Source organism: Peromyscus californicus, unplaced genomic scaffold (genome assembly GCF_007827085.1).
Source record: "Peromyscus californicus insignis strain IS unplaced genomic scaffold, ASM782708v3 Scaffold_3__1_contigs__length_106647218, whole genome shotgun sequence".
Classification (NCBI taxonomy): Eukaryota; Metazoa; Chordata; class Mammalia; order Rodentia; family Cricetidae; genus Peromyscus; species Peromyscus californicus.
The window spans coordinates 101,744,589-101,816,677 of NW_026294551.1; the positions used below are offsets into that span (position 1 = coordinate 101,744,589).

General features: G+C 39.1%; 1 protein-coding gene and 1 non-coding gene across 2 annotated transcripts; both read left to right on the top strand.

Moving 5' to 3' along the window:
• The first annotated feature begins 13,996 nt into the window (after positions 1-13,996).
• Positions 13,997-48,566, top strand: Atf7ip2 (activating transcription factor 7 interacting protein 2). Its single transcript, XM_052758723.1, has 10 exons — positions 13,997-14,141; positions 17,309-17,427; positions 19,997-20,131; positions 23,226-23,324; positions 25,791-25,951; positions 39,559-39,632; positions 40,985-41,046; positions 41,596-41,662; positions 46,914-46,999; positions 47,882-48,566. The coding sequence occupies exons 1-10, from the start codon at positions 13,997-13,999 to the stop codon at positions 48,290-48,292; spliced, it is 1,359 nt and encodes a 452-aa protein (XP_052614683.1). The 3' UTR covers positions 48,293-48,566.
• LOC128123530 (U6 spliceosomal RNA) lies at positions 42,366-42,470 on the top strand. Its single transcript, XR_008222709.1, has one exon. It is a non-coding gene; the product is annotated as a U6 spliceosomal RNA (small nuclear RNA).
• Positions 48,567-72,089: the final 23,523 nt, after the last annotated feature.

Below are 72,089 nucleotides of genomic sequence, written 5' to 3' on the forward strand. Positions count from 1 at the left end.
ATACTGTGATTGCCCTTGAGTGGTGACTCATGCCTGTAATACCGGACTTAGGTGGTTGTAGCAGGACTGCCACAAGTTCTACGGTAGTCTGGCATACATGAAATCTTGTCTAAAAAAAATACAAGATGCAGGAACAAAACAACAAATGAGCATCACCATGATACTCAGAAGTATTCTATTTTCCTACCTCTGTTTTCTGAGTGTTAGGATTTCAGGTCAGCTTTTTTTTGAGATACAGTCTTATATGTACCCCAAACTCTTTACTAGGAAAGATATTGATGTGAAACCTACTGATATATGAAGGGTCAGTTGTATGAGAATTTAAATAGATATAGCTGAAATTGTAGCTCAAGAAATGTGAATGACAATATGCTTAAAATGACAGATTTGCTGGGCAGTGGTGGTGAATCCCAGCACTCAGGAGGCAGAGGCAGGTGGATCTCTTGAGTTTGAGGACAGCCTGGTCTACAGAGTGAGTTCCAGGACAACCAGAGTTATGCACAGAGAAACATTGTGTGTTTTCAAAAAACAAAAAAAAATTTTAAAAATTACAGATTCATTGGCCAGTTGTAGTGACATTCATCTTTAGTGACAGCACCTGGGAGCTAGAGGCAGTTAGATCTCTGAATTCAAGGCCATCCTGATTTACATGGTGAGTTCCCAGCCAGCCAGGGTTGTCTAAATAAATAAGATAGTAAAGGGTGGTTCACACCTTTACGCCCAGCACTTGGGAGGCAGAGGCAGGTGGATCTCTGAGTTCCAGGGCCATCTGATCTACAGAGCTAGTTCCATGACAGGTAGGAAAAACCCTGTCTCGAAAAGCCAATAAATACATAAAATACAGCTTTAGAGGATGAGGAGGTGATTCGGTGGGTAAAGCACTTACAGGCATGAAGAACTGAAGTCAGAGCTCCAGCACAAGTACATGTCAGTCCAGTGTGCCATACTCCTGTAATCCCATCATTTGAGAGACTTAGATGAGATTCTTCGAGCAAGCTGGCAAGTAAGACTAGCCAAATTGTGAGCTCCAAATTCATTGAGAGACCTTGCCTTAATATCTACGATGGAGAGATACAGGAAGATGCTCAAAGTTAACCTCCCAAACACATATGCACTCATACAAAGGTTAAAAAAAAAACAAAAACAAAACCAAGACTGGCAAAATAGCACCTTGGGTGTCCAGCCTTGACTCCTCAGTTCCATCCCCTGGATCTACCTGGTTGAATACTAACCCCATCAAGGTGTCTTCTGACACCCCCTGCCCCTCCAACACTAGGGCATGTGTGACCCCCTCATTTATCAGACAAAATCTTTCTTTTTTTTTTCTTTTCTTTTTTTAAAGACAGGCCTTGGTAGTCCTGGCTCGCCTGGAACTTGGTATGGAGACCAGACTGGCCTCTAACTCACAGAGATCTACCTACCTCAGCCTCCTAGGTGCTGGGACTAAAGGCCTGAACCACGATTCTTGGCCCTAAACAGATTTCAAAATTAAATTAAAGAGTGACATTAAGGAGTGGAGTGCTGGAAAGTGACTTATTTTATATGAACTTTTTTTTTTTTTTTTTTTTTTTTGGTTTTTTGAGACATGATTTTTCTGTGTAACAGTTCTGGCTGTCCTGGCACTTACTTAGACAAGCCTGGCCTCGAACTCACTGAGATCCACCTGCCTCGGCCTCCCAAGTGCTGGAATTAAAGGCATGTGCCACCACTGCCCAGCTTTATATGAACATTTTTATATTCATTTCATATTCTTACATTGATGAATATAAAAGTGAAGGCAAAGGTATGTGGTGCTCACATGGTCCTGATGCCATATGCCAGTCCACGGACCAGACTTACTGTAAGGAACAGTTCATGTTCATAAGGTCACCTACCAATACTTGCTCTCTAAGAAGAGCTTTTGCTATCTTGTTGGCAATTATATGCCTGCTAAAGCAATTCTGTTTCTTCAATAATACTTTCTAATTGGTGTTGTAATAGCCAATAGTTTTAAGACTTTGCCTTTAAATATTAGTTCTGAACGATGAGGCTTCAACACGATTAGCTTAGCTGACATCTTAAAGTTTTTACTTTTCAAAAAAGACTGAATAGTAAAGAGTTACTTTTTGTTGTTGTTGTTTTTCAAGACAGGGTTTCTCTGTGTCTGTCCTGGATCTCGCTCTATAGATTAGGCTGGCCTCCAACTCACAGAGATCCCAACTGGCTCTGCCTCCTGAGTGCTGGATTAAAAGCATGTGCCACCACTGCCCACCAAGATTACTATTTTAATAGCAATACTATTTAATAGTAAAAATTTAAAAATACATTTGAAGGAGATGACTTAGCATGTAGAAATGCTTGCCACCAAGCCTGACTACATGAGTTTGATTCCTAGGATCCACATAATAGAAGAAGGGTACCAGCTACCACAAGATGTACTTACAGCAACACACACACACATGCACACATGCACACACTCATGGCATGGCATACATACTAAATAAGTAAGTAAGTAAATAAATGTAATTTTCGGAGCTGGAGAGATGGCTTGGCAGTTAAGAGCACTCAGTGCTTTTGCAGATCTGGGTTTGGTTTCCAGCATCCACATGGTTTTTTATCTGTTATCCCAAGGGATCAACTCTAGTTCAAGGGTTCTAATGCTCTCTTCTGGTCTACTGTCACTACATACACATAGTATACGTATATACACTCAGGCACACACACAAAATTGTAATATGAAAATTAAAATAGGTACACAAACCTAGACTCTTGGTGTTTCACTTATTTATAGATAGAAGTTCATGAATAAAACAATTAAGAAAATTGATCTTATTGGGCCATATATATGTGTACATTTTCCACATAATGTAAGACAAAACTAATAGGTTTCTCCACAGATGAAGCTGAATTTAAAAATTAAAAAAACAGGTTTGTTTGAGCAAAACAATTCCAGGGTGAGTTCTCCAGTCCCAGAAATCGAGGCAGGAGAAGTCACGTATCTGAACTGAAGCAGGGAGGTTATATAGCCTGTAGGCAAGGAGTGATGATGTGTCGGCCACAGGCTGGTTAGTTCCCAAGTATGGTCAAAAACTGAACACTGTAGGCGGGGACTTGGGCTGTTGGCAACTTTAGGTGAGCTGCAGCAGCCGCCAAGAATGCTGAACTGGGCTCTTTGGCACCTTTTCTTTGTTGGAGATTCTCTGAGAGGGTGGTGTTTGGGGAGAGAAAGAGAGAGCTGGGGCTTTTTTAGACCATGCAGACGAGCTGGTGGTTCCAACAAAAACCTTTCCTGGAGAGAACACACATGTCCACTCAACCCTGATAGGGAACCCATGATAGACCAAACTGCATAGCACCAGAGTCCAATTTGGTGAACCATTGTTTTATTGTAGTTACTTAAAGGAATGTGGGTGGTGGATTACATATATTAGAAATGATTCAAAGACCGCTGTATCACCAAAGTCTACCTGACCATAGGTAACAGCTCACAAAGCTGGGGAACCTGGTGCACACTGTATACCCTGCAGGCAGCTCAACATGTTGAAGAGTGGCATTTCCAGGTGCCACAGTTGGTCTAAACCTCTTCTAGGCAGCTCACCTGGTTTTTGTTTATTCTTAGAATCTTCTTTGCAGCTCTGTTTGCCTAGTCCCAGAGTGACTCCCAGCTTTTATTGCTTTTTCTGGCAGAAGATCCTAGTGATCTGGGCAGTTTCAGGGACTCCCTGAAGCTATTTTGAGTTGCTACTTCTTAAGCAGTTGTTTACTACTTATGGAACTTCCTTGCAGGATGGAGTGTTTTCCATCTGTGAGGAAACTTACACAACACCACATCATAGTATTAGGAAGCATTTATTGGTAGTATCTTGCACAAAAATTGAGCATAAATGCTGTGTAGTGGGGTAAGATTATAATCCTACCACATAGGAGGATGATTATGAGTTCCACTAAACAGTTTTAGGTCAGTCCTACAGGAGACGCTAATTCAAAAAAAAAAATCTAGGACATGGTGGCATACTTATCCAGCATTTGGGATGCAGAAGCAGCCATATCTCTGAGGCCATCCTGGTGTACAAATTGCTTTTTGTTGTAGTTGTTTTGCTTTTGTTTTTCGAGACAGGCTTTCACTGTTTAGTTCTGGCTGTTCTGGAACTCACTCTGTAGATCCGGCTGGCCTTGAATTTACAGAGATCTGCCTGCCTCTGCCTCCCAAGTGCTGGGACTAAAGGCGTGAGCCACCACCACCTGACTTATTGAGGTGGTTTGAATGTGAGATGTCCCCATTCATTTCAAGGAGAGCCTAACTTGAATGCTGTTGAAGGGTTCCATACTTGAAAACAACCTACTAGGAAAGTATTTCTTCAGATTGTGATGTCAAATAATACTGAGGCAACTACAGATTTAGTACCGAGAAACTTTACATTTCAAAGTGGTAGCAGAATGTGACAGTGTTGCCCAAATGGCACTGGTTTTGCAGGCATAGAGGAAGGAAGAGTGTTGGGTCATGGAGTCTTGTGGCAAGGTTTACAGAAAGTAACTTTTTTTTTTTTTTAAGATTTATTTATTTATTATGTATATAGTGTTCTGCCTGCATGTATGCCTGCAGGCCAGAAAAAGGCACCAGATCTCATTGTAGGTGGTTGTGAACTACCATGTGGTTGCTGAGAATTGGACTCAGGACTTCTGAGCCATCTCTCCAGCCCCAAGTTTGTTCTTTTTTGTTGTTGTTTTGCAGGAATCTACAATTAAAAGATTGACTAGAGCTGGGCATGGTGGTACGGCAGAGGCAGATGGATCTCTGAGTTCAAGGCCAGCCTGGTCTACTGTGAGTTTCACATCAGTCAGGGCTACATAGTAAGACCCTGTCTCAAACAAAGGACAGATTGGCTTCAGTCTCAGAAGAGATTCGGACTTTGGAACAGTGTTTGGACTGTTAGAGACTATGAGATTTTTAAATACATTTTGCATTATGAAATGGCCATAAACTTGTGGGTCAGGGAATGAGTGTTGTCATTTGAAATGTGAAATGTCCCTTATAGCAGTGATTCTCAACCTTCATAATGCTATGACCCTTTAATACAGTTCCTCATGTTGTGGTGACTCCAACTAAATTGTAATTTTGCTACTGTTTGTGAATCGTAATATAAACATCTGTGTTTTCTGATGGTCTTAGGTGACCCCAGTGAAAACATCATTTGACTCCCAAACAGGTCCTGACCCACAGATTGGAAAACACTATTTTATAGGATCATGTGTTTGAACACTTCTTCCTCAGCCACTGGCCCTATTTTGGAGGGCTATGGATCTTTTAGCAGACAAGAGTCTTGCAGGATTAATCAGAATCTCTGGGAATGAACCTTGTGGTTCATAGCCCAACTCAACTTCCTATCTGCTCTGTGTTTCCTAAATGTGGACCAGTGATCATATCCTCCTACCTCCATGTCTTCTTTGCTGCCATGTGCTGCATCCCCTGAAACTGTAAGCCAAAATAGCCCTTTCCTCCTTTAAGTTGTTTCTTAGGTTCTGATTACAGCAACAAAAAAGTAACTAATTCAGACTCATTACTTAGTGAGGCAGGAACCGAGGGACATCAGGCACATGATGGCAAAACCCTCATACACATCACATTTAAAAATTTTAAAAATATTACAATGAAATACTACAGAACAATACAGCTGTGTGCTATGCTATTATATGAAATATAAAAATCCCCAAACTGATACCAATTACTAAAACTGAAAAACAAGAAAACCTATGTAGGGCTCTAACACTGGATGAGCTTGAGTTAGGAGAAAAGGCCCCAAGTCAAATGATTTCATTGAAAAATTGTACTATACCTTTTTCTTTTGCTAAAGAAGAGGTCTAAACTGTATATAAGGTCATTAAGTTGTATAGACTTTGGTTCAATTTAGGTGTGTGATATTTATTTGCAAGGTGTCTTAGTTATACCCATCATTCCCTTGTGCAGGTTCCACTCCCTGTGTGTAGCTTTCCTTAGCAGATGGTCTCATGGCTCTGGTGCTTTAATATCCTGGGGTCTTCTAATACACCAGGCTTCCCTTTCACAGCTTCATGAAATGGCCCCTCAGGGCCTCCATGTAGGGACTCCTTTGTCACATACCTGGTCTCAGTGTTTCTCCTTACAGCAAAGGAAGATACCACAACCCCTTTGTCTTAGTTAGGGTTTTATTGTTGTATAGACACACCATGACCATGGCAACTCATACATGAGAACATTTAATTGTAGCTGGCTTACAGTTGGAGGTTTATTCTGTTATTGTCATGGTGGGAAGCATGGTGGCATTCTGGCAGACATGGTACTGGAGAAGCTGAGAGTTCTACATAGGCAGCAGGAAGAGAATGCCACTAGGCCTTACTTGAGCTCTTGAGACCTCAAAGCCCACCTTTAGTGACACATCTCCAATAAGCCACACCTAATAGTGCCATTCCCTGTGGGCCTGTGGGGGCTATTTTCTTTCAAACCACTACACTCCTTATCTCCTGTTTCCTTCATGACTCTAAAGTCAGAACCACATGGCCAAGACTGCTGAGTTTGGCTGCCTGCTTGAGGTGAATCATTGCCCCCTCCTTGAGTTACTTTGCATAAGCTTTGGTTTGTTGTAGCTGGAGATTTCTCCAGTCCTGCCCAGGCCCTGCAGCCGCTCAGACCCAAGTAAACACACAGAGACTTATATTACTTATAAACTGTATGGCCATGGCAGGCTTCTTACTATCTAGTTCTTATATCTGAAATTAACCCATTTCTATAAATCTATACCTTGCCACATGGCTCGTGGCTTACTGGTATCCTTATATCTTGCTTCTCATGGCAGCGGCAGCTGGCAGTGTCTCCTGACTCAGCCTTCCACTTCCCAGCATCCTCCTCTCTGCTTATCCCACCTATACTATACTTCCTGTCTGGCTACTGGCCAATCAGTGTTTTATTTATCAATCAATCAGAACAACACATTCACAGCATACAGAAGGACATCCCCAGAAGTTTGTTGTTGCTTTTTAGGAGCAGGAAAACAAAACAAAAACCTCAGGCCTTTTCCCTTTACAAGTTGTAAGATTAGATAGATGGCTGGGGCCTTATCCTGAAGAGGACACATTGCCTTTATTCCATTTCACAGCAGGCCTTATATCTTTCAGCCAAGCCTTGGCTCCAGAATTGAATTTCCCGGTGTTCTTTTTTATTCATACTGTATATTTTTTATTTCTTTTTGCTCTGTTTGTGCTTTTTCATTGTAAACCTGTAAGGGTGATTACTAATAACCACCCAATAGTTAATTTTTTTTTTCATTTTTATTTATTTATTTATTTATTTTTCTATTATCAGCTTGATTCAGTATATATTCTTATCCTAATAGTGAAATGTTTAATTGAGGCTTGCCCATTAATTGAGTAAAACCAAAATTTATTATAAGCCACAGTCATCCCAGGGTCCCCCTGGTATATAGCCTCCCTGGTTCTGTGGGTTGCAGTCTGATTGTTCTTTGCTTTATATTTAGTGTCCACTTATGAGTGAGTACATACCATGTTTGTCCTTCTGGGTTTGGGTTACCTCCCTCAGGATGATATTTTCTAGTTCCATCCATTTGCCTGCAAATTTCATGCTGTCATTGTTTTTCTCTGCCGAGTAGTACTCCATTGTGTATATGTACCACATTTTCTTAATCCGTTTTTCAGTTGACGGGCATCTAGGTTGTTTCCAGGTTCTGGCTATTATGAATAGTGCTGCTATGAACATAGTTGAGCATGTATCTTTGTGGTATGATTGAGCATTCCTTGGGTATATGCTCAAGAGTGGTATGGCTGGGTCTTGAGGTAGATCGATTCCCAATTTTCTGAGAAACCGCCATACTGATTTCCACAGTGGTTGTACAAGTTTGCATTCCCACCAACAGTGGAAGAGTGTTCCCTTTGCTCTGCATCCTCTCCAACATAGACTATCATTAGTGTTTTTGATCATAGCCATTCTGATAGGTGTAAGGTGGTATCTCAGAGTCGTTTTGATTTCCATTTCTCTGATGATTAAGGATGTTGAGCATTTCTTTAAATGTCTTTCAGCCATTTGTGATTCTTCTTTTGAGAATTCTCTGTTTAGCTCTTTAGCCCAATTTTTAATGGATTGTTCAGTATTTTGATGTCTAGTTTCTTGAGTTCTTTATATACTTTGGAGATCAGTCCTCTGTCAGATGTGGAGTTGGTGAAGGTCTTTTCCCATTCTGTAGGCTGTCTTTTTGTCTTACTGAATGTGTCTTTTGCCCTACAAAAGCTTCTCAGTTTCAAGAGGTCCCATTTATTAATTGTTGTGCTCAGTGTCTGTGCTCCTGGTGTTCTATTTAGGAAGTGATCTCCTGTGTCAGTGCATTCAAGAGTACTTCCTACTTTCTCCTCTATTAAGTTTAGTGTAACTGGATTTACGTTGAGGTCTTTGATCCACTTGGACTTGAGTTTTGTGCATGGTGACAGATATGGATCTATTTGTAATCTTTTACATATTGACATCCAGTTATGCCAGCACCATTTGTTGAAGATACTTTCTTTTTTCTATTGTATAGTTTTGGCTTCTTTGTAAAAAATCAGGTGGTCGTATGTGTGTGGATTAATGTCAGGGTCTTCAATTCAATTCCACTGGTCTGTATGTCGGTTTTTATGCCAGTACCAAGCTGTTTTTATTACTACAGCTCTATAGTAGAGCTTGATGTCAGGGATGGTGATGCCTCCAGAGGTTGCTTTATTATACAGGATTCTTTTAGCTATCCTGGGTCTTTTGTTTTTCCATATGAAGTTGAGTATTGTTCTTTCCAAGTCTGTGAAGAATTGTGTTGGGATTTTGATGGGGATTGCGTTGAATTTGTAGATTGCTTTTGGTAAGATTGCCATTTTTACTATGTTAATCCTACCTATCCATGAGTATGGGAGATCCTTCCATTTTCTGATATCTTCTTCAATTTCTTTCTTTAGAGATTTAAAGTTCTTATCAAACAGGTCCTTCACTTGTTTAGTTAATGTTATCCCAAGGTATTTTATATTATTTGTGGCTATTGTAAAGGGTGATGTTTCTCTGACTTCTTTCTCATCCCTTTTATCATTTGTGTATAGGAGGGCTACTGATTTTTTTTGAGTTGATCTTGTATCCTGCCACTTTACTGAAGGATTCAGCTGTAGGAGTTCCCTGGTAGAATTTTTGGGGTCACTTATGTATACTATCATATCATCTGCAAATAGTGAAAGTTTAACTTCTTCCTTTCCAATTTGTATCCCCTTGATCTCCTTTTGTTGTCTTATTGCTCTAGCTAGAACTTCAAGTACTATATTGAGTAAATATGGAGAGAGTGGACAGCCTTGTCTTGTTCCTGACTTTAGTGGAATCGCTTTGAGTTTCTCTCTGTTTAATTTGATGGTGGCTGTTGGCTTGCTGTAAATTGCCTTTATTATGTTTAGGAATGTTCCTTGTATGAAGGGGTGTTGGATTTTGTCAAAGGCTTTTTCAGCACTAATGAGATGATTATGTGGTTTTTTTTCTTTCAGTTTGTTTATATGGTGTATTACATTGACAGATTTTCATATGTTGAACCATCCTTGCATTCCTGGGATGAAACCTACTTGATCATGGTGGATAATTTTTTTGATGTGTTCTTGGATTCGATTTGCCTATTTTGTTGAGTATTTTTGCATGAGGGAGATTGGTCTGTAATTCTCTTTCTTTGTTGCATCTTTGTGTGGTTTGGGTATCAGGGTAATTGTAGCCTCATAAAAAGAGTTTGGTAATGTTCCTTCTGTTTCTATTGTGTGGAACAATTTGAAGAGTATTGGAATTAGTTCTTTGAAAATCAGGTAGAATTCTGCACTGAGACCATCTGGTCCTGGGCTTTTTTTGGTTGGGAGACTTTTGATGACTGTTTCTATTTCTTTAGGGGTTATTGGTCTATTTAAATAGTTTATCTGGTCATGATTTAACTTTGATATGTGGTATCTATCCAGAAAATTGTCCATTTTTTCCAGATTTTCCAATTTTGTGGAGTACAGGTTTTTGAAGTATGACCTGATGAGTCACTGGATTTCCTCGTTATCTGTTGTTATGTCTCCCTTTTCATTTCTTATTTTGATAATTTGGGTACTCTCTCTTTGCATTTTGGTTAATTTGGCTAGGGGTTTGTCTGTGTTGTTGATTTTTTTTCAAAGAACCAACTCTTTGTTTCATTAATTTTTTTTTTTATTGTTCTCTTGGTTTCTATTTCATTGATTTCAGCTCTCAATTTGATTATTTCCTGGTGTTTATTTCTCCTGGGTGAGTTTGTTTCTTTTTGTTCTAGAGCTTTCAGTTGTGCTGTTAATTCATTGGTATGAGATTTCTCCATCTTCTTTATGTGTGCATTTAGTGCTATGAATTTTCCTCTTGGCACTGCTGTCATAGTGTCCCATAAGTTTGGGCATGTTGTATTTTCATTTTCATTGAATTCTAGGAAATCTTTAATTTCTTTCTTTATTTCTTCCTTGACCAATTGATGTTTCAGGTGGGCATTATTCTGTTTCCATGAGATTGTAGGCTTTCTATAATTTTTGTTGTTGTTGAAATCTAACTTTAAGGCATGGTGGTCCGATAAGATACAGGAGGTTATTCCAATGTTTTTGTATCCCAACAGTTAATTTTAAGCTGTCATGGAATCTCCTGCCAAGGAAATCAGTCCAGAGCTTTTCAGATTGGCTTGAGGCATATTTCTTAGGACACGGACAAAAAGCAGCCACAGTTTTTGCCCAAGTTTCACAAGAGTGGTCTCCGGTCCAGTTGCTAGTATTGTTCCCCTCTGAAACCTCATCATCTGAACCTCCAATAGTCTACATTGGTCTCAGCAATACTGTCTTCCAAGATCCTACTAGGATAGTCTGTTAAGCCACACTGACAGCATTCACCTTCATTCTTGGTCCATAATCTTCCAAAGAGTAGCATGGTCAATATTATTATTGATTTTCAATACCCCACTCCTGGTACCAATTTTTCTTAGTTACTTCTCTATTGCTATGGTAAGAAACAATAACTAAAGCAGTTTATTAAAAGAAAGTGTTTATTTGGGGCTTACAGTTTCAGAGGTTTAGAGTCCATGACCATCATGGTGGCGAAGCATGCAAGCCTATAGGCAGGAATTATACTGGAAGAGGCAAAGAGGGCTAACCTGGAATGTTTTGGACTTTTGGAACTTTAAAGCCCATACATATCCAGTGACACGTCTCCTCCAATAAACCTACACATAATCCCAAATGTTTCCACTAACTGGGGACCAAGTATTCAAACATATGAGCCTATTGGGCCCATTCTCGTTCAAACCACCACTCAGGTGTTTTGTTTTTGCTGCTTTTTTTTTTTTTAACCTTTTCAAGTGAGTACTCTCTGCATTTAAGTCTGCATGCCAGAAGAGGGCATTAGATCCCATTACAGATGGATATGAGCAACCATGTGGTTGCTGGAAATTGAACTCAGGTCCTCTAGAAGAGCAGCCAGCACTCTTAACCTCTGAGCCGTCTCTCTAGCCTGCCTTGAGTCATGGAGCCCTTGTTGACTTCAAACTGGCTGTGTATCCAAGGATAACAAAGTCCTAATCATTTTGCCTTCATTTGTTCCTGAGTGTTGGAATTACAGGCCTGTTGTGTCACCATGCTTGGATTTTATGCAGTACTGGGGGTTAAAGTTGAAGCTGTTTGCATAATAGGCAAGCACTCTACAAACTGTGTTTTATCACCAGCGGTGCAACACCACTAAATGAGTTAATCAAAGAATCACTTCAGTCTTATTTAATCTGTCAAAAAGCATCTGTGATGAATCCACAGATAACATCATACTTTGTGATGAGGAGCTGGAAGTTTTCCCTTCTAAATTAGGAACAAGGTGACTCCTTGCTTCTTTTATTCAACATTGTACCAAAGGATCTTGTGTGGATAGTTAGATATGAAAGTAAACTAAAAGTATAGAGATTAGAAAGAATGAAAAACTTTTAGTCTTTTAAAAATAAAGTACTAGCAGGTACAAAATTGTAAGAAGTCCCTAAAAATGAAAGATCAACTCAAAATCATCAAAGTTAAAAGATAAAAGATTAGCATATAGAAATATCCCTCAGTCTATAGTGATTGAACTTAAATCTTTTTAAAATTTACACTGGGTTTGTTGGACTTAAGTTTTCCAGCTTTAATCCAGTATAGTAGCACACATGAAACTCTGGGTTTGATTCCTGGCACCTCCTAAAACTAGGCCTCTATTTAGTAAATATCTGGAGTCTCAGAATTGAGGAGAACATCAACAGTTAGCTCCATAGTAAGTTCAAGACCAGTCTGACTACATCAGTCTCTGTCTCACAGAGTCAAGGACTGAAAAAAAATTTGGGCAGCTTTAAACATGAGCTTATTTGGGGTTTTAAGTGCATTTCAACTTGAATTTATTAGGCTATAACCCCATTCATCATGGAACATCAGGACTTTAAATGAAGAGTCCAAAAAAGATGTTAAGAGCTCGTATATAGTAGTATCATAAAAAAAAAAGTACAAGGCAGGAGGATGGCTCAGTTGCTACCTTATTTCCCCAGGACCTGAGTTCAACCCCCAGCTCCCATGTTAAAATGATGGGAGTGGTGGTGCATGCTTGTAATCCAGGAATGGAGAAGAGAGACTGGAGGAGTCTGATTCTCTCAGCCAGTCTATCCTGTGGATTTCTCTTGTAGCTAAGATTGCCAGTCTGGTGTCAGCATGTCTACCTGTTCTGTGCCTGAGGTTTCTTCCCTACTGGGGAGCTAGGTTAGATATGTACAGTGTTTGCTACTTTTCTACATCAACTTTCTCCATGCACTTGATTTTTAGTGGAATATATGGACATATTTTTATTATTATATTTATTTATTATGCCTTAGAGCTTTCTACAGAAATAAGATTTGCCCACTTCAAACAGGTCTGATTTCCCGGGCGGTGGTGGTGCACGCCTTTAATCCCAGCACTCGGGAGGCAGAGGCAGGTGGATCTCTGTGAGTTCGAGGCCAGCCTGGTCTACAGAGTGAGTTCCAGGACAGGCTACACAGAGAAACCCTGTGTAGCTAGAGTTTTCCTGCCTGGCCCAAAGTCAGGACAAATCTCTCTCACCCGCCAGTCCCACAGCTGCTCAGACCCGACCAAGTAAACACAGAGACTTATATTGGTTACAAACTGTATGGCCGTGGCAGGCTTCTTGCTAACTGTTCCTACAGCTCAAATTAATCCATCTCTATAAATCTATACCTTGCCACGTGGCTCGTGGCTTACCGGCATCTTCACACGCTGTTTCTCATCGTGGTGGCTGGCAGTGTCTCTCTGACTCAGCCTTCCACTTCCCAGCTTTATTCTCCTCCTTGTCCCGCCTACACTTCCTGCCTAGCCAATGGCCAATCAGTGTTTTATTTATTGACCAATCAGCAACACATTTGTCATACAGAACATCCCACAGCACCCTGTCTCAAAAAAACAAAAACAAAAACAAACAAACAAAAAAAGGTCTGATTTTTTTCCCAAAACTTTAGCCATTCATGTTTATACATGTGATCCATCTAGTGTTACTTTGCTATTGTTTCTGTTACCTATTATTTTGGAATTGATTTTAAGATAAGGTGTGAGGTAAAAAGTAAAGTATGTTTTTTCTGCATACACCTATCTAGTAAACTTGAATCCTATATAATCCTTTATAATACCAGTCTTTTTCTCCTTTATCCAGATAATACTTTTGAGACAAGTTAAATAGTTGTATGTGAAGCTCTTTCCGGTTTCAAGCCTGTCCTGTCAGTCCCTCTGTCTTCATTATAGTACGACCTGCTATTTAAAATCTTGGCTGTAATTATTTCTGTTTAGAATATAACTTCCAAGTAGAAATAATTAATATGGAGAGATAGTCTTGGTATTAGTTTAATATTATTATAACTATTTAACTGGGGAAATGCATTTAAATCTGTTTTTTGAGGCAAAGTATCATGTTAAATATATCTTAAATTCTAGGATACAAAATATGGAAAGTCCAGACAGGAAAAGACAGAAAGTTTTAAAGGCCAAAAAAACAATGCCTACAAGTTGCCGGAAGCAGTTGGAGATCCTGAACAAGTCAAAGAATGTTGAAGCTTCAAAATCAACAGTTGGAACTAATATTCCAAATGGTAATCTGAGCTTATAGCTAGCAAGTGTGCACATTCTGGAATGTTGATTCCTCTTTTACTGTAATGGTAATTCAATATTTTCACAGGAAAGTATAGCATTCTTCCAGGATTTAATTCAAGCAGTAGAAGAAAATGTTTAGAAACAAGATCAGGAACCACTGAAGGACAGGTTGTAAATGTCCTTACACAAAGGCAAGCCATCTCCTGACTCCTCCCGCAAATACTCCACACAGTCAACTTATGCCTCTGTGTCTTTTGGAGAAATTCAAATAGTCACTTTCCTTAGGGGTATTTGAAGGTCTCCAACACACAAAAAAGTAGAGTACACATAGATAGGACAAAAGTAAATGATGGCTATGTTTTAAACGGTTTTGTTTGTGAATTGTTCTTGATTGTGAGATGGAAAGATACATTGTTAAAGCAGAAAATTATGGTTAATCACTGAAATTATTGGCTTTATTTGCAGTGCTAGAACTGGGCAACAGGTAAGACCAAATACTGTTCAAAAGAGCTCTTTTCTGAGGCCGGGGGTATATGTAGCTCAATTGGTAGTGTGGACAAAGCAGTCCCCAGCACCACATAAAGCTGGCCATTGTGGCACGTGCTTGCCTGTAATCCAGAGTACTAAACAGGTAGAGACAGAAGGATCATAAATTCAAGGTCATCCTCAGCTACAAAGCAAATTTGAGGCCAGATTAGGCTACATGAGACCCCGTATCTAAACAACAACAAACCTTCCTATCATGTGGGCAGATTAAAATTATAGGAAGTGAAATACAGAGAAGCAGCAGCCTGATTGGTTAGTGTGTCTGTTTTACTTGGTCATTTAAACACCTCTGAGTTTTGAAAGTTTATTTCCATAAAAGTATGTTACAGGGGCTTAGTGGTTAAGAGCACTGGTTGCTCTTTTGGAGAACCCAGATTTGATTCCCAACACCCATATATTGGCTCACAACCATCTATAACTCCAGTTTTGGAAGATCGGATGCCCTTTTCAGGCCTCCCAGGGCATCAGGCATGTACACGATACAGTCAGGCCAAAAAAAAAAAGTAAGCCACAGTCTGTTTAAACATCAAGTTAAGGGGCAGGAGAGATGGCTCATCGGTTAAGAACACTGGTGGTTCTTCCAGAGGTCCTGAGTTCAATTCCCAGCAACCACATGGTGGCTCACAACCGTCCATAATGAGATCTTGTGCCCTCTTCTGGCCTGCAAGCATGCATGTAGGCAGAACACTGTATACATAATAAATAAACAAATCTTTAAACATCAAGTTAAAATTACAGTTTACCACATACAGAAAGATGTTGACGCCAAACTACAAATAAGTGTGCAAGGAGCCTTAGGTCACACTTTATTCAATTTAATGCTATCCAATATATCAAAAGGAAAGTGAAATATTACCCAAAAAAGGTAATTACTTTCCCATGTGAGGACAGAAAATCTCAAAAAGAAGTTTATGGAAGATGATTTATTTTAACTATATCTCTTGTTATTTTTAAGTTTTGTTTAATAGATTATAGATTTTTATTAACATTTATTAATTATATATAATGGGTTTCATTATGAGATTTTCATATATGCAGAAAGTATTTTGATCATATTTGCCTTCTACCCATTACCATCTCTTATGTGAATCCCAGCACAGCAAAAGAGGGAAAGGATTAACCAAGTAATCCTTCTTCTATCTTCATGGGTGTTTGTTTGCTTGTTGTGACCCAGTGAGTTTAATTACTGTTGATTAAAGGAACATTGGTATCTTACTAGTGGATACACCAGTAAATTAAATGTCTCCCCCTCCCTCTGTAAACATTAACTGCCGATAGCTCCTTGGGAGGTGGAGCTTTGTAAGTCCCCCTAGAGAACAGGTACATTAAGTTGTTGGTGAATCTATTTATTTGCATAGAATTGATTTATAGAGCATATGCTAAATAAGAGATAGATGCAGTTCATTCATATGCCCAACTACAGAGAGCTACTTGGAGAGAAACCAAGTAATTAAAAAAGGAAGAGCTGGAGTTGTAAAATCATTAAATAACAAAATAAATATCATTAGAAGTAGGATCTTTATGTTGGTTGATTAAAATGCTGATTAGGACTAGCAAAATGGATCAGCAGATAAAGGTGCTGTCTTCAAAGCCTGGTGCCTGGAACCCACATAAAGGTGGAAGAAGAGAACTGACTTCACAAAGAGGTCCTCTGACCTCCACACTCAATGTCATGGCATTCACAGACACACATTATGTACAATGTACACATGCCCACACTAGTAGAATCTTTTGTTTATGTGCAGACTACATAATAATAATTTTAAAGTTAATTTAAATTGCTGAATAACTTCATCGAAGTAATGGATTCCTTAAGTGACTATATATAGAGAGGCTTACATTATACAATTTATTTAGGGTTTCGCTTTATGTTTTGTTTGTTTGTTTTATGTGTTTGGAAGGCTTTGTTGTTTTTTCATGTTTTTGTTTTGGTGAGATAGGGTCTCACTCACTATACAGCCCAGTCTGGCCTTGAATTCTTGATTCTCTTACCACCTTCCAAATGCTATAATTTGAACTATGTGCCTCCTTGCCCAGTGGTTATCCCTGTGAAACAAGACTGAAAAGGGTTTATATCTGAGACCAGAATCCTACCTAAGATTTCTTTTTTAAAGAACATATGGAAATGTTTTTATGCAGTTGCATTCACTTTAAATATACATTTCTTTAAGATAGGGTCTGGCTATATAGTGCTGGGTGGCCTTGAACCCACAGAGTTCTACCTGACCCTACCTCCTGAGTGCTGGGATTAAAGTCATGCACCACCATGCCCAGCTTAAAAAAATTATTAATTAAATTTTTTTGAGTACTACTGTTGTCACATATTTTATTTTTTCCACTTGATTAGACTCCTTGAATTAGAGTGTTTATCTCCTTCTTAAGGAGTACTTTATGGGCTGGAGAGATGGCTCAGAGGTTAAGAGCACTGACTGCTCTTCCAGGGGTCCTGAGTTCAATTCCCAGCAACCACATGGTGGCTCATAACTATCTGTAATGAGATCTGGGGTGGCCTGCAAGGACACATGCAGGCATAATACTGTATACATAATAAATAAATAAATCAAAAAAAAAAAAGAAAAAGAAGGAATACTTTTACCTGTAATCTTTCTATCTCCTCTAGGCTATGATCAGAAGATGTTTTCAGAAAACAAAGAAAATGTTAAGCTCATGAAAGCTTCAGAGCAAATTAATGAAAATGGTTGTGTAGCTCTGGAAAGGCATACAGCACTGCTAGAACAGGTAATGTTGGGCTTAAAATATTCTCTTTAGGAACTTACACTTCTGATTAGTAAAAAATGTTGAAAGGGCAAGAGAGAGAGAGCGCGCGAGCAGAAGTTAAGAGCACTTGCAAAGCTGAGTTCAGTTCCGAGCACCCACTTCTGGTGGATCATAACCTATAACTCTAGCTTGGGGGATCTGATACCTCTTCCCTCCATGGAACATACCTCAAAACACACATACACCTTTACAGTATGTCTTAGTTAGGATTATTATTGTGATGAAACACCATGACCAAAAGCAGCTTGGGAGGAAAGAGTTTCTTTGGCTTATACTTTGATATCCTAGTTCATCATCCAGGAAAGTAGTCAGGGCAGGAACCTGGAGGCAGGAGCTGATGCAGAGTCCATGGAGTGGTACTGTGTACTGGCTTGCTTCACATGGCTTACTTAGCCTTCTTTCTTTCTTTTTTTTTGGGGTAGGGGGGCAGGTTTCCAGTTGGGGTTTCTCTGCATATCCATGGCTATCCTGGAACTCACGCTATAGACCAGGCTGGCCTCAAACTCACAGAGACCCACCTGCCTCTGCCTCTGAGTGCTAGGATTAAAGGTGTGTGCCACCATCACCCGGCAGCCTCTTTCTTACAGAACCCAGGACCACTAGTTGAGGGATGGCCTAACCCGTAATGGACTGGTCTCTCCTCTGTGGATCACCAGTTAAGAAAATCCCATTCAGGCTTGCTTGCCTACAACTTCATTTTATGGAAACATTTTCTCACTTGAGAGGCCCTCAGATTCTAGGTAGCTTGTTTCCAGTTGACATAAACTAGCTAGGTCATAATGTAAGCAAAAACATTAAGAGTTAAATTATTTATCTTACCAATATATTTATATTTTCTGGAGTGATTCTAGACCAAATAATCTACAGAATTACATATCTGTAAATGTCTTATAGAAAGAGATAGATTTTTTAAATTAATAAGCTGCCAAATGTCTAAGTCAAACATGGGATGATCTTGAGCTTTACTTGACAATCCAACATTTTGTATTGGTCATGGGGTTTCTTGGTCACCGGCAATAGCTGTTTATTTATCACATCACAGTTACTATTTCATAAACTCATTTTTGAGTCTTAATACATTCAGTTACATAGTCCTCTTCCAAACTAATGTAAGTATACTGCTTTTTATAACACTATTAAATATACTTATTGCTTTCATTTTTGTCCAATTATTTGTTTCTTTATGGTCCATCTGTCTGATCAACTAGGAATTGAAATATAATCTTCCAGGCTAGGTGGTACACGCCTTTAATCCCAGCACTCGGGAGAGGCGGAGGCAGGTAGATCTCAGAGTTTGAGGCCAGCCTGGTTTCTAGAGCAAGTTCCAGGACAACCATGCAGGACTATACAGAGAAACCCTATTTCAAAAAACAAAACAAAAGACAAAAAAGGGAAGAAATATAATCTTCAGTTCTAGTAGAATAACTGTACTCTGTTGTTTTGATGGGTCTGATTGTAATTCATTATGGTTATTGTGTTATTCAGTTGGTATATACTGTGCTTAATATACATTATGAAAACAGTAGTCAACTGGAACTATATGAATTGTAGTCATTCTTTTGAAGATGAACTTAATTTTAACATGTTTATTTTTGTTTTTTTTTTTTAGATTTATGTAGTCATTATTTTGAAGATGAACTTAATTTTAACATGTTTATTTTTGTTTTTTTTTTTTAGATTTATTTATTTATTATGTATACAGAAGAGGGTACCAGATCTCATTACAGATGGTTGTGAGCCACCATGTGGTTGCTGGGAATTGAACTCAGGACCTCTGGAAGAGCAGTCAGTGCTCTTAACCTCTGAGCTATCTCTCTAGCCCCTATTTTTGTTTTAAATATTAGATGCACTGTGCAAAATTTAATGTTCAGTTTTTATAATACTGGTATAGGAATATGTAGCAGTTTGTCATTATAAAACATCAGGAAGGCTGGACGGTGGTGGTATATGCCTTTTATCCCAGCACTTCGGAGGCAGAGGCAGGTAGATCCCTGTGAATTGGAGGCCAGCATAGTCTACAAAGTAAGTTCCAGGACAGCCAGGGCTGTTACACAGAGAAACCCTGTCTCAAAAACAAACAAACAAAAAAATTAGGAAAGAGTAAAGCAATTTTTAAGCAGTAGAAAATAAGCTGGGCTTGGAGGTACACACCTTTAATCCAGCACCTGGGGTACAAAGGCATGTGCATCTCTTTGAAGTCTAGGATAGTCTGGTCTACAGACTAGCTGAGGCTACATAGTAAAAAATATTGTCTCAAAAAAAGTAGGAGTGGACTGGAGAGATGGTTCAGATTTTAAGAACAATGTCTCTTCTTCTAGAGGGCCCTGGTTCAAGTCCCAGAACCCACATGCTATCTCATAACTATCTGTAACTCCATTTCCAGGAGTTCTGATGCCCTCTTCTGGCCCCTGTGCATGGTGCACATACCTACATTCAGGCAAAACATTAATACACATAAAAATTAAAAGCAGGAAGTAAAATTGTTTTGAAATTTGAAACTGGCATGTTTTGGCTTTTATTTAAATTCTAGGTTAAACATTGGATCCGACAGGAAATCTACATGATAAATTGTAATCTATTCGATAAAAAACTGAATGAACTGAATGAACGCATTGGGAAGACCCAGTGTAAGAATAAGCATGAAGCAATAGCTGGTGAACTCTTTGTAAGTTTCTAATTTTATTTCTTCCTTTTATTATATGTGGAGTGTGGTCATATTCTCTATGTTATAAACAGTGGTTCTCAACCTTCCCAATGCTGCAACCCTTTAATACAGTTCCTCATGTTGTGCTGACCCCCAGCCATAAGATTACTTTTGTTGCTACCTCATAACTGTAATTTTGTTACTGTTATGAATCGTCATATAAATATCTGATATGCAGGATATGAGATACAACCCCCAGCTTGACAACCGCTCCAATAAAAGACCTACTAGTTTAATCTTAGTCCTAGTAGGCATTCTGTGTCTGTTGATGGTTATCCGTAATACGTGGGCATTTTTCTTTCCATTTTAGTATGTGCTTTATTAGAGTTTACACAATCTGTTTTAAGATCTTTCAAACTCTCTGCCTTTCTTTTTCCTATTATTTTTTTTCTTTCTAGGCTTACAGTCTGGTGTTTTTTGTTTTTTTTTTCCCAACATCAGTTTTATTGTAGACAGATTGTTTCCTGTTTTTTATCTTTCATGCTTTTCTTTTTGAGGTTGGATCTGGGTATATGTAGTCTAGGTTGGTTTTGAACTCTATATTCTTCTCCTTTAAATCCTCTTGATTTTGGAATTGGAACCATGAGCCATCCGAACAAGCTCCTTCCATTCTTAACCATCTTAAGTAGCTGACAGCCTCATTTATCAGTTTTTCACATTTTGAGTTCTGTGTCTGTATTTAACTGCAGACTGATTTTTTTCTTTTGTTGTTGATTTGGGGTCTCATTACATAGCTTCAACTACCCGACTGTCCTGGAATTCACTATACTGATTAGGAAGGTCTCTCAATCCCAGAGGCCTGCCTGCCACTGCCTCCTGAATGCTGAAATTAAAGGCATGTGCCACCACAGACAGACTGAAAATATTCAGGGAAAAAGTGTTTTTGTTGAGTGTGTACCATCTTTTTGTCTGGTCATTATTCCCTGAACAGTACATTGTAACAACTATGTAATAGTATTCCCATTGTATCAGACCTTGTAAGTAATCTAAAGATAATTTAAAGTGCACAAGAGATTGTGTGTATGGTTTTAATGTGCAGATTTTTGTATTGACTTGGAACCATTCCTCTTTGGATAGCAAATGTTGACTGTGTGAGAATTTGTTACCACTGGCTGGGGGGCCAGCCTCCAGACAGCTCAGGGCTCAAAGGGAAATCCACAGTGTGGGCACGCACTATGACTTTTTTATCTGTGAGGGTTAGGGGAAAAAGATACTCACACACTCTCTTTCTTCAGACCTTTTCTTTATTCTTTGATTCTCTATTCTTTATTTTCCTGGTGATTTTCCTTCTCTCATTCTTAATGTTTTCTTTCTAAGTCTATCTTTATTCTTGATGTTTTCCTTCTAACTCATTTTAACTCTCTCTAACTCTATCTCTATTCTTTCCCTTACAGCTTATATACCCCAGCAAAATCTTTCAGGCAATATAAAAATTACAGGGTGGTTACATTCTGTTTTTCAAGTGAATGATTACAATGAATACAAAACAAACAGTTAAAAACATGTTTTCCATATCCCTTACATGATTAAACATTTTATGTATTACAAGTGAAAAACAAATTATCCCAAGAACCCACATACATTCATACCCAAGTAACTTGTTATAGATTAACTGCGTAGGCAAGCAAGATGTTCTCAGTTAGGTCTTTTACTGGTGGGCTGTAGTTTTACAAAGAAAGGACCAATTGCTTTATTACTTATCTTGAAAGGTAATCTTATAAGGAATCTTAAACCTAAACTTTTATATATGAAAAAGAATCAGTCAGCTCTACTTTAAATCTTTGGTGTGCATACCCACTCATCAATAGTTTTTTGTTTGTTTGTTTGTTTTTGTTTTTGTTTTTTGAGACAGGGTTTCTCCGTGTAGTTTTGGTGCCTTTCCTGGAACTCACTCTGTAGACCAGGCTGGCCTCAGACTCACAGAGATCCACCTGCCTCTGCCTCCCAAGTGCTGTGATTAAAGGCCATCAATAGTTTCTTATATCAGGAGATTGGGGGCAAAAATGCACACAAGTAATTAGTCATCACCTTTGATCACCAACCAAACCTAGCAAGGAAAATACATCAGCTAGTGACAATTGGGCTGCTTTGTATTTTTTACCTTAACCTAATGAATCTATAACTCAGCTATGTGTCCTTGTGAACTTGAGATTGTTTTCTGGGGTTATTTTTCTTAATGCTATTATCAAAACATCTGATCTAACCTGAAGTTATTTTAAGGCTTTGTTTTAGCTAATGATGCACACCGAAATCTGTGACTGCATTATTCAGCAGTAAGAGAATTAGAGCCAGCCTGGCTCCTGGGGACTCAATTGTTTTCCTAAATCATTAACCTGAACTGCGATCTATGCAGCTTCTTAGGTAAAACTTGTAGGCCCTAGCTGTATAACATTTCCTTGTATTTAATTTTTATTCATCAAAACTCTGTATAAGCTATTATTGTTATTAATTAGACAGTATAGCTTAGGGAGGGATCATCTTCATAACAATCCACAGATAAAAATGCCCAGTAGAACGTTATGTTTCCATGCCTGTCCAAGATTGACCCATCAGGGAGTTTCCTCCTGATGGGCTGACACCTTGAACTTCAATTGCTACTTGCTGCTCCTCTGACATGGCCACCAGCAGTTTTTCACTGGGGTAGATGACCTAGCTAGTTTGATCCCATCTTTATGCAGCATGCATAAACAGGGTATGCTCATGTACAGCTCCACTACCCAGAGATAGAGGCAAGAAAGCTACAAATTCAAGGACATCCTTGGCTACATAGGGTGTTCAAGGCTAGCTTGTAATACATCAGACCACATGTATAAATAAATAAGTAAATTTAAAAAGTAAAGATGCTCGCTAAGGGAATGAAAGAATGAAGGCATTCCCTTCTGGGAGTCATTGGGGCCTGGAATTATGATGAAAAAGAAATGAAGGAAAAGAAGATCTTTTCATTTATTTGAGTAGATGCCTTCATTTCACAAGACTACTTGGTCAAATAGTTTTCATTCTTCTTTTGTAGTATTTAGTACCCTGGTGTGATTGACACCCGTTTTCTTTCTTCTAGATAAAAATCAGAAGACTTCAAAGACGTATTAAAACAGTATTATCATCTCAAGGAAATTGTTTGGAACCAAACACGTTACCCAATAATACAGTCTGTGAGGTTCGTATAAATACACACAAGTTTTAATCTGCTTGGCTTGTTGGATGTGAATATACTTCCAAACAAGGACAGAAAGCTTAGATAACAATGTTGGGTTCTTGTTTTTTAAAGTTAAATGTGAAAAGTACAGAAGTGGCACTGAAGGAGGGATTGTTACGAAAAGGAACCAGGACTTGATGATTGGGGAAATTCTCAGCATATCCAGAATACAGCTCTAAAATTAAGTTTGTGGTCAGAAAGACAGTTCTGGGGTACAAGGATACATATAGCTACCACCTTTTGCAAGTCTTTGGAAGGACCAAAAAGTCATGCCATTTGCCACATTACTCCCTTAATGGGTACTCTACTTAGGCTTAGTATGTACAAACAGGCTTCTTCAGAGCTGTAGTTTCAATAACAATTTACTTTTATGGCTTTTGTGTGCTCTTTTGCTTGGCTTCATTCTTTGGGCTCCTCATGGTTACCTGTTGGTCCCTGCAGGTACTGCCTAAATCCCCACTGCTGTTGATCTGTGCTCTTAGTCACAGAGTGCATTGAGCCTGCTGGTTCTCTCTGGTGTAGAGCTGAGTACTGTTGCTAGTCTATGCCCTGCTGCTGGCGTACATGTGGGAAGAGGGCAAAATTGCCCTTGAAGTAGATTTGGCTGGCTACTCTTCTGGGATGCAGTTCTGGGGATTGGTCCTTGGTTAGGCTCTGCCTTCCTATTGTTGCTGCAGCCATTTAGACTTCCTCTGCCCCTCAGTGTTCACCCAGCTGTTACTGTGGTTTATGAAATGGAACCTTTGATTCTTCTAGTATTGGGATTGAATCACCACCAACCACTGCTTTATATTTGGAATGATTGATGGAGAGATGTCTGTTTTCGTTATAATCTAGTATGATGTATAGCATATACTTCACTGTCATGAAGTCTCTAACCAGTCTCCCTTCATTAAATTTTTTAGTTGCTTTATGATTACCCATTGAATTATTATTTACATGCCTGTAATGTTGTAGATAAGAGTGGAGGAGAGAGAGAAAGTGAATCTATGTTACCTTGTCCTGTAAGTGAATGGACACTGTTCCTCTTTGCTTTCCAAGGGTACGTGAGTGTATTCACATATAAAATCAATTTACTTAGTATAATAGCACTTCAGAGTTCTGCCTTAGTGTGTCTGCCTTATTTTTCATGCTGCCCCATGGAGCCCAAGGTTTAAATACATTAACAACTGGAAGTTAAAAATCACTCTTTTATTTTAGTTTTTAAAACTTAGACTACTAGAAATTAGATGATGTCTAAGTATCTCAGTATTTGTTTGTCCTGTTTTCACAGTCTAGGTTTGTAATGTCATTGTTAATTTAATTGACTCATTTTGGCAGAGAAATCACCTTCATGGTCATCAGCCATTGAAGTACAAAACATTTAATATTGCAGTCTGAGAGACCAACTCCCAGAACTGCTCTAGGGTTGTAAAAAGAATGCCTTCAGAGTAGCAGGAATTAGAAATAGTTCTTATTTATCTGAGGGAATAAGACTCAAACACATACTGATGATTGTTTTCTTTATTTTTCTCAAGCTTCTCTCTCTTTCCTCTTGTTCTGCCTCCCCCTTCAAACATCCCATGGAAACCAATAAAAAGTTACATCTGAGGGGAGTGAGTAACCATGGCAACGCTCAGCTGCAAGGTTCAGGCTGTAACCTGAGTCCGGGGGCACAGTGCCCAGTGAGACAAACTGCTGAGGAATTTTTGCAGGGAGTAGCCGCTGGTCTGTGTTATCAACCAGAACTGGGCATAGTAATTAGATTGCTTTGTGTCTAAAAACCTTGATTCAACAGATCAGACACCTGGGAATTTGTCCTTGTGTATTATCTGTGAAGGTCTAACTTAACACCATTCACAGAAACATAGTTTGAGTTTGCTCTGAGACCTAAAATCAGCTAATTGTATGTAACTTGTTTTAGAACTGAGAAGAAATTGCTGTCTTCTTTATGTCAGTCTGAGTTAATGATATAAAACAGGCTTAAGTGTTTTACAGTCCTTGTAGAGCTAATTATGAAGCATATCCTAGTATATTTCTGTTCATCAAAATTATACAGCTTAAGAAGAAATTATCTTTCTGACCATCCACAGATGTATGTGCCCCAAAAGTACAAAACACCACCAATGGGCTATGGGAAGAACCCCACAGCTGTTTTTAGGGAAGAAATGTAGTGGCACATGAGAAAATTACAGACAGAAGCAACCAGTTTTCAGAGTCTGTGGTCCTGTAAGCCTTGCTTGAATGGGGTTCCTCCGTTAGAGAATTATTCATCTGGTGGGTTGATACCTGAACTATCCATTGTCATCTGCTGTATATTCTTGTGGCCTCTGGTAAAGCCATTGCTACCACCAGCTCTCAGCAATTTAATATTTTAACTTACATATATAAGACTCTTCCATGTGAAATTTTACCTTCCACTCACCTTTTTTCTCATTCATTTAACAGGTTACAGATTCAGAGGCAATGAATTCGAGTGTGACCCAAGAGTCAGTTAAAAGCCGAAGTAAAAGAATGCCTTCTGTGAATCCTGATCGTTTTAACTCTTCAGAAAAAGCAAGTAGAAGGGTTAATTTTTCATCAGCTTGTGTTGAGTTTGTTTCTGAAAGGTAGGCACTTCTATGAAAACACATAAATTTACTTATCTTAATATATGTTTATAGTTATATTAGTTAAACATAAGGTAGCTTAAAACTTCATCGTCACATCCGCAGTCTGAAGGAATTCCCTTGGTTCTCTGAGCTTCTGTTGTTGTTTGAACAGCACTCAGGTTTTGAATTGTCATGTGTCAGGTTTTGTTGTGCTGCTTCCAACCTTTGTCATAGTGACTAGTGGATCACTTTTGGTGCCCTCCGTTTTGAAAGTGTTATCTTGATAACATCCACCTGGGATGAACTTACTTGTCTAATTGTATCATAAAGCACTGCTCTGTAGCCTTGAGGGATTGGGTTTGGTTAGGAAGAGAGGTTTTAGAAGCAAAGAAGCTTGCTTGGCTTAGATCAGTGCTGTTTCAAGGGGTGTAGTGGAAAATGCTGATAAAGTCTTTCTGTTTTTATGACTTTGAGACAGGGTCTGTGTTACCCTGGCTGGTTTGGGTATTTGGGACATAACATACAGTTTTAGCCCTGCATTTTCATCCTTTTAATTTCATGTGTATGTTTGTGTGTCTGTGTGTAATTATGTGCACATAAATGCAGCTCAGCTGAGTGTCAGATCTCATCTGAGCTGGAGTTCTAAGTAGTTGTGAGCTACCCAACATGGGTGTTAGAAACCAAACTCAGGTTCTTCATCTCTGAGCCATCTCTCCAGCCCCTGTTTTTAAGATACATTTTTATTATTTCTAATTATGTATAGAGGCCTGCATTTTGGTGTCAAGTCGGGAATCTATTAAGAAGGCATTTAGTTGATGAAGGCAGGAGTCATCAATCAGTGAGTCTGCTGCTACCACTTGTTGACGGCTTTGTTCTGAAATCCCTGAAGTGACAAGAGAGGAAAGCAGGTGCTGATGATGCAAAGTAAAGAAGCCGAGGCTTTGCGGTACCCTCACTTCACAGGCAACTGTGTCCACTTACCAGTGGATCCTGTCTCATGCAGACACTCACTTTATGTACGGAAACAACCTGTAGTTTATGGAGCTGTTTTTGGCAGTTAAGCATCCTTTCCAAAATGTACAGATAGTGTAATACACATGCAGCTTGGCCATGATGGCTTTTATGTTTCGTTGTTTGTTTTTTGAGACAGCTCTCTATAGGCTGGCTAGCCTGGAACTTGCTTATGTAAATCAAGCTAGCTTCAAAATCAGAGACCCTCTTGCCTCTGCCTCTGGAGTACTAGGACTAAAGGCATGTGCCACTATACCTCACCTTAGAAGATGAGTTTTATAAAACATTTAAGGAAGAAATAATACAAACATTAAGTAAACTCTTGCCAGAGTATGAAAAAAAAGAAGCTTATTAAATTCATTTTATGAGAAATGAACCTTGATGCTAAAAATCAATATTAAAATATTGTATAAATGAAAAATTACCCACAAAATAGACTTATGTATCTTAAACAAAATTCTAATAGGTCAAATAGGACAGTCTATAAAAGTTGATTGTATCTTAGTACTGGCTAAACCTTTGGGTCAGTGCAGCTCGAGTTAACCTTCTAATGAGAGACCCCGAGCCAGGATCCCTCAACTATAATACTCTTCTGTACCCACAGAAATAAGGATATGTTTTTTGTTTTGTTTTGTTTTGTTTAAAGGTCATTGCAGTCTTAGATACATTGTTATATAGCTTTAGATGAGTTCGATGAGTAATACAGCACTCAAGCATCAGGAATTGAGCAGAATGAAGTTTATCTATAGTCCTTATAAGACACACCTAATCTTTTATTTCCCCCTATTTTTGTGACACACTGTAGCTGGAGTTTTCTCTCCGAGTTCCACCAAGCCCTGTCAGTCCGACAGCCCACTTATAATAAACACACAGACACTTATATTATTTAAACTGTTTGGCCTAATGGCTCAGGCTTCTAGCTATCTAGTTCTTACATCTTAAATTAACCCATTTCTATAAATCTATACCTTGCCACGTGGCTCGTGGCTTACTGGCATCTTCACATGCTGCTTGTCATGGCTGCGGCTGGCAGTGTCTCTCTGACTCAGCCTTCCACTTCCCAGAATTCTCCCCTCTCCTTGTCCCGCCTATACTTCCTGCCTTGCCACTGGCCAATCAGTGTTTTATTTATACAGAACAATAAGTTTCACATAAACTCCCAAGTGTATCCTGTAGCATGTGCGCTTGAGATGTTTGATTGTGATTTTGGTCTATATGTCAGTACAGTGTGATTTCTCAGCACTTTCAGCTTGTTTCTTAGCATTCCTGCATGGCAAGGACAGTGCCTATCTTATAATGTCTTTCAAATTTATACACTTACACCTCTTTAGTGAGTTTCTTTTCTGAAATTCTTAACAAGGAAAATTATAACTATAACTATCTAATCTTTAACTATAACTACTCTAACGTTTAACTATAACTATATCTAATCTTCAACTCCCTCAGAGACCTAAGAAGGAAATAATATTACCTAATAAAACAGGAAGTGCAAACAAGCAACTTCCAAAAAAATGTGAGTTGATAGAAACAGCCAGCTGTCTGTACAGTCACCCAAGGTTTCTCCGCAGCACTGGGGCATCATCTTCAGCCTATAGGCTTAGCGTATCTGACAGACTCATTTGTGAAGTAGGATGTACACAAGGCCAACAGTTCGACCTCACATTTGGTGAGAGCAGTCCATGTACCAGAAACACCTGAATTCCACTAGTGTCATGTCATGATTCAGGATTTTAAATTCTAGAAATTGTTGATGTTTTTTTAATTCAGCTGTCCATTCTTCTTGGCTCATGTGTGTAGCTTCATCTCGGCATCCTGTTCTTCTCCGCATCCCATTCCTCTCCAGCTTGTGGGTGGCTTCAACTCTTTTATTAAATGCCAGTCTACCATTGGGAAGTTATACTCCGTCAGCTCAGTTATTCTTTCAAGAATAACTGTTTCAGCTGCTGTTCCACTGCACATCAGAAGCCATCAGTCCACTGCCTGTTCAGCTGCCTTCGAAGAAAAGGGCACTGTACCTTTTCCGGATTACAAAGGCCACTTCAGGGATGGTGCTATATTGTCCTGGCCTCAGAAGATGCCTTTTGTTAAAGCCACAACCACACTTGTCTTGGCAAGAATCGGTAGTTCTTTGTTTCATGTCCTGTCTGTCCGTTTGTCAGCAGTCGATTCAAGGATACTTTGTTGTCCAGTGGCTAACTTTGCCACAATGAAAGTTAACTCCATATGTAGTCTTTTCAATGCCCATATTCTCTCTGAAGTAGATTGGTACTGCCAGGAGCCAACATGTCCCATAGTCATAAAATAAAATAAAAAATTTCTAAGTTATTAAAACATTTTAAATGCCATGTTCTGTAGATCTCTGAAGGGTTTGAAGATGACCTGTCTATCTAAAATATATTTCTTGATCTTGAAAACATACCTAATATGACTACAAGTTTGATTATAATATCTAACTACTAACTTTCATTTCTTTATATCCTAATAGTTGGTAATAATAACATTCAAGGATTAGCAAATTGCATTACATTGTTAAATGAATGGTATAAGTACAATATTTTGAACAAGATTAGAAATATATGTATGGCATTTTCTAACAATATCAATCTCAATATATATAATTTGTATACAATATACAAAAATCTAATCCAATGTAAAATATTTAAAACTAGTAATTGTCTTTTAAAAGTAAATTCAATTATCTTTTTATCTATATCATACCTATATCTTCTCTTTATTTTTCCGCGTAGATTCAATAATCTGCCCTCTATTTTATCATTTCTATATATTTTTTTCATTTAATTAATTAATTAATTAATTAATTAAAAAGCAAGAACCACTTATTTATCTATCTATTTATTTATTTAAAAGCAAGAACCTTAAGTCTAATTTTCTTTGCTTAGCCCTTTTCCTAACCCTTAACAACAACTTGTAACCAAGCCTCCTAAACAATGAAAATTATCCCAGACCCAAAATCCATTAAAAGACCAAAAAAACACCCACCCCACATACCACCTCTTTGGGAATGTGGGTGTTGTGTTCTTAAAATTGCTTCCTGCTGGATATGGGCGAAGGTGTCTTTATTCTGAAAAGAAAAATTTTGGGTTAATTGTCAAATTCTAGGAAAGGTAGCTATATCCTTTGTTGCCCAGTCTGTGCATAATGCCAAAGTTCACGGCTTATTTCAAGTTCTTATTCAAGTAGTCTGTGAAACTGGATCATCTCAGGTAGCTATCTCAAAATTGCTCTGAGCAGTTTGTAGTCCAAAGCTGATCTTTAGATGATGTTTGTCAGCTTAGTGGTATTATTATTGTCCACATGGAATTGTTGTTGTTGTGGGGTCCCATCTTCTTCCTAGAGACTTCAAATTGATCTTAGTTCTAGCCGTGATTTCCTGCAGAAAACTGATAGAGATTCAAACACAAAGACATGTATAGGCAGCTAATTGAAGCCTTTTTTCTAGAATTAGTTAGTACTCTATATGACCATTAATATCTTAACAAAGTTTAAAATACATATTATATATATAAATCTTGTAAATTTTGATATAAAATTCATACTTTAAGAAAAGTTTAAAGAATCAGAATAGAATCAAAGAATTGAGATTAGTAGCAATAGAATAGTCTCTTAAATTTTTGTTGTTGTTGTTGTGGTTTTGTTTTGTTTTTCCTGTCCCATATCAGAAGATGGCTCTTTCTTCTGGCATGATACAGGGAGTTTGCATTTTCCTTTTAACAACCTGCTTGGGTTTAAAGAAGGAGAGAGCCATTCTCCAACTCCAAAGCCAGCTTTAAATTTTAATTGAACTGAGACTACAAGAAGACCAATAGTGTTAAATGTCTTTAGAGAAGAGCAGAAACAAACATTTAGGAAGACTTATGAAATTTTATAGATGATATACCAATAGGACATTTTACTCTTTTTCTTGGGACATTTTTTCTAGATGATTCGTCCTTTTTCTTCAGATGTCTCATTTGTCCAGTGTTCTTCAGATTCCTTAGCCTTCATTCTCCTAAAAGACCAAAACAAAAACCTTTCCCCAAGACTAATTTTGGGGGAGTTCCCTTTTGGCAAGTTATATCTGATTAAATGAAAAGGCATGTATTAATGGTATAAGTTAGTTTAAATTGGATGGTCATGCTGGTTGATGAACTATCACCTCTTCTAATTAAGAGGTCTCTCTTGTTCAAATCGAACCTTTATCAACTTTGATGGTATCTACTGCTTATCTTCTCCTGTAGAAACAAAAGCAAAACCTTGTCCCCAACGTAACACATATCCTGGTTTCCATTCTGAGGTTAGCACATCCTTAAAGTATACAGGCTGACTTAATTCTGTAGTTTTTTTCTATTATCCAGTGTCTCTCTGCAGCTGTTGTTCCTTTATCATTAGCATTGAGAAAATTCAAAGTTAATAGAGCATTATGCAGTCTATTTCTGGGGGGGGGGTTGTTACCCCTTTCTGTTTATTTATCATATCCTTTAGAGTTCTGTTTGATCTTTATATAAGTGCTTGGCCTGCAGGATTATGTGGTATGCCTGTAATATGTTTTATATTGTAATAAGCAAAAAAAAAAAACTGTTTCACTTTAACAAAGACATATGCTGGAGCATTGTCAATTTTAATTTGTGCAGGTATACCCATGATGGCCATAACTTCTAGCAAATGAGTGATTACAGAATCAGCTTTTTCAGAACTCAAAGCAGTTGCCCATTGAAATCCTGAATAAGTATGGTGTATATATTTCAATTTTCCAAATTCTGCAAAGTGAAACACATCCATCTGCCAGACTTCATTCCTCTGAGTACCCTTTGGTTTACATCCTGCTGGTAATGGAGTCTGATTGTAAAAGGAACAAGTAGGATATTTCCTTACACTGTCTGGCTTGTTGCCAGGTTATGGAAAAATCCTTTTTTAAACTTTTACTATTGACATGATGTTTTTTATGAAATTCTGAGGCCTTCAGCACATTTCCTATCAATAATTTATCAATCTCATCATTACCTTGTGCTAGAGATTGGCAGACCCCTATGGGATCAGAAGTGAGTTATATATAAATGATGACTCCTATTCCTGATTATGTCTTGTAACTGAATAAATAGTGAAGTTAATTCTGACTCATCAGGGATAAATTCTGCAGTCTCAATATGTAATACCACTCTTTCAGCATACTGAGAGTCAGTTACTACATTGAGAGGTTCTGAAAAATCCATTAATACCAACAGAATAAATAGCATACAATCCAGATTTTTGAACTGAATTATAAGGACTTTGAACCACTTTACTTAAATTTTCTGATTTGTAACCTGCCTTTCCTTGTTTGTTTGCATCTATATAAAATGTACAAACTCCAGATATGGGTGTTTCCCGTACAATTCAAGGCAAAATCTAATCAGCTCTCTTTATAAGATCAATTCTCTCACTTTTGGGATATTTGCTGTTAATTTCTCCCAAAAAATTACTACAAGCTCTTTGCCAAGGTTCACTTTCTGCCCATAATTTTTCAATGTCCTCCTTAGTTAAAGGTACGACAGTTTCTGCTGCGTCTATTCCTGCTAATTGACGAAGTCTCAATTTTCCTTTCAAAATCAAGTCAGAGATTTTTTTCCACATAAATGTTTAATTTTTTATTTGGTTTATTTGGTAAAAATATCCATTCCAATATAATATCTTCCCTCTGCATTAAAATTCCTGTAGGAGAATGCCTAGAGGATAAAATAACCAAAATGCAATCCAGCTTTGTATCGATACCATCCACATGTCCTACATGTACTTTCTTTTCTACCAAGGCCAATTCTTCAGCTTCAGGTGATAATTCTCTTGGACTATTTAAGTCCTTGTCACCTTCTAAGGTTTTGAACAAATTATTCAGTTCATTATTTTTTACCCCAACAATAGTTCATAGATGAGAAATGTCTCCAAATAATCTTTGAAAGTCATTAAGAGTCTGTAATTGATCTCTCCTAATTTGCACCTTTTTGTGGTCTAAATTTTTGTAGACCTAGTTTATATCCTAAATAATTAATAGAATCTCCTCTTTGTATCTTTTCAGGAGCAATTTGTAATCCCTAGCAAGGCAAAATTTTCTTCTTCAAACATTCTAAAGTATCTGCATTTGAGTCAGCTAATAACATATCATCCATATAATGATAAATTATAGATTTAGGAAATTTTTTATGTATCACGTCCAATGGCTGTTGTACAAAATAATGGCACAGGGTTGGGCTATTTAACATTCCCTGTGGGAGGACCCTCCATTGATATCTCTTAACTGGTTGAGAATTATTGTAAGTAGACATTGTGAAGGCAAATCTTTCTCTGTCTTTTTCTTATAAGCGTATTGAAAAGAAACAGTCCTTTAAATCAATAACTATAAGAGGCCATCCTTTTGTTAACAAAGTAGGCAAAGGAATTCCAGATTGTAGAGAGCCCATTGGCTGAATTACTTTGTTAATTGCTCTAAGGTCTGTTACCATTCTCCATTTACCAGATTTCTTTTTAATAACAAATACAGGAGAATTCCAAGGGCTGGTTGATTCTCCAATGTGCTGAGCATTTAACTGTTGTTCTACCACCTCTTCTAAAGCCTGGAGTTTCTCTGTTGTTAAAGGCCATTGATGAACCCATACAGGCTTGTCTGTTAACCATTTTAAAGGTTGAGCTGTTGGTGTCTTTGGAAGATCATCAGTTGTTGTTCCCTGTTCTTGTACAATCTGGATGGCTGGTGACCACTCATTAGAATAATACCTTCTAATATTTCTCTCAGAAACATGTGTTAATTTATGATTTGTTTCTGAGGTTGGAGGGATGTTAATCTGAGTATTCCATTGTTGTAACAGGTCTCAACCCTATAGGTTTATAGCTATGTTAGCCACATATGGCTTTAATTTTCCTCTCTGTCCTTCTGGACCTATACATTCGAGCCATCTTGCACTTTGTTTCACTCAAGATAATGTTCCAATTCCTAACAGCTGAAAGTTTACCTCTTGAAGAGGCCAAGTTGGATGCCAAAATTCTGGTGCAATTATGTTCATGTCAGCACCTGTGTCTACCAGACCAGACAACAAAACATCATTTATTCTTATTGTTAATTTTGGTCTTTGTTCATTTATAGAAGTTTGCCAAAAATTTTTCTTTATGGTTTCTCCTGAATTTTCTGTTCTCTCTGTCTCATCTGCTCCATCACCCCAAGCCGCTTGGTTTATTCCAATAGGCATTTGGTTATTTAATTGCTCTGAGTAGGGATTTCTTCTATAACTGCAGGAAATGTCCGAACTGGATTTGCTGTGGGGGCCTGCCTGAGGCCTCTCTGGGAGTTTCCGAGGCAAAGGATTACCTTGTCTGTCCTTTGTTAATTTACATTTGTTGGTCCAGTGTTTTTCCTTACCACACCTTCTGCATACTCCACAAGGAAGGAGCATTCTTTGTTGCCATTGTTCCTTGAAGAAACATTGTTTCTAGGAATGCCCTGTTTACAGTCTTTTTTCAAATGACCTTGCTTTCCACATCCAAAATATCAGACATTCCTCAAACCTCTTGAAATTGCTTCTCCTATCCACATATCATCATGGCCATGAGACTCAACATTAAACGTGTCTCTAATTCAATCTTCCAAGGGTGCAGATCTTGCCTTTAACAGCCTGATTATTCTCTTGCATGCTGCATTCGCGTTCTCAAAAGCCAAAGATTTGATTATTATCTGGCTAGCTTCTGAATTTGGGACCATTCTATTTACTGCTGAAGTCAGCCTTTGTAAAATATCTGTGAATGATTCTTCTGGGCCCTGTATAACTTTTGTGAATGACTCAGTTTTCTTTCCTGCTTCCTCAATTCTGTCCCATGCATTCAAGGCTGCTCTTTGACATAGAATTAGGTTTTGGTTATCATATAAACATTGTCTTTGTATTTCAGCATATTGACCTTCTCCAACAAGCTTATCCTGGGAGATTTGCACACTTCTAGCCCTCCATTGATTTTCTATGTTTTTAGCTTTATCTCTGAACCACATATGCCACTGCAACTGGGCCCCGGATTCCAGGACAGCAATTACCAGCTCTTTCGAGTCCTGTGGAATAATCTTATTATAATTTGACCAGGAGTTTAACATTTGCTTTACAAATGGGGAATGCATGCCATAAGATACTATTGCCTCCTTAAACCTTCTTAAATCTAACATTTCAATTGGAATCCAATTATTTTGTGCATTCACTTAACCAGGTAGCTGCTGTATGTTTACCGGACAAATTAAGTTTGATTGTTTGAAAACAGGCTTTCTTTCTGTAACCTTATAATCCAATCCTGAAATAATTTCACCCTGAAATTCTTCTGTCTGAGTCTGAATTTCTCCATAATTCATTTTAACAGGTTTTTCTAAAGCTTTTATCCTGGCACTTAAATTGACTATCTTTTTAAATAGTAAAATAAGGATAAGGAAAGTAATAATATGCATAATTGGTGTAATGTACATCCCATCAAAATTAATCTCATATAATTGTTCCATTTTCAGACTGCCTAAAGTTTTATCAAAGACCAGTTTCCTTCAGTTTTACAGATAATACCCTCCCATTTTTTTTTTTTTTTTTGGACATTTTTTTCTCTTTTAAGTAGTTTTTCCTTTTAAAATATCTGACATCTTAATTGACTTACCAGGTCTGCGTAGAATAGTAGAAATCTGAGGGAATTTCAAAACAGCTACTTAGTGTGGTTGTGGGGGCGGGGGGAGAAAAGCCACGTGCCCTCGCTTGAGCCAATTCGGGCCTGCGTTGTTGGTAGCACCTGCGGTAGCACCTGCTTTTTTAAGCCTGAGCCTCTTGAGTTGGCAATCTGTCTGCAAGTAGCTCCAGCTGCAGGTAACCGCTTGTAGCTATGGTCGGTTGGGCCAGGCAGCCAGGCCGAGCCGGGCAGTTTTTAATGAATTCTTGCCATGTGTGCACCAAATGTAGATGTAATTCTAAATGGTCTTATTAAATAAGAAACAGAGAGCCAAATAAAGAGTTAAAAGCCCAAGAGGTCAGAGCACTAGCCAATAGCCTATAGCTTACCAGTCGCTGCAGTCCTTCTCCTCAGAAAGAGACCTACTTCCTGTGTGTCTGTATTTTTTAGACTTTCTGTTCTGCCTTCTCATTGGTTCTAAACCCAACCACATGACTTCTTTGTCACTGCCTTTCTATACAGACCTCTAATGGCCCATGCACAAAATCTCATCACTGGTAGCAATCAGTAGTACTGCTTCATAGAGGTTACATATTATTATTTTATTACATCTTTTCCTGTGTGTGTGTGAGTGTGTGTGTGTGTATGTGTGCGTGTGTGTGTGTGTGTGTGTGTGTGTGCGCGTGCACACACATGCACGCGCAGATGTCTTAGGGGTTTTATTGCTGTGAAGAGACACCGTGACCGTGGGAACTCTTATAAGGGAAAACATTTATTTGGCATGGCTTACATTTTCAGAGTTTAGTCCTTTATCATAATGGTGTGATATGGTGGCATTCAGCCAGAAATGGTACTGGAAAAGTAGCTGAGAGACCTCCATGTTGACTCATAGGTAACAGGAAGTTGTCTGAGACATTGGGTGTGGGTTGAGCATATATGAGACCTTGAAGCCAGCCTCCATACTAACACACTTCCTCCAACAAAACCACACCTGCTCCAACAAGGCCACACCTCCTAATAATGCCACTCCCTTTGGGGAACATTTTCTTTCAAACCACCACAGAGGACAACTTTGAGGAATTAGTTTTATTCTTCCATCATGTGTGTCCCAGGAGATATAAGGTCATTAAGCCTGGTGACAAGTGTTTTTACCTGCTGATCATCTCACTGGCTTAAGTTACATATCATAAAGTGAATACTAGCAAAATTAACAAGAATTTTGAATTTTCACAAAGTAAACCATTTAGAAATACCAGGGGTTACTTGGCATGGTACACGCCTGCAGTCAGGAAATGGAGGCAGGAAGAAGGAATCACAGCTCCATAGTAACTCCAAGCCAGCCTGGGCTACTTCATCTGTCAGAAACCGAGACAGGGAGGTCAGTGGTGTGTAGTGTGAATTTTAGTTGGTCTTAATAATAAAAATCCAGAGTCAAATATAGAGGTGAAAGGTCAGAGAGACGAAGGAGCAAGCCACAGCCACTTCTTACCTCACCAACTCCTCAGCCTAAAAAGGGGGCTGAGCTCCTGTCTCCACCCAGCCATATCACTTCCTGTCTCTACCTCCCTATTGCTGGGAAGTAAATGCGTGAGCTACCACCACCTGGCTCTGTTTCTTTTTTAAACTTCAATCTCGTGTAGCCCAGGTTGGTCTTGAACTCTTGATCTTCTTGCTTCCTCCTCCCAAGTGCTGGGATTAAAGGTGTGTGCCACCACTGCCGGGCCTCTATGATTAGCCAGTGGCTGGCTCCCCACTCTGATCTCTCGGTAAGCTTTATTTGTTTAGAGCAGAAACAAAATATCACCACAGTGGTGTCTTACCTGCCTTAAGCCTTGTGTGCCGATCACAAGTCTGACTATTGCCACTGTAACTTAAGCACTGGTGGTGTTCCAGCACCATGAACTGCTTTCGCATGTTTCTTTAATTTGTACACGTGGGATCGTACTCAAGGAATGATTTGTCTTTCGATGCTTTTGTGGTACGAAATCCATGGATGCTGTTACTTAGCTGCAATGGTTTGTCCGTTCTTGCTGCTGAATTATGTCTTTGTACCAATAGACCATGATTAATCCATTTAGTCCACAAGAATATGGGTTGGTTGCAGGTTGGGGAAAATGGATATATGGAGAACAGTACAGACTTCCAGAATTAGACAAGCGTGGGTAAATATATTTTTGGTTTTATATATAATGCAGATAGGAAAACTTTTCTTTTAGACAAGGTCTCACTGTATAGCCCTCACTGAGCTGGAACTTGTTATATAGACCAGGGTGCCTCTGCCCGAGTGCTGGGATTAAAAGTAAGCACCACCATGTCTGGTCTGAAAAAAACCTATTGCAATTTGTAACAATACTATTTACAATACCAAGGGGTAGACCAAAATATGTGTAAACCCTGATTAGACCACAAAGTAATTGCAAATTATAGGAGACCTAAATAAATGATGTCACATTCATGACTTGGAAAGCTGATTATTGTTAAGATGTTGATTTACACTCATGGTTATATATGTTTAATGTAATCTTAAGAAGACTATGGCATATACTTTGTAGAAAGTAGCAAACTGATTTAAATTTGTGAAAATAAAAAGACCTAAATAATAAGTAATGATATTACAACACAAGAAACAAGGTTGGTAGACTCACTTCCTATATTCAGAACCTGCTAGTGCTGTGGTAATTAGGACCGTAGTTGCAAGGAGAGGCACACAGGTCAATGTGCAAGCTAACATGTACCTCGGGAGTCCCTTGGTATGTAAGAAAAATGCCAGGGTAATTTATAGAGAAAAGATTTTCTTTTAAAAAATGTTGTGTGGAATAACTGGAGGCATAAAGTAGTGTTTGCCTGTACTCTCAGTTAATGCATTTTCTTAGCAAAATTCTTATTAAAAAGTCTAGGTCATTAAGCCGGGCCGTGGTGGCGCACGCCTTTAATCCCAGCACTTGGGAGGAAGAGGCAGGCGGATCTCTGTGAGTTCGAGGCCAGCCTGGTCTACAAAGTGAGTTCCAGGAAAGGCGCAAAACTACAGAGAAACCCTGTCTCGAAAAACCAAAAAAAATACTTAAAAAAAAAAAAAAAAGTCTAGGTCATTAAAGTATGATGAGGATTGAAATGGCAGCAAAACATGGTCTTTGGGCTTAACATTAGTGGTAAAATAGTGGCAGCTATGTTTTTAATAATATTTTTTAATTCCAGTCTGGCCTCCTGAGTGCTGGGATCACAGGTTTGTGCCATCATGCCCAGACTCAGAGTCATCTATCTTTCAAGAGTCAGTGTTCTTATGGGTCTCAATAGTTTTTTTTTTTTTTCAGTTACAATTTTTGTAATGAACAGAACTGTATGCATTAAAGTGTTATTTGTACATTTCATATGCTTGTGTATTTGGTATATTTGTATATTATATTGTAACTATTGTGACTATATCCCTACTAAGTTTTACTTATCTATTATTGGATTTCCCTGTACTTTAAAAAAAGAAAGAAAGAAACCATTTGTTTTGTGGGTATTGCTGTGTGCTGTGTCCCTTGTGGAGGTCAGAGAACAGCACATGGGAGTTAGTCCTCTCTTTCCACCAGGAGTTGCAGAGATTGAATTCGGGTCATCAAGTGCCTTAACCTGCTGAGCCATCTTGCCGGCCTACCTGTGCTTGTGAATCATAGAGATGAATTGATAGTACATGGGCTTTGTTAAATATTTGATTTTATCTCCTCTTTCCTAATAGTTGTTCAGCTAACGTATGTAATGAGGGCTGGCTGTACAAGTCAGCAAGTAAAAGTGCCTGTTGCCCAGCCTGTGTTTGTGCCCCAGATCCACATGGTAGAAAGAACTGACTCTCCCAAGTTGTCCTCTAATAAATAGCATTATTAAATAATAATAAATTAGAAAAATTCTGTTAACTGCAATTTTTTTCCTTCTGTCTTTTTTTTTTTTTTTTTTTTTTTTTTTTTTTTTTTTTACCATTTTAGTAACACTGATGATGTTATGTTAATTTCTGTGGAAAAACCTAATTTGACAACTCCAGTTACATCAGCTCCAACAGGTATCTTAACATGTTTAGAATATGTTCTATCAAATTAGAAAGCTTTAAAATAAAGAATGAGCGATGTCTTTTTAAAAGATTTTTATTTTCATTTATGTGAATATGTGTTTGTGTGAGTATATACTTCGTGTGTGGATGCTGTAAGAGGCCAGAGAAGACATTGATCCCCTTAGAGCTGGAATTGCAGACAGTTGTGAACTCCCTGATGTGGGTGCTGGGAACTGAACTCAGGACCTCTGGAAGAACAGCAAGTAGCCTTAACCCCTGAGCCATCTCTCAAGCCCCATTATCTTTTAATAAGGTACAGCATTGTCTATTTAATCTTCTAGTTTATATGTAGGATTACAAATTATTAATACCTAATTAAAATTGATGATTCATTAATAAAATTGACATTTCTTTTAATCTTTGTACCTATCAGTTTAAGGTCTTTTACTTTTCCTTTAATATATTGATCTAATGATTTACGACTTAAATCATGTATATGTTTTGTTTGCCCTGATCTTCTGTTAGTGGCAGTGATAATTTGTCTATGTGTCTGTTAGTTAATAACCTAATTTAGATTTAAAGTTTCTTCTTGATTAACTGTTTTTAAATTTTTTAAATTCCTTTCAGTTTTAGAGATTGTGTATAATGCTTTGTTTAAAAAAAACAATTTTTTTCAATGAGATAGGTTTTTGTAGAGCTCAGCATAAAATGTATCTGCTTTTACGTGTATGTGACAGCTATTCACAGGATATGAACTCGGTGAGGTAAGGAAGACATTGAATTTCTGATCTTCCTGCCTTCTTCCTGGGATTACAAGCATGTACACATCTGGTTTTGTAGAAAACTTTTTTCCTAATTTAAAAATGGCCCTATTGCTTGCCCACAATTACCCAGAATTCCCTTTGTTTGTGTCATGTTTTGCTGTGTTGAAATGTTTATATCTTAACATCAGAAGGCTTTGCACTCCCTCCCACCCTGCATATAAGAATATTTATCTCAACAGTTTGTGTGTTAAAGAGTTCCAAAGAAGTGGAGGTCTCTACATTCCAGGAAGGTGCTCCTTAGGTACTCTAAAAGATACTGTGAATAACAAAATGTCACAAGTGCAGATGCTAAAATAGTTTCAGACTTTAAAAAACAGGAGCTACTAATGTAGTTGTAAAGCTACTGAAAGAAAATATGTTTTAATCCCAAATCAAAATTTTAAACTCGCTTATCAGCTTTAGGGATATATAAATTCAGCTACTTTTATTATATTTGTGTTTCATTATTTGTGTTTCAGTATCTTGTATTGCAAAGACCATGTTTAATAGTTCAATACATTTAATTGGAAGTATTCATGTTTTTTATTCCCTTTCTTCCAGAAATTGGAAAAAACACATCAAGGAAATTTAGCAACTCACCTAATACCATAATTGAAGTTGGGGTAGGTAACAGTTGTTGTCTCTGAATATTTCATCTGAATGTTTATGCTATAGCATCTACAGTATTACAGCATGCTGTGGGGAATGAGTTTTGTCATTCACTCTTTGTCTAGGTGCAATGAAAGTCTCCAGTGAATTGTCCCTTGACTGCCCCTCCTTCAGTGTGGGTTGGAGGGGGTAACAAACAAATATAGGAGTAGTTTGCATATCCAGATTCTAGTCCAGCTTGCACACTGGAAACCAGGCAGCTACATATATTTCAGAATGACACACACTTAGCAATTCACTGAGATTCTTAACCGTAATTTCAGACACTGCAATAGCTTAGGAGTGTCTCTTATAGTAGAGCCAATTTAAACCGTAAGTTGTTTAGAGAACGTTGAGTCGCCAGCTTCTGACTATTAGGTGGGGCTGGGTTGGTGACACACTTGTAAGCATGAATGTGAACAAGGTAAGGTTCAATCCTCAGCACTGAAAAATGAAAATGTACTTTTATATTTTAAAAACATTTTCTGCTATTAAATTTAAATTTTTTTAACAAAACTTTTTAGGCTGTAGAGAAGAAACTTGATTTTGTTATTGACTTGACAAAAGAAGGCCTGCCCAACTACAGCAGAGGTAAAGGATACTTTTACATCTTCCTTTCTAAGAAAAAGGATGTGGGTTTGTGTGACTGGACCAAAGATTACAGAATCACAGAATTGGTTAGTCTTTGAAGCCTGCCTTGTGCTACCCCTTAAAGGCACACATACCATCTACCCCAGTCCCTAAGCTGTGGCAACCATTAATATGCTTTCTTCTCTGTAGTTAGGTAATTGTAGTGTGATTGTACAATAAATATCCATCCTTCTGAGATTGACTTCTTTCAATGTGGCTCTTTAGCAGGTTATTAATGTTGTTTTGTATAATAACGTATTCCTTTTTGTGGTCAAGTAATAGCTCAGGTATGTATGTATCATAATCTCTTTATCTATTCACCCTTTGAAGGACGTTTGGATTGTTGGGACTGCTCTGAGTCTCTCATCTCCTTGTGGCACACATTTTTCTTAACCATAACAATAGTGCCTGAGAGGAAGTATGTAGAGTCAGGAATAGAGGAATGTTATTCATACATGATATGAAAATGAAGAATAGTGGCACCAGTTTCCTATTTCTTCAATTTGAGCCAAAAGATTTATAATTTTCTGAGATTGGAAGTCAATCATATAGTCGCATTCTGAGTACTGAGAAGTATAATCCACACAGCTAAGAAATTCAATCAATTTCAAGCAGAATCAAACCAAGAATACCTTATCAATACATAAAAATCATTTTCTTGAAAACAACTGAAAAAATTGCATATGTTAGCATTGAACCAATACAAAGATTATTAGCATGGTCTCTGTACAAGGATAGTATGCAAATGTATGAAGTTTCCATACCTTTAAAAAAAAATGCAGGAAAAGAAAGAACAAAGGTTTCACAGAATTCTCAGCTAGAACCATTTAAGCTAAAAGAAAATGAATCACATCATTAAAGGCTACATGAGGAAAGGAGGAAGAGGAGGATGAAGATGATCACCACCATCATGAATGAAAGTATCTGGACCAGGAAGTTCATGACCAACCATCTACTTCAGAGCAAACAAATGTCCTTCACCCTGGGAAGACAACTAGACTGAACACAGAAGTTCAGGGAAAGCAGCTAAAATATACAAAGCCACCAGATGTTATCTTTGTATTTATTTGGATTCAGAACTCATAATTCTTTGGATCATGCAAAGAAAAACCCAAACACCAAGTTTCATGGTGTTTTGAAGACATGGCCTATATGATCAAAAAGAGACCTCAAAAGAACTGCAAAAGGAATGTAAGATCAGAATGAAAGGGAGTTGGGTGTGGCTACAAAGGCCAACACTGCTGCAAAAAGCAAGATGAACAAATATGTTTTGGTGACTTGATCTGTGTTGGCACGATGTCTAAGGAAAATGTTGTGGGGTAAAGATCCAAAGACCACTTAGCATGACCATCTGAACTGAGCATCTATATTAAGCTGACCAGGGCTGCCTAGAGAAAAACAATTCTCAGAGAACAGCCTTAAAGAAAGAACACAGAGCCGGGCGGTGGTGGCGCACGCCTTTAATCCCAGCACTCGGGAGGCAGAGCCAGGCGGATCTCTGTGAGTTCGAGGCCAGCCTGGACTACCAAGTGAGTTCCAGGAAAGGCGCAAAGCTACACAGAGAAACCCTGTCTCGAAAAACCAAAAAAAAAAGAAAGAACACAGAAAAATTTACATCCTAGATAGCAGTTGTGGGGTAGAGCAAGCAAGCAGTTTAACAGAAGCCAAAAAACATGCAGTTATCTGGGGCATTTCAACCCTGAGTTTCTAGAACAGGATTAGACACTTTCCCACAGGACTTTTCATGGTGGGAATAGAAAAGGAGGGATCAGTTTCAGGCTAAATCAAAGATGGCTCCAAATGAGACAAGAGAGAAGACTCTTTGCCCTGTTATATGGAAGATTAATGCAGTATAGATATTTCAAGGAAAAAAATTACCAACCTTGAATTCTTAATCAAGTAGATATTTCTTTCAAAAATGAAATAGTAATGATGCACACCTGTGATTCCAGCGCTTGAGAGTTGAAGACAGGAGGATTGGAAGTTAAGGCCAATCTGGGCATAGCATGAGACCCTGTCTCAAAAACAAAAATAGAAATAAGATTAAGACCTTTTCAGGTAAACAAGTTTTTGCCAGCTGACCACTATCAGAACTAAAGGAAGTTGTATGTGTGGGTATGTGTGTACATATGCACACCTGTGAATATTATGGAGGCCAAAAGTTTATGTCAGGAGTTTTTAGACATTCTCTCACTGAATCTGGGGCTCACCATTTCAGCTGGACTTACTGTCCAGCAAGCCCTGTGGATCTACGTGTCTCCATATCCCCTGTGCTGGAATTACAGACACTTGTGCCCAGCTTTCATGTGAGTGCTACAGATCCAGATACCGGTCTTCATGCTTGCATAGCAAACCTGTTAGCCACAGAATCATCTCCCCAGCCGTAAAGGAAGTTTACTAAAGCAAATAAGATATCAACTGAAAAGTGGGTCCATGTTAAAAAGTGTTAACCAAATTGTAGTACAGTAAGGATGGGCATGGTAATAAATATTTTAAGTAGAAGAATAATAAACCAGGTGTGGCAATAAAATGGAGTTTTCAAGATACTCATCCAAGAGACTCCACAACAAAACAAAGCCGAATCCAAAACAGGAAGACCATTACTTTGATATAAATAAGAAAATAAGAAGTGAGCAAAAGCGATGTCCTAAGTAGTGTTCTCATTAGGGAAAGTAAAGCCTTAATGAGATTTACAACATATCCAATAGAATAACCAAAGTGAACTGAAGGTGTGATATGTTGCTGAGGGCATGTATCAACTTGGGATTCTTTGTTACTAATCATGTAAAATGGCTAAACAACTTAATTTGACAGTTTTAAAAAATATTACTTATAGCCTTGTTGTATGAATAGACCGATCTTTTCCATATATTTCTCCAAGGAAAGAAAACCCACATCCAAACATACTTGATTTGACAGGATCTCATTAAGTAGCTCATCTGCCCCTTAACTTGCAGCTTTACCTCCGTTTCCCAAATGCTGGCATTGTAGATGTGTATACCACCACATTCAGCTACACACAGTAAAAACATAATTTCTCATAACATCTTTATTTAAAAGTCTACCAGCTGATGAATATATAGATTACTTATCTATATACCTTAACAATCAAGAAACAACATGTTTATATATGTGGCCAATATATAATGGCACATGATGGCAAAATAATCCTGTGTTTGTATGATTCAGTATGTGTGAGATTCTAGAAAAGGCAAGTCCTTTTTCAGTGCTAGATATTAATCCCTTGGCCATGCTGATACAGCTCATCTAAATATAACCTTTTTGGTTTATTGAGAGAAGGTTTCTCTAGCCCTGGCTCTCCTGGAACTGCTGGCCTCTAACTCAGAGATCCTTCTGTCTCTGTCTCCCAAGTGCTGGGATTAAAGGTGTGTGCCACCAATGCCCTGCCTGTCTATAGTCATTAGTGACAACAATTGATTTCAAGTGAGATAGGTTGATTGAAAAAGAATCCTAAAGAACTTCTGTGGATAAACTGGCCATAATGGTGCATGCCTGTAATTCCAGGAAGTAGAGCAAGAGGATCAGGAGTTCAAGACCAGCCTGGGCTACATGACACCTTATCTCAAAGAACAAGCACAGACAAGAGAAAGCTTAGGGGTGATTATACCTTATTTTGGTAATGGTTTCAGGTCTCAAAAGTATATGTTAAAACTTAGAAAGGGTGTATCTTGTTGGGTATAAATTGCATCTCTGAGTAGGTCATTTCCAAAATATAACATTCAAAGGTTAAGTGGAAAGTAGGGGCCACAGCTTTCACCTGTTTAATGAGAATCTTAAAACAACATGGTTCTAGCTACTGTTGCTTTGGGAGCACAAAACAGTAACACCACTGTTACTCATTTTTTTTTTTAATAGAGATAAGGATAAAAGCTAAGACATTGGCATTACTAATGATAACACATACTAACACCAGTTGGCAGAAGTCATGTTTCTTAACACCACAAAGTTGGGTCTCTGGGCCTGTGTTACTTTGTCCAGAGCTTGTTGATTATTACTTTGAAGTAAGTGTTACTCCTGGGAAATTATGTTTCTTAGGATTTTTCTTTGTACTAAATTATTTACTTGAAAGTTTAAAGGCTATTTTATCACTTTATGTGATGATTAGTTTGAAGACTTTGATTTTAGCAGACCTAGCTTTGATTAATTAAAGCATGATTAAAAGCCTATACAGAATCTCAAAATTAAAACCAAAAATTTATTACCTCTTCTAAGGTTTCTTAATACCTGTAAAATAGTTGGCCATGATGGCATGCACATTTAATCCCAGTACTTAGGAGGCAGAAGCAGGTGGATCTCTGTGTTCTAAGGCAGCTAGAGCTATATAGTGAGACTTTGTCTCAAATACAGACACACACACACAAGAAAAAGGAAAAGAACTGTAAAAATAAACAGACAAAAAAATCTAAAATCTTAATAATCTTTTTATACCAAAAGAAAAATACAAGCAAATAATTGCAGAGGGTGCATCAAGCACAGACCTCATATGGTGATTACTGATCATTACTGATCTAGCCCTCATACTTTCCAGTGTTATCCACCCTTCTCTATGTGTTCTCCACCTCGCTGTTTAAAACCATTCACACACCTTTCTACACCTTTCCTTCTGTCCCACCACAGCTTCTCCATCCTCCCCACCTCCTTTTTCTTCCTCTTACTATGTCTTTCCTTCTTCTCTTTTCCCGTCCCACAATCAATATCTTTAATTCCCTCCATATGAATACATACCTCAGGAGAGAGTGCTCCTAGCTTGTTGGACTTTTTTGTTTGAATTCCTAAGCTTGTGTATGTTACATATTCATATGTGTTTATAAGTAACTTAGTGTTTGTAGGCATCCTTATTGATCTAACAGAAAAGTCTACCTGTTTGATCTCTTGGATCCCTCTCCCATGTATAAATACTAAATTCCTAGTTGCAATAATAAAGGATTTACTTTTAGAGGAAGTTTTTGTCACCTTAATGGAAAAATCTATGTATTCTATCAAAACTGTATATTCATGTGAATTTTGTGCTTGTAACTGTATTTATTACCCAAGGTGTACAACTGTTTAAACACTGTGGAATTTGTTCCAGGTAAATTTTACTTACTTATTTTCATTTTCTTGTAGTGCTGGAGCCTTCTCACTTATGGTAGACAAGTGCTTTATCACTGAGATACACCCTTAGCTCTAAATTATACTGTCTTGTTCACAGAAAGCCCAGCATTCACCCTGAAGTCATCTTCGAAAGCTGTTTTAAGATCAAATGAAATAATCCCAGTGGCAGAAAATGGAGCTGAGGTACTAATCTGAAATGCTGTGTAAAAGATGTTCATTCCAGCAGAGTGGGATTTATCTGTTTTACTCTGGAAACATCTGAGCCCCATTTCAGCTTAGGAAACACCTTAATGGCTTTTCTTGTGAATCCACTTACATAATAAAAAGAATTCAGTTAGCAATTTTTAGAAGCTATAGAAATGGAAACAGTTTTTCATTTATTTTAGGATTAATAACCATTGTTGATGAGGTTATTGGAGAAATTACTATGATGTTTGGAAACACAATGTTGAAATGAGATTGTTTGCTCTCCTGAAGGCCTGAGACCTCCTTCATTATGGATTAGTAATATTTCACAGTGTACTAATTATTATTCTGACAGCTTGGAATGTGGCTCAGAGGTAGAACATTTACCTAGCATGTGCAACGTGCTGTGTCCAGTTCCTCGGATCATTCAAAACAAATCTAAGCTCCAAAGAACCTTCTGTTTTGAAAAGATTGGATCTAGAGGCTAGGAGATGGTGCAGTCATTAAAGTGCACTGCAGATGTGAAGACCTGAGTTTGGTCCTGTAACCAGCATTTACAAATTAAATAAGCCAAGCTAGGAAGGCAGAAACAAGTGGATCCCTGGAGTTTGCTGTCCAGACAGACTAGCCTAATGCAGTGAGGAATATAGATAGCATGCGAGGTTGTCCTCTGACCTCCCCGCATGTGTATATACACTGACAGGGGTACTAGCACATACATACAAAACATTAATCTAGCTTCATTTTTCTTGAAATAACCTTTCATTGCTTTGATGAAGGATTGAAAAACGAGAAGTAGATTTGTACACCTGAGCTTGACCACTTTTGTCTGTACTCACCAAATGATCTCGATGAACTTTCTTGCAAATGTGTTTGTAGGGTTTTGATTCATTTGAACACCTGCCACCTCTCCCAGAGCCACCACCACCACTCCCTGAGATGGCAGACAAAATCCAAGACACTCTTCCTCCCCAAAAGCCTGAGCTGAGAGTGAAGTGGGTGTTGAAGCCGCCAGGCATTGCACTGACTTGGAACATCCCCAAGGTCAACCCCAAGTGTGCTCCTGTGGAGAGCTACCACCTCTTCCTGTGCTATGAGAACTCAAATCATTTGACTTGGAAGAAAATTGCAGAAATTAAAGCTTTACCTCTCCCAATGGCCTGCACTTTATCTCAGTTTTTAGCTTCCAACAAATACTATTTTACTGTTCAGTCAAAAGACATTTTTGGGCGATATGGACCATTTTGTAATATAAAATCTATTCTTGGGTTTTCTGAAAACCTTACCTAAAAGTCCTCAGTAATTATATGTTGTATATATGTCGTGTTTTCATATTTGAATGTTTGTTTACAGTGTTTCTCTAACACTATACATTGTAACATTGCACAGTTAAGTTTGTGACCCCTTTGTATGGGGACAGTCCTACATGTATTGTGTCTTGGAATTTTGTGTATTTCTAATTTGCATTCAGTATGTACTTCTGTGATCTGTGTTCTCACACAATACCCTATCATGGACCCATGTTGCCACTGTGTGTTCCTATGGTGGCAATGGAGTTGCTGCTGTGTCAGAAGCACTCTTGTACAAGCAGCCAATTTCCCCATTCTTGACAATCAGCTATAATCCTGGGATGTATCCCTGCCATGATCTAGTGCACAGAAATTCCTTCCTTTGTTTTTATTCTAAAGCAGACTATTGATTTGTGCCCTTTTCTTTGTTTTTGTTTGGCTAGCAATCATTTGAGAGAAACAACTTGGAGGTTTTGCCTAAACACCACAATTAGTTAGGTCGGGCATTGTGGGACATACCTCTAATCCCAGCACTTGGGAATTCAAGGCAGGCTGATTTCTTAGTTCAAGCCAGACTGGTCTACAAAAAAGTTCCAGTGTAGCCAGAGCTATTTAAAAGGCTGTTTTAAAGAATTTTTTTCTTTGTTAAACATTGTGTGCTATATATATGAAAATGCACAGTGCTTCTTTAAAAAAAAAAAATTCAACCTGCTATTTCAACCACGGAGTTTATCCCTTAGGTTGGAGACTTTAATTTGCTGATTTCTAATTTCTTTAAATGCCTCCCTTTGCCATGTTTCTGGCTTCCCTCAGTATTAAGAGAACGTAATGCTTAAAAAGGCTCTGATAAAAGGATTTTGTGCACACCTCTCCCCAAAGAAGCACTGAAGTAGAGTGCAACCAGTCCAAGAGATGGTGTGTCAAGAGAGCCCTGAGATGTCTGCATCACCACTCAAGAGAGACAGATTACATAGCTAGTAACTGGGATGTCAAACAAACCAGCATGCAGCATGGTGCTCAGATGGGACACTCTACTGGTGCACAGTGGAAGTTATGAGGTACGAATAGGGAGCGGTTTCCCTGGGGTCTGGAGTTCCTCTACATCTTCATAAATAAAGCTTTTTTGTCAGTTGTTCTGTCTATGTGAAATATTGGTGAGCCAGGTGTGTTGACATACACAAGTCCCAGTTCTTGGAGGGCTGATGCAGGAGTATTGTGAATCCAAGGACAGCCTGGTCTATATAACAAGACTGAAAGAATCAGATTTGGGTTTGGCTTGGTGCAGCCTTCATTCCCAAAATTCAGGAGGCAGAGCCAGTTGATCTTTATGAGTTTGAGCTAGCCTGATCTACATAGCAAGTTCTGGGACAGCCAAGGGTACAATTCAAGTCCCTGTCTCAAAGAACTAAGGGAAAAAAAATCAGATTTGGAAACTACTTCCAGATGCCAAGACCTGCTTGCTTTCAGGCATTTTGTAGCAGATGGAACATACTGGAATCCCCTGAGGTTCGTACAAGACTTGAGATAACAGTGTGCCCATGACTGACCAACAGTATATCAAGAAAGCTGACAGCGTCAAAGGACACCCAGAGGAAGGTTTCCGTCTGACCTTTTAGAGGAGGTAGCTAAAATAGCATTACTGTTGAAGGAACTGGAGTGGAATTCCCACTGTCAATGTCCCAGTGGCACCAGAATAGAGCCAGCTTAGTAGTGCAGGGATTTAACAAGGCAACTCCACGTAGTTAAAAGGAGGTTTGTTTTGAGGTAACTTACGAGGTGCAGTCCAGTGGGGTTCTCTGGAGAACTCTGACTCTGCCATCCAGCATCCAGGATCACGAGGAACCAAGAGGGCTGGCACATCTGGATCTTGGGTGTTAAGGGCTCCTGTCCCAGCCACCCCCCAGAGGCACATCCTAGGTAGGCATGGCAGTTACTGGCTGCCTTACTGGGGCCGTGCTTCAAGGTCAAAGCTGGAACAGCTACCCACTACATCTTGCCCATTTGTCTAAATAAGAAAGTTCTAACCTAATACAAAACTGTATACAATAGGAATGATCATCAAATATTGTCCAGGAGGAACAAGGGATAATGACCTAGACAAGATGGAGCTACAACCAACAAGAACAACATCAAACAAGAGACACATACTAAAATACTAAAGTCCAGAGAAGTCTGGAGCATAGATAAATGGTGTATTACAGAGGTCGTTCCTAAAGGTGTCCTATCCTAAAGAACCTGAATATAATATGTTCTAGCTAAGATACAAGAAGGTTGTAACTATAACTGTTAGTCTTCAATCCCATCAAAGACCTGAGACGAAATATAATACCTCTGAGAAACGAGAGAAGGATGCAAGCAACTTTCAGGAGTCTTTAGAGAGTAGACAGAGACAGTTGGCAGCCTGGACAGTCACCTAGAGTTTATCAGCATTGTTGGTGCATTCAAATTGGCTACAGGCCTAGAGTATCTGTCAGACAATTTTACTGTCAGCAGTTGAGGCAAGGGCAGTTCTTTGCCCAGTAGGCCATTTTGTGCCAAAGTGAAGACAAACTTCCAAACTGAAATGTCTCAGAAGCCCAACATTCTCTCAGGATCAGATCAGTGCTGCCAGGAGCAATTGTGTCTCACGTCAACAGAATTCCAAGGTATCAAAACATTTAAATGCCATATTCACGTCAATGAAGTGTTTCAAGATTACCTATAGAAACATATGTTTCTATAAATCTGGAGAACTGAACATAACTATAGAGATGACAAGTATTGGTGACTATAAATCTCTTAAGTCTTACCTACCTAGATAACCTAAGGACTAAGGCTTCACGTAAACAGGGTAAACAGTCTGTAAGCAAATGTACAGTAAAAGGACAATGACCTCAAAATTGTGACAGTACACAAAATAACTAAAGCAGAGGTAGGAATGTATAGTACAATATGCAATATGACAATAATCCGAAATATGTATCAATATACCAAATATCCTAAACAGAAGTAGAACATAACATACAGTATGACAAATACAATTTTACACACGTATCAGTATACAAGCATTTCAAATAAGAGGAGAAATTTATGTACATTACAGCAAATAGGTTCTGTATTTGTATCAATATATAAATTATCTGGAATAAGAATATAAAAGGTTTACATTTGCATCAATATATAAGAATCCATAACAGTGCAATTTATCTAAGGCTGGTATTTTACTAAATTAGTTTACTAGTATATATAATAATCTACCTTAATATGCTATACCTATCCATTCTTTTTTTTTTTTTTTCTTAAGGGAAATACCAAGTCCAATGTTTTCTTCCACCCCCAACCCTATAACCCTTATCCATAACCCCCAGAAACATGAAACCTTTGGGAAAAAGGGGGCATAGTTTTCTTAGAATTGATTCCTGCTGTTCAGGGGGTGATGGTATCTCTGTGGGGTCCTGTAAGGAAGCTCAGATAAGTCTCAATTGGAATTACTCTGAGACTGGCTAGAAGTGTAGTATGATGAACCATCTTATTATGGAATTACCTTGGAGAGTTTTCAGTCCAAGGTTAATCATTGAGTAATATTTGTGAGTACCATGGCATAATTCTGAACTGGGTAGAGGTGTTGTGGTGCCCCATATTCCTTCTGGAGACTTCAGAGATTGCTATTGGAAAAGACTTATTTTTTACTGTGGAAAACTTGAACATTATTAATATCAAAATGGAAAGTTTGGATTAAAGATGACATGACATGTAAGAAAGAATTCTGAGAAATCAAGAATAAGCAAGGAGAGAGTTAGAATCTTAAAGACAATGGTCCCTTTTTATTGGTTTTCTACTGTCCCACACCAGACAACTCTTCTGATACGAGACAAAATCTCTCAACCTTTTCTTTTAGCAGTATGCTTGGGTTTAGAGGAGTGAGCTAATTCCAACTCCAAAGCCAGCTTGGCATGTAAATGAATCGGAACCACAACTTTTCTAGTGTTAAAGAGATATAGATGTTAGACAGTGAGATTTTACCCTGTGTAGATTGGTACCAATAGATTCTTTTCTTCTGTTATAGATGTTTTTATACCCAAGGTCTTATGATTTCTGGAAGATGGGTATTTTTATTATCCTGTAAAGACAAAAACAGAACCCTACCCCAACCCTTGTTTGTTAAATTTTTCTTACAACTTGTAGAGATGTCACATTGGTGGATGAGCTTTTACTTTTCCTCATCAAGGGGTTTCTCCTGTTCAAATCGAATTTTTATTAATTTTGTTGGTATCCATAGCTTTTCTTCTCCTGCAGAAACAAAAGTAAAACTCCTCCCCCAACATAGGACATATCCTGGTTTCCATTCCGAGGTCAACACATCTTTGAAATAAACCAACGGTTGATTTAGCTCAGAAGTTTTGTTTGTTGTCCATTGTCTCTCCACAGCTGTTGCTCCTTTCTCATCAGCATTGAGAAAATTCAAGGTTAATAAAGCATTATGCAATCTATTTCTAGGAGTCATTGTTACCTGTTGCTGCTTATTTAGCATATTCTTTAAAATTCGATTAGATCTTTCTATGACTGCTTGGCTTGTGGGATTGTATGGTATACCTGTAACATGCTTTATATTGTAATAAGCAAAAAACTATCTCATCTTATTGGAGACATATGCTGGGGCATTATATGTCTTAATTTGTACAGGTATTCACATCATGGCCTTAACTTCTAATAGGTGTGTAATTACAGAATCAGCCTTTTCAGAACTCATAGGAGTTGCCCACTGAAATTCTGAATAGGTGTCAAAATGGTATGGTGTACATACTTTAATCTTCCAAATTCTGCAAAATGAAACACATCCATCTGCCAAATTTCATTTCTTTGTATACCTTTTGGATTGCTTCCTGCAGGTAATGGAGTTTGGTTATAGAAGGAACAAGTAGGACGTAGGACATTTTTTTTTACAATGTCCTTGGCTTGTTGCCAAGTGATGGAGAAATCCTTCTTCAAACCTTTGCTATTTACATGGTATTTCTTATGAAATTCTGAGGGTTCTAGCATGTTTCCTATTAGTAACTGATCAATCTCATCATTACCTTGTGCTAGAGGTCCTGGCAGACCCATATGGGATCTGATATGTGATATTGTGATATATATATACATACCATATATATGATATATATACCATATATATGATATATACCATATATATGATATATATCATATATATCGTGTGTATATATATATATGATGTTCCCTATTTCTGATGACTTCCTGTAATTGTATGAATAATGAAGTTAATTCTGTACTATTAGGAATAAATTCAGCAGTTTCAATATGTAAAACAACTCTCTGCATATTGAGAGTCAGTGACTATATTGAGGGGTTCTGTGAAGTCCATCAGTACCATAAGAATGGCATGCAGTTCTGCTTTTTGTACAGAGTTATATGGACTTTGAACCACTTTACTTGTCTCCTGATTTTTATCCTGCTTTCCCTGATTTATTTGCATTAGTATATAATGTGAGGACTCCAAAAATTGGCTTTTGTTGTACAATGTGAGGAAGGACCCATTCAGTCATCTTTATGAATTCTATTCTCTTGCTTTTGGGGTAATGGTTTTTAATCTCTCCCCAAAAGTTACTGCAGGCTCTCTGCCAGTATTTATTATCTTTCCATAGTGAGGAAATTTCCCCATTAGTTAAAAGTACTACAATTTCTTCTGGGTCCATTCCTGTCAATTGGCAAAGTCTTAATTTTCCTTTTTGAATCAAATCAGAGATCTTTTCTATATAAGTCTTTAACTTCTTACTTGGTTTATATGGTAGAAATATCCATTCCAATATAATATCTTCCCTCTGCATCAAAATACCTGTGGGGACATATCTGGAGGGGAGTATGACCGGAATGCATATAAGTTCTGGATTCACACAGTCCACTGCACTTCTTATATTGTCTTTTCTACTGGAGCCAATTATCAGCTTTGGCTGATAATTCTCTTGGACTACTTAATTCTTTGTCCCCTTTTAGGGTATAGGCCAAATTTTGTAGTCCATCTGTAGGTATTCCCATGATACCCAGTAAGTTGGAAATGCTTCCTAACAATTTCTGAAAATCATTAAGAGTCTTCAATCGATCTCTCCTTAGCTGTACCTTTTGGGATCTAATTTTTGTAGCTCTATCTTATATCCTAAGTAATTAGTAGAGTCTCCTCTTTGTATTTTTTCAGTAGCAATTTGTAGTCTTCATTGAGGCAAAACTTTTTTTTTTACTTCTTCAAACATGCTTTCTAATGTGCCTAACTTTGGATCAGCTAACAAGATATCATCCATATAATGATAAATTATGAATTGTGGAAGCTTCACACAAATTATCTCCAATGTTTTTTTGCACAAAGTATTGACACAAGGTAGGGCTGTTTAACATTCCCTGTGGGAGAACCTTCCATTGATATCTCTTGACTGGCTTGGAATTATTACAATTAGGGACTGTGAAGGCAAATTTTTCTCTTATCATTTTCTTGTAAAGGTATGGTAAAGAAACAGTCTTTTAAGTTAATAACTATTATAGGCCATTCTTTGGGTAGCAGAGAGGGCAAGGGCATCCCAGTCTGTAGGGGGCCCATTGGCTGAATTACTTTATTAATCTCTCTCAGATCTGTCAGCATTCTCCAATTGCCAGACCTTTTTTTTTTTTTTTTTTTTTTTTTTTTTTTAAATAACCAGTGTGGGAGAATTCCAAGGACTGGTAGATTCTTCAATGTGTTGAGCATTTAACTGCTTTTGATCCAGCTGTTCTAATGCTTGTAGCTTCTCTTTTGTCAAAGGCCATTGTCCAACCCAGACAGGTTTATTATTTAGCCATTTTAAAGGTAAGGCTGTTGGTACTTCTGAATGTTCAATAGAAGTTGTGCTCTGTTTATATACAACCTGATCAGTTGGAGACTGTTTTTTATAGCATGTCATGATATTATTCCTAGAAACACGCATTGGTCTGTATTCCCTTTCTGAGACTGTAGGAATTTTAATCTGGGTATTCCACTGTTGTAACAGATCTCAGCTCCAAAGATTCACTGCTACATTTGCCACATATGGCTTAAGCCTTCCTCTCCGTCATTCTGGTCCTATGCATTCAACCCATCTTGAACTATTTTATATGAGTTTGGGTTCCAATTCCCAGAAATTGGACATGTACCTCTTGCAGAGGCTAATTCCAGATGCCATGATTTTGGTCTAATTATAGTCACATCTGCACCTGTGTCTACCAGGCCCTCCAGAACACTGCCATTAATTTGAATTCAAAGCTTTGTTTTTTGTTCATTTCTGGAAGTCTGCCAAAATATTCATTTTATTATGTTCTTTGGAACTTTTGATTCATCTGTCATAGCTGTTCTATCACCCAGTGCAGTATTGTTCTTTACATTAGACACTGGGTTATTTAATTGTCCTGGAGAGGAATTTCCTCTACAGTGGCTGGAAATGTTTGGACCATGTTCGATTTGGGGGCCTGCAAGAGGCCCCTTGAGGTGTTTCCCAGTGGCAAAGGGTTGTCTTGTGTATCTATTATTTATCTGCACTCATTGTTCCAATGTCGGTCTTTGCCGAATTTTCTATATAATCCAGAAGGTTGTGGTCTCCTATTTGGTTTATTTCTAGGAGTATTACTTCTAGGAGTACCCCATGTACAGTTTTTACTTACATTTCCTGGTGTACCACATTTAAAGCATTTGGTACCCTGGGGCCTTCTTTCACCTCTGGGAATTGCCTCTTCTATCCAAGCCTCATTACTATAGTTAAGAGACTCAACACCATTAGTATTCTGAATCTGTTCTTCCAAAGGAGCTGATCTGACCTTTAATGGCGTAAGTATTCTTTTGCATTCTGTATTAGCATTTTTAAATGCCAAGGACTCAGTTAAAATTTGTCTTAATTCTTTATCTGACACAGCTTTCGTTATAGCTGTGGTCAGCCTTTTTAAAAAATCAGGGAAAGGTTCTTGTGGTCCCAGGAATATCTTTGTGTATATCTCAGTTGATTTTCCTGGTTCTGGAATTTTTTCCCAAGCATTTAGAGCTGCTATACGGCATAGGGATATTATATGCTCATAAGTGGCTTGTACATTCCTATCAGTGAAATGTCCCTCACCAAGTATTTGATCTTGGGAGATTGCAAAAATTCTGATCTTACCCTGCTGTACCAGGTTCCTAGCCTCCTATCTCAGCTACCTTTTTCATTGCAAGTGCTGGCTATATTCTAGAACAGCTGAGATTAACTGATTCCAGTCACCTGGTATAATTCTATTTGAGGTAAACTACGTATTTAACATCTGTCTTACAAATGTTGAGTGTATGTCATGCATGACTACTATTTCCTTCATATGTTTAAAAAAATCTGTTATCAAAATAGGTTGTAATATATATTTCACATATGTCTCAGGGTGTCTATCATTTGCTGGCCCCTCATGGATAATGACAGGATAAGCCATTGTATGAGAGCATCTGGAGATGTTATGACCTGTATAATCTTACCCTTCTGCTTATTAGGTCCCTTGTCATCTTTCCTGAGAGTTTCTTCCAGGACTTGCAAACAAGCACCTAGGGTCTGTCCCAGAGAGTAAACCTCCTCTCTTGCAAGTGATTCCAGATTTCTCATGCGATCATGCAACCTTTTATGTTCTTATGAAGCACATGATTCCAAAGACCTTATTTTATCAGTTAATGATAATCTTTCTTCCTTATAATGTGTCTGAATAGTGACAACTTCACCCTGGAGAGTTATTGTTCTATCCATTAAGTATTCATATTTATTATCAATAAAATCAAATCTGGCTATACATTTATTATTATGGACTGAAGTTCTTGTAATAAGTTAGCAGATTCCAAACTAAGGAGCCTGTTATGTAAATCTTTATTACTACCTTGTAAATCCTGATTAGCAGATTCCAGAGAAAGAATCTTTGTATGTAAGCCTTCATTGCTATCTTGTAAAGCCTGTATCAGTTCCAATAATGATTCATCTTTGTTATTATTATTAAACCAGTATATGAATGCTGTGTGAATTATTACAGTAAATGCCAAAATGGTACAGGCCAGATACACCTTAGGAAGGTTGTATATATCTAGAACAATGGCATTCATCATATGGGCAAAAAAGTTTTTGAATTCTTGTGAAGTAATATTTTAGGCCATATTACAAGAAATATTCAAAATTTGTCAATCAGTTTCAAGGTGTAAAATTATCAAGTACTCTTATCTGAAATGAAACACTGGCTTGCTTGTATTACCGTACTTGTGATGGTTTTTTGGGTGTCGTAGCGTTTTTTCGGCTAGCAGATGTCACTGGTGTTGCGCTAAAGCAGGCCCTCTGAAGACTGGCTGACGGCAGCTGCAGGCAGGAGCCGAGTGTCCTGAGTGTCCCGTGTGCACGCGTGGAGGAGCAGCGGCAGCAGTGCAGCAGTGCAACCCAATTCTCCTTGGAACATCAGGGCCCAGCTTAGCTTTCATGGTCTCCTTGGCCCCTCAACGCCATTCCCTCAGCCAAGAGGCCAGTGTGTGGGCTTGAGTGGCCTGAGCTCAGGGCACAGAGTGCTCCAGACAGTGAGGATAATGGCCAGCGACTCTGGCCCAGAGCCCCTCTCAGTGCCTGTGAGCAGCTGTGGGGGGCAGCACCCTCTGGGAGCCAACTGGGCGGCAGCAGCAGCAGCGTCTATTTTAACTGGTCAGCCTCTGAGCCACTTGAGAGAGAGACAGTGAGATGGCGGAAGCCTGGGCTCGGGCAGGAGCTGGTGCAGGTGGGGGGGGGGATCATTCACAGCGGCTCTCCTGGGTCTGGGGTCTAAGCTTGCTGCCAGACCAGACTCAGCTGCTCCCTTGCATCAGGAATGGAACCAGACTTTCTGGGCAAGCAGGTGCATGTGCCCACGAGCTGGGGAGGAGGAAGGAAGGGAAGGAACAGTTCCTGGTGGTTATGGGCTGAATGGGTAAGCGCTTGGTCCCCAGGAGGGGTGGAAATTTTAAAAGAGACAGGGAAGCATGGGAAGTGTGGAAACATGCCATAGCAGCCACAGAGGAGGCTGAGGGCAGAGGCCACCCAAGCGTTTAGAGTTTGCCCCACATGAGTGCCAGATAATGCGGGGATTTAACAACTCCACATAGTTAAGAGAAGGTTTATTTTGGGGTAAACTTAGAGCCAGTAAAGGGGTTGGTTACAGGATCCAGGAGAGGTGAGATGCAGTCCAGTGGGGTTCTCTGGAGAACTCTGACTCAGTCTGCCATCCAGCATCCAGGACCATGAGGAACCAAGAGGGCTAGTTTGTCTGGATCTCAGGTGTTAAGGGCTTCTCTCCTGGCCACGTCTCAGGGGCAGGTCCTAGGTAGGCATGGCAGTTACCAGCTGCCTCACTGGGGTGGTGCTTCAAGGTCAAAGCTGGGATAGCTACCCACTACAGCTTAGGGACAGGAAATTCTTGCCACACAGCACAGATCTAATACCCCATAAAAGTTCTGTACTTGTAGTGCAGACAAAAGTGCTTCTGCTGCCAATAAGTAGCAGCCAAAGTTGCCAACCAGCTGACACTAAGCATGTTAAGACACTACTCAACAATTACTGGTGCCTCAGAATCCCCAGGAAGCAAGGAGACTCAGCCTGGACAGTAGGCGGCAGAGGGAAATGGCATATTGCAGCATCCTATATAGCTTAAGACTTGTGGTGATTTATAAAATTTATATTGCCACATACCTTTTTATAGATGAGGAGATTATTCCAGGACTCAAAGCCAACCACCTGGCTCCTGGGTTCACAGTGTTTATGCCATACCGTAATGCCTAGATGGATGGAACAAGATTTACATCATCTTTCATGCCATAGGGTCCCATGTTACAGCCCAGTTACAGAAGCTGAATGCAAGTCTGGTATATTTTGGGGTCTCTAAAACAGTGTTCTCAATCTTTGGGTTGTGACCCTTTCACAAGGGGTTGCCTAAGACCATTGATAAACCCAGACATTTACATTACAATTCATAACAGTAGCAAAATTAGTTATGGAATAGCAATGAAAATAATTTTATGGTTGGGGTCACCACATCATGAACTTAAAGGGTCTGAGCATTTGGAAGCTTGAGAACCACTGCTCTAGAACAGAACTGATTGAATGTGGATGGCAAAGGGGATTTATTAGATTGGCTTAGATGATACAGACTAGGTAACCCAACAGCTGTGGAGAGGCTAATGCAGCCTCCACCAGCTCTGCACAAGATACTTTGTTCTAGGGGTGCCTGGTGGTCTACTACTATAATCTTCGCATCCGGGAGGCAGAGGCAAGAGGATTGCATAAACTGAGTCTCAAGCTATGTTTTTCTTTGTTCTGTAGCATTGGTTCAGCCCTGCTGAATCTCAAGATGGCACTACTGTGGGGGAGCTAACTGGGATGGTGGGTGGGTTGCCCACCCTTGGAATGTATTAAGCCAGTCAGACACTTAACTGGGGCTTGGGCAACTTGCTTCATCTTTCTGTGCCTGCTTTTCTTCTGTAAACCAAAGGCACTGCTACTATTTTTTTGCCTAGCTTTCTTCCCTTTTGTCTTTTCTTGCCTTCTCCCCCTTTCTTCCCTTAAATTAACAGGTTCTCACAAATGAAACTTGGGGCCTGACTAATATGTGGTTGCTATAGTAAGTTCTAACTTAATGTTAGTTATCCTGGCATCCATTTTAAAGGTAGTTTGTAATTTCTCATGTGAGCAGCAGATTATAGTCACCCTTGAAGTTACTGCTCTCCACTTGCTCCTAGTGTCTCAGTAGGATCTATCTAGTCGTCTGTGCTATATGTCTACCTTCTCTGACCTCCCTTCATGTGGCATGACAAGATACAACTCGACTGCCCTACACCCTGCATGAACTGTGTATATTCTCACGGCAGTCACAATCTCAGAGTGTGGCCAAAGAGATTGAAATCCACCTGTCAGAACCCCTTGAGGGAACCTGAGTGTGAGTGAGGGCTTTAGTCCCTCAGAACTTTCGTGTCCTCTCTACCTGCTGGCTGAGCACCCTGCTCTCTGGACTTCCCATCAATCCTGTGGTCACCCCTCTTCTCTCATGGACCTGTGAATAATAAAATATTTCTGTTTCATGTGCCAACTCCTGGGCCACAGTTGAACCTAACTCATCCTAATCAGACCATGGCTCTCTTGGTAAGCAACTGGTTGTGGTACAGAGCCACACGGTGTCTACCCACATAGACAAGCTTCCTATTAAAGGGACATCTGGACACTTAATTATCTTACAGTTGCTATTACCTTAGATCAACTTAAAAAGATTGATTTGGATGTTTAAATCTAGTCCATTGTCCTGTTGCTTTTTTGACCTGTTACCATGGTAAGACTATGTGATGGAAGAGGAGGCCAGGGTTCGAGTAACCCCCTCAAGAGCATGGCCCAATGATTTCCCTTCTTTCTACTAGGCCCTACCTTATCAAGATTCCACCATCTCCCAATAGTGCCCTCAACTGAGGACCAAGCCTTCAACACAGGGGCCTTTGGGGGCCATTCCAGATCCAGACTGCAGCAGATAGGAACCAAGCCAGCCACCAGGAGAAAGAAGTTTCCTGTGAGAGGTATACCATAAAGTTCCATGACTGTCTCCCCTGGGCCCTTCAGGCCAGGGCTGGAATTTATAGCCTTTCCAGGGAGACTTCCAGAGTGGATTAGAGGAGAGTGACAGTGGGATGCTGTACCAAGGAAAAGCAAGCCCTTACTAGTAGTAATGGTTAGCCAAAAAAGGGTGTGGGGACTAAGGATGAGAAATGCCTTGTTTCCTATTACTAGTTTACCAGCACAAGGAGGCCACAGGAGTTGGCCATCTGGCTAGAAAACACTTTTTACAAATCATAATACACGAACATTTTCCTAGTGGGAACTGTAGACAAAGCACTGGAAGTCTTTGAACACCCCCACTCCACACTCAATCTGTGGGGCTGGCACTGCTACTAGCAGTTTATTATTTCCTTCCAGAACCTCAAGGCATTTATTCCTATAGAATCCCACACCTCGAGTAGAGCATGGCCAATGCTGTCCCCAGTGCTGGTCTCATTGCTGAGGTGAGGCAAGATTTTAATTCTAATGAACTCTTGTATCACCTCATAATTTTCATTGACATGTAATTACATATCTTTATGGAGTATAGTGTGATGATTTGATACATTTATGTAGTGTACATCAGTAAGTCGGAGTAGTTAGTTGGCATCTCCATCTCTTTAAACATTCATAAAAAATACAGTAAATTGTCACAAACCACAGTCACCCTATTGTACTATACAACACTGGAACACATTGCTCCTGTCTATTTTCAAACTTCTTAATGCTGCTCTCCCTACTCTTCTTCACTTCTAGTGACCACTATTCTCTCTGCTTCCATGGGGTCCAAATATTTGGTTGAAAACTTTTAGTATTTACTCCCTAGATTGATTGGTTGGTTGGTTGGTTGTTTGATTAATTTATCTGCAGACATGCTCTCACAGTATAACTGACTGGTCTTGAACTCAAAGATCCACCTACCTCTGCCTTCCAAGTGCTGGGATTAAAGGCATCTGTCATTACACCCAGATCCTGAGATTAATCTTAATGTTGTCCTATTGAAAAAACAGGTATCATAAGTGTTGGGAGGAGGTTTGACTTCAGATTTTCCTAGTAATTGGGTGATTGATCAGTTGGTTGATTGTATTTAGTAGTATTGGTGATTGAATCTGTAGGGCCTTGTGCATTTGATACAAATACTCTTACCACTGATCTGTATTCTTGGCCCTTGGCTTTCATTCAACATACACCCTAGAATAAATGGCTTTGCCTTTCTAAATGTTTCCTCAACAATAATGAGAGTACTTCATTAGACCTCTAGAGTCTCTCAGTTCAGATCCCCCAAAGTTCCAAAGCACCTGTACCAGAAGTTTAGTGTTCTTGGGTCTTTGTAGTATCTGAGTTAGCTGATCTTGACTACTCTAATAGATTCTTTAAGCATCATTCATGGTGGCTACTGACATGTGTAGAGACTTATCGGTAACATGTTATTGGATATTTTCTGTGGTCATTGTTCTTTATTTGCTTGCTTGCTTGCTTATTTTTCTCTTTCCCTTCCTTCTACTGGAATTCTGCTTGTCTGACAGTACTTTTTTCTTTTTCTTTTGTTTGTTTATTTTTAGTGACTTTCCTCAAACATCAAATTATATTTATTTTTGTTATAGAAATTACCAAACATTCAAAAGGAGAAAGATTAATATAATAAAATCCCTCATGTCTAACAGAAAACAATTGTGGCCTTAAGTTAGGAGAGAATGCATTCAAAAAGACTTTCTGTAACAGGGAGAGCCTGGATCAAAGCTGAGGGTCTTCTTTTACTTAAAAGAAAATTAATGTATTCCTAGGAGGGGGGCACATGCATGCCAGGCCTTTTGGCATGTGAAGGTCAGAAGACATCTCTCTAGGAGTCAGTTTTCTTCCATTGTGGATTCCAGAGATTGAGCTCTGGTTGGCAGGCTTGCACTTTATCTGCTGAACCATCTTGTTAGCCCCAGTGGTCTCTTTTAGAAGGGGAATTAAATGATTGGGAGTAAAGATGAGTCTCGAAGGCAATTACGTTGAAAAACACCATTTAAAGAGCATTTCAGAGTAGAACCAGGAAACCTTAAGGTTCAGGAATAGCCTAAGCCACAGCCTGACCATGTAAATTGTTGAGCAGGGTTTGGGAATATAAATTTTTTAAGTTGTGAGATTTGGTGTAAAGTTTGGCAAGTCTAGAGACTTTACAAAGGCCACAAACTTAACAATGAAGGATGTAGCTGCAACTATTCCAAGAAAACCTTTTATCTCAGTATGAAATGTTTTATTGTTCATGAAGCCATTTTATTAGAACTATAACTGCTGAGAATAAACTTGGCACCTAGAATCCTAGCAATTCATCAAGTATAGCCAAGTGCCAAGGTAACTTTATTGTGTCCATCAACTTCCTTTTCTTGTAACTTGTGGAGTCACCTCTGTCTTCTATTTCTTTTCTTTAAAAGTCCCATACAACCCAAGCCTTTGGAGAGCACTTGGTCAATCTGTTTACAATTTCCAAGACCCAAATAAATTTCCTTTTTCACTCTGGCTGCTTCTGAGTTTGAATAATCAATACCAGGCAAAGTTCACTATTGTGGCATCCATCACTCACTTGAACTAGTTTCAGAGTTAGAGACACAGCTCACTTGGTAGAGTGCTTGCCTAGCATGCGCAAGGCCCAGGGTTTGATCACCAGCACCACATAAAATAAGTGTGTAATCCAAGCACACTGGAGGTAGAGGCAGGAGGGCCAGAAATTCAAGGCCAGCCTAATCTATTTTTCCACCCTCCCTTTTACCCCTCCCACAAATTTTGACTCATGTCAACCTTCTTCTAAATCCCTGGTGACTCCCTCAGTCTCCCATCAGCCACAAAAATCACTCTTTTATAGACCATCATTTTATTCATAATATTGTTTCCTACAGTCTAAGCTTATTCTCTCTATCATATTTCCAAACAAGAAAAAGCTCTTACTGTGCCTTAACTGCAGTTCCCCTACCCCAGATACATAAGTGTCTAATCAGGAGTTTTGCACCCACAGTGTTTTTAAAATAAGGAAAAGCTAATTTTGACTGTCTTAGTTACTGCTCTATTGCCCTGAAGAGACACCATGATCAAGACAATTCTTATTAAAGACAAACATTGAATTGGGGTCTTGCTTAGAGTTTCAGAGGGTTAGCCCATGATTATCATGACAGAAAGAAGACAGGCATGGTGCTGGGGCAGTAACTGAGAGCTTTACATCCTGACCCACAGGCAGAAGGCGGGAGGAGGGGGGAAGAGGAGAGAGGAGGAGAGGGAGAGAGAGAACTAGACCTGGCATGGGCTTTTGAAACCTCAAATCCCACCCCCCAGTGACACACTTCCTCCAACAAGGCCACACCTACTCCAGCAAGGCTACACCTCCTAACCATTCTCAAACAGTTCCACTTCTGGCAACTAAGCATTCACATATATGAGCCTATGAAGGGCATTTTTATTCAAACTACCACATTAATTTCCATATGTATATGAGAACATTAGTGACTGAGGCTGTGACTTCAGCTTTAGTTTCCTTGCACTAGCAGGCTCCAATCAGAAAGAGTAGAGAAAGTTTATTCTCTCTTACAGTATGGTCTATAGAGTGAGAAGTGTTGAAACAGAAGTATTGATTTCTCATTGGGGACCATTTGGAGTAACTAAACTCAGGATAAAATCATCGATCCTCTGCCTTCATTTTGTATGTTTGTCTCCTGCATATTGACTGAAGGCATAGAGAAAAGTCATTGTTCTAAACCTGTAGTCGCTTTGAATTCCAGGAAAAAGAAAACCTTCAGGTACAGAACGTCCCCTAGAAGAGGAGGACCAGGCTGCTGCAGGGTACAGAAGTGAGATCTTTCAAGAACTAGACTGAGTCTCTCAAGCCATGACAACAGTAAAGGTTTCACCACCACCTTGCAGAGTCAGAACCAGGGATGCATAACTGTGTTTGTCCACGTCACAGCCTTGAAAAGACAACTTCAAAATAAAATATTCTACAGTGATTCTAGTACAATGAATGTCCTGTGTAGCTATGACTAGAAATGTATAGAGTTGTGTGTCTAAACCTAAATATTACAAAAAAGTTGAAGAGTTAAAGGCATGAGTTGGATATGTGCAAAGTGATCACTATGTGCTCTTTGACTTAGTTGTTTGACAAAATGACTGATGTAGTCCAGATTTGCCTTAACATGTAGTCAAGGATAACCTTGAACTCTTAATCCTTTTGCTTCAACCTCCCAGTGCTGGTATTGCAGGTGTATGCTGCTGTACCCAGCAAGTGTGTGTGTGTGTGTGTGTGTGTGTGTGTGTGTGTGTGTGTGTGTGTGTGTGTGGTGCTGGGGAGGAAACCCAGGGCCTCAACATGTTTTATCACTGAACTCCATCCCTACCTAGTATTCTCCTTTCTTTTTTATTTTATTTCATGTGCATTAGTGTTTTGCCTGCCTGTATTTCTGTGTGAGGGTGTCAGGTCCCCTGGAACTGGAGTTGCAGACAGCTGTGAGCTGCCATGTGGGTGCTGAGAATTGAACCTGGGTCCTCTGGAAGAACAGTCAGTGCTCTTACCTATTGAGCCATCTCTCCAGCCCCCCAGTGTTCTCTCTTCTATCCAAACTTTGCATCACACATAACTGAACATGTGAATTAGCCAGTACAAATTTTGATGTTTCTGTGGTTTGTGTACCATTCTGATGGAACCCACCGTCAGGCAGCCCAGTAGTAACTATCTCAGATCTGGCTGCCATCTATTGGCATTGACTCATTGCATGTTTCATTGTGTAGCTGAGGTACACTTGACATCAGGAATCAAGTCTGGACAGCTCGTGAGTGTGAAGTTCTGGAGGCCCATCAAGTCACATATCCCAATTCTCACTTCAGAAGTTGAAGCTAAATTCATATAGAAAGGACTTTTTGTATTGCACTGCTGACTGTTGCTTCAACTTCATCGTGTGTTGAATGGATTTATGTTCCTGAAGTAGACATCCTTCTAGAATGGACATTTCGTGTTCCATAAAAGAATTGTTAATGACGCTAACCCTTCCCTCAGTCCAGTGGCATGCATGTGTTCCTAACTATATCATGAGCATCCCCTTGGAGTAAAGTTAATTAGACATCCCAAACACTGTGCCATCCCAAGGACTAGATACTGGCCACCTAGTAGTGTATCAGTAAACACAGATGCTCTAATATCTAGAAAACATTTTGTAGTCTTAGAAAACAAAATTAAATGGAGATTTGTACATTAAAATGTTATTGACAAATTATGTCATCCTCTAACCTGAAACAATGTATTCCTGGGAAGAGAATGAGGAAACCTTGGGGGTTCTAACACATGCTGTCAGTCATAATTGTTTTTTTTTTTTTTCTTCAAGTACTGAATGCAATGGAAATAGATGCTTTTTGGCTACTAAGATTTCTGCAAGACTAGCTAGCCATGGCTGTCTTAAGTCTTTGTCATCTGAAGTTTTGATCTTTGTTTTACAATTAAACTCATGAAAATTTGACTCTAATGACTATTTTTCAAACTAGCTCTTTAAATGTCTGTTCTCGTGGTGTTTGTGTAAAACTACCCAGCTGTTGTCTATCAACATTCTACAGAACTATACCTTCTAACAAATGTAATCTGAATAGGATTTAAAATTTTGTATTTTATATGTATGAATGTTTGCCTTAGTGTAAGTGCTCATGTATGCCTGGTGCCTGGGGAGGCCAGAAGGGTGACAGATCTCCTGGAATTTGAGTCATAGATGGCTATTAGCCACCGTGTGTGTTCTGGGAACTGAACTCAGGTTCTCTGCAAGAGCAGAAAAAACACTGACCTGCTGAGCCACTTCCCCAACCCTATGAACAGTATTTTAAAGATGCTAAGACATCACCTCCAGAACAAATAAAATGAAATTTGGGAATGGACCCGAGGGAAGCCAGGCCTATGGGCCATTCCTTTCATATCACTTGAATTCTACCCTTCCCCCCAAAAAAAGGTAGCACTGGCTCCTTGGCATCTGCTCCTCCTTCCATTCTGCTCCCCTTCCCACATATCCTACAATGTGGGAAAAGAAAAGACCAGCCAGAACAGATTTCATCCTGGTGACAGGGATAGTTAAGACCAAATTACTAGACAGTTAACCAGAGTAACATCCAAGCCCAGGCTGCTATGGTCCCTCCACAGCCAGGTTCTATGTTGTTGTCTGTGGCCCATAGTACTACCAAAGGCCACATGGATGCCCTGGGTGCAACCTGTGACCATGTTGGTGTCTGAGGGCTGTGCTGCTACCAAGGGCCTTGCCAATCTGGGTGGCCTGTGCTGCCACATGGGGCCATGGTATCCTGGGCCTTGGGTTGGCTCACCCTAACATCTACCCCATCTGTGACCTGCTGGGGTGCATGAAGGGACTGGTCCTGTGGAACAATACCTGCAGGATTTCCATGACTTGGGCAACAGCAGGATGTCCATGAGGAGTTTTGGTGAGGGTCCAGTGATGGTGTGCCAGGGACCTTGAGCCAGATCAATGAACATTTTAAGGGTGGGGCCGATTGGACAAAAAGGTATACTGCATGACACACTGCAGCTCCCGATGCCACTAGGATGAAGAGATGTTGGAAAGACAGAGAATTGAGGTGGGTTTTTTTTATTGTTGTTTTGTTTTTAATTATTTTGAGGGGGCATGCTGCAGGGGTGAGGGGGCAGATATGGAGGGACTGGGTGGTGAGTGGGATTGGGGTGCCTGATGTGTAATTCTCAAAGAATCAATAAAGAATTTTTTTTTTTTAAAGAAGAAAAATCTCTAAGTTGGAGGAGAAAAGGAGGAAAGGTTATGGAACAAACTCCAGCATAGGGAGGGTTAGGCAGCTAAGAGACAGAACAGTGTGGCCATAGGGACAAGGAGGATCAAGCAGAAACTCCACCCAAGGGAGGAGTCCAATATCATAGCACCCACGAGAGCATAGAGAAGTCACAGGTGTTCCTAGGGGAAGGCAAGGAAACTCACAATGTACAGGCTTTGGAGGACACAAGGGGAGACAGAGCAAGTAGCTCCAAGGGGAAGGGGCCCAAGGAAAGGATTGCAGACCCTGGAGTATGTAGAGAATGCAGTGAGCAGCAAGAATATATTATAGAGATTCAGCTGTATATAATAAGCTATACCTTGACTGACCAAGGAGTCCTTCAAGAGGAAGCCATTTATCAAGGAATATTTGCTGTTATTTAGCTTATTAATATATATCAGCAGTCTTCTGCTATGAAATTCTTGTGTGCCCATATACTACTAGGCCATATTGGCAAACAACTAAGTTTCTCAGACCTACTGCTGATCCACTAGGTAACTAACACCCCTGCAGGGCCTAGGAGACAGGTGGGCTGTAGATGCAGTTTTGTTTCTTGTGCAAATGAAGCTCAGTCCTCCCTTCCCCAAACAGGGAAAAAGGCGTTCCAGAGCAATTGACTCAGAACAGAGGAGGTTTTTGCATAACCAGGTGCAGTGAAGACTGGAGCAGAATTCCTGGGCAGAGCAGAACCACGTGACCAGAGAGAAGAGAGCAAGGAGAGTGTCTGTAGATGATAGACAGAGCCCTGTGGCTGGAGAGAAGGAAAAAAGGCAGGGATTCTGCAGATGGTAAGGCAGATCTTTTGTAGAGTTTTCTCAGAGCCAGGAGTAAGGAGCCAGGAAAGAAAGATAGAGGATGAAGGGACAGGGGAGAGTACACAGAGGTATCTCCAAGCCATGCAGTGCACTGGATTTAGCTTTTGCTAGTACAGAAGAAAAAAAAAAAAGGTTTCTGGGCTACATGCTGCTGGATGGAGGCATAGACCCACTGCTTCCCACACTCAGTGGTGAGCATGGATCCCAGAGCTGGTGATAAATATACCTCCATCATATTTGGAAGCTGAGGGGGGCAGAGTCAATAGTCAAAGTCATCTCACAGCTTAACAGTTTAAAATCTCTCCTGGCCGCCGGGCGGTGGTGGCGCACGCCTTTAATCCCAGCACTCGGGAGGCAGAGCCAGGCGGATCTCTGTGAGTTCGAGGCCAGCCTGGGCTACCAAGTGAGTTCCAGGAAAGGCGCAAAGCTACACAGAGAAACCCTGTCTCGAAAAAACCAAAAAAAAAAAAAAAAAAAAAAAAAAAAAAAAAAAAAAAAAAAAACAATCTCTCCTGGCCAGAGAAGGATTGTAGATTCACAATAAGACAGATTCAGATGGAATAAAACTAAACAGTTTACATCATGTGTAAAAAAGGTATGTAGACTTAAGAGAGAGAAGAGAAAGGATATAGATAAGTCATAAAAATAAAGTCTTAAAAATAGAATAATATATAAAAAATATAATAAGCCACATAAAGATGGAAATTACACAGAAAGTTTGGATTGTGTTGTCTTTGGGATTTTTAACTGGAGAGAGACAGTTGATTGTAAAAGTTGCTGAGTTAAACCAATATATATATTAAGGGTATCTTGATTTCAAAATTTGTGTCTAAGGATATGTTGCTTTGAAGAAGATTGTTTCCATAGAAGATGAGAACCTATGGATTGCTTCCAGCCTAATATGGTTTGATCAACCAAGACTCCCTGAAAGGTTAATACAGCCTCACAGAGTACTGCAGCTAAGATTTAACTGTAATTATTAATTTTCTCAGAATCCTCGTAAGATTGCCAGTGCCCCAACCAGCAGGAAGTAGTATGAGAAGCTGTGCCCAAATTCCCAAAATAGTGTTTAAAATTTTTATTTTTATTTAAAGGGGGTTGATTATGAATGAAATCTCTTTCTAAAGAAGAAAAGGGATATAGATATTAGGATGAAAGGGTAGATTATTGAATCTACTTTTAAAGAGTATTAAATTTGTTTGAAATGTTTTATATTGCTATGGATTTTAGTTTACTGATTACAAATTTAATTTTGTTATACTGTATATATATTTCTACTCTTGTTTAAGGTATTATGTTTATGCAACTCATTTAAAATTGTAATGTGTAATTAAGAAATACAGATTAATAATTAGTCATCTATGATAATCAAACTTATAGTCATGTTAGTTACATTTTCTAGGTATACACAGATATATTTCAGTTAGGTAGGTAATCTTCAAACACTTCAAAGACCCACAGAATATGGCATTTAAAATATTTTAAGAACTTTGACTTTTCTGGACATTGAGACATGTCTGCTTCTGGCAACACCAATCTACTTCAAAGAAGATGATGGACATCAATGAAACTCCATATGGAGTTTGCTTTCTTTATGGCAAAAGTTAGTCATTTGGGAAAAAAACTGCTCTTACCTGGACTGCTTGATAGTATGTTATATAAACTGGACATGCAGGACCCATGGGAAAATGACCACTGAACTTTGCCAAAACAGGGAGAGATGGCCCTTAAGTTTCCTGCTTCACAGAGGAGACTGCCAGACATTTTGCAGGACACAGGGAGAAGCCACTGATGAACTTTGCCAATAGGTGAGACAATCATTCAAATTTCCTGCTTCACTAAAAAGTTTGCCAAAGCTGAAGATAGATGCCCCAACGTTACAGAGGAACTTTGGATGACTGTCCAGGCAGTCAGATGTCTCTGTCATTTCTAGAATTATGGAAGTTGCTTGCAATGCACTTCCTGTTAACTTAGGTAATATTATATCCTTCTTAGGTCTTTAATGTAGTTGAAGACTAGATAGTTATAATTTTCATTGGTTATGATAAAAGATAAATTAGATATGAAACTTTAGACTCACAAATATAGGCTAGATGATAGAATATTTTCTTTAAATTTTTCAAATACAAATAGACTAGATATTGTAACTCTAATTCTTGCTTGATAACTGTTCTATTATATGTAATTTTACTATGTTAAAATTAAAACCTTCCTTTTTGATTAGACAGAAGGGGAAGTGCTGTGGGATGTCTTTCTGTGTGCTGTGAATATATGTTGCTCCCATTGGCTAATAAATAAAGCTGCGTTAGACTATGGCAGGGCAGGATGGAGCCAGGCAGGAAAATCATCCAAGAGAGAGAGAGGAGAAAAGAGAGTGGAGGCAGATGCCACCAGCTGCTGCCAGGAGAAGCAAGGTGTGAAAGTATCGGTAAGCTGGGAAGCCATGTGGCAATGCATAGACTAATAGAAATAGACTGAGTTAAGTTGTAAGAGCTAGATAGCAATAAGCCTGAGCCATTAGGCCATACAATTTGTAATAATATAATTCTCTCTGTGTTATTTGGGACCAAGCAGCTGAGGGACATGGGTGGGAGAGACTCATCCCGACCATGGGGTACAGTAGGACCATAAAAACTTCCGGCTACACACAGAGACACACACATAAACACAGACACACATTACACACACACACATGCACAGAGACACACACATATACACAGACACACATTACACACACACACACACACACACACACACACACACACACACACACAGCTCAGGCAACCTAAGCTATACTGTCACCCATCTGTTGAATTTTCAGAGAGATATCTACGGAGTCATTCATTTAGGGGATTATGGGACATCTATGGCCAGATGCTGCACCAGGTACTGATGTGGGGAACCCTCGGCAGGCTCTACCCTCCCAGAGCCCGCCATCTACTGGGACAGCAGAACTAGGACAAGTAGAAAGTGCACGTAAGACGCCCTGTACAGAGTTGTGGTCTGTGAGGACAGTGAGCAGGCAGGCAGGAACTTTTAACTGGAGTTGGAGACCAGGGTGGCCAGGAATTCATTATCCTCCTGCCTCTACCTCCCCTGTACTTGGATTACAGGTGTGCAGCACCCTGCCCTTTCTGCTCAATATTTTAATTGAAAACAGAAAACGTGCCTCTCCCAGATCAAGGTCAGAGACACAAAACTCACACGGGGCATAGATGGGCTTATTTACGGGTCTCATACACACAGCCCAGCCTCCAACCCCTTGTTTTCCTGATATGCAGCCGCATCACACTGTTTTTGTGTGGTGCTATGATTGGACCTATGGCTTCCTGCTCTAACCCTTGAGCCACACCCTTATTTCATATTTATCCATGTACAGAGTAGACTTAACCTCCCCACTTTTGTCCCCAGCCTGAGAACAATTCTGGCAAATGACCACCAGGTGGCAGCAGCATCTTTCTCATTTCTGCAATCTGTGACATCCGAGAGCCGCCCCCGCTCCCCGCCAACCAGGACAGTCACACTGGGATGACAACATGAGCCCACCTGTTGGGAAAGAACAATCTTGGCAGTGGTGGACAACGGAAAAGCACTTCAGGAA

What these genes read in the sequence shown, in the direction of transcription:
- Atf7ip2 (XM_052758723.1), top strand. Translation starts at nt 13,997, where the DNA reads ATGGAAAGTCCAGACAGGAAAAGACAGAAAGTTTTAAAGGCCAAAAAA. An exon ending in CAATAGCTGGTGAACTCTTT is followed by an intron (nt 20,132 to 23,225) that starts GTAAGTTTCTAA and finishes TCTTTCTTCTAG; the next exon opens with ATAAAAATCAGAAGACTTCA. An exon ending in AGTTACATCAGCTCCAACAG is followed by an intron (nt 39,633 to 40,984) that starts GTATCTTAACAT and finishes CCTTTCTTCCAG; the next exon opens with AAATTGGAAAAAACACATCA.